Genomic DNA, 72,089 nt, shown 5'->3' with positions numbered 1-72,089 from the left:
GCATTCACTATATCTGGTCTCCCTGGACCCTGCATTCACTATATCTGATCTCCCTGGACCCTGCATTCACTATATCTGGTCTCCCTGGACCCTGCATTCACTATATCTGGTCTCCCTGGACCCTGCATTCACTATATCTGGTCTCCCTGGACCCCGTATTCACTATATCTGGTCTCCCACAGAACATGGAATTGCAATTATATTATTAAATATAAACTGCTAAACACCTTTCGTCATCAGCAGTATATAGCAGTCTTGTGACTTCTTTCAGTGTTCAGCAGAGTACTGGTTAAAGCTTGTAGGAGGAGTTTTTGTTCTCCACTGATTGTCCTATGAGGCTGCATGACCCCTGACCCTCTGTCTGGACAGTGCTGATTGGCCCTTTGCTGATCACATGCACTCTCCAGAGGAAAAAAAACTCTCTAGCAATACACACTAAACTGAGCATGTGCAGCTTGCACCCAAGGCTCTGGTTTATCAGGAGATGGATTGGGGACAGTGGAAGAAGGGTAGGATCAGAGAAGACAGGATCAAACAGCCTTTTTACACAATGTGGAGGATTAACCCCTTAGGTTCCACAGTGAATATAACAAGCATGCTTTACTGCATATACAGACTGATTTTACTGTTGTGGGTTTAGTAACACTTTACATTCTAAAATTAATTTGAATTAAAAAACTGAATTTGAAAATGAATTCTAATTTGATTTTGAAAATTAATTTGAAATAGAAACATATTGCAATAATACAGTAAGTTATAAAATCGAAATAAGATGATGATTCCTACTTAGGTTGTTTGATAGAATAGAATGGAACAGAATAGAATAGAAATGAATAGGATAGAACAGAAATTCGGTTTTCCCTTGAGGTGATTGTAGTCGTAATAGTGCACTTGTGACAGAAACTTTCTGCTAATACTTTGTATATTAGTACTGTACTGCTTGGACCTTGAAGAAGGGGGTACACCCCAAAAGCTTGTCCTGAAAAATGGTATGTTAGTGCAAATAAATAAAAAAGTATCACAGATGATAGTCAATTGTTTCTGAAATTCAAAATTTAAATTGATTTGAAAATGAATATACAAAATGAATCCGAGTATACAAAACAAACTCCAAAAAATAATCATTCTAACAGGGAATTTGACAAAAACCAAAATGATTAATTTAACTATTTGAAGACTGCCCTATGGCAGCTTTACTGCTACAGGGTGACCGCTATGTGCAGAATCACGTATATATACGCATGTAATTCTGCACCTGCTGGTCGGGCGTACGCGCGTGCGCCCCCCGTGCATCGCTTCTGCTGTGATTAGTCACAGCAGAAGCCGATCAGTGGGTACCGGCCAATGGATGACCACCAGCACCCGCTGATCGGCGAGGAGAAGCAGAACACAGCTCTGCCTATGTAACCAAAGCAGAGCTGTATCCTCTCAGCAGCGATGTGCTGGATTTTATTTCCATGCAAAGCAGGGAATAAAATCCAGCGCATCCTTTAGTAAAAACACCATGCAGTACACATATAAATACTGCCTAGGCACACAGTTTACCCTTTGATTTCCCTAGATGTTTTACCCCTTCCCAGCCAATGTTATTAGTACAGGGACAGTGTATATTTGTAGCACTGATCCCTGTATTAGTGTCACTTGTTCCCACAAAGTGTCAGTTAGTGTCAGATTGTCCGCCGCAATATCACAGTCCCGCTATAAGTCACTGATCGCCGCCATTACTAGTATAAAAACAAAATAAATAAAAATTCCAGTATATATTCCATAGGTTGTAAATGCTATAACTTTTGTGCAAACCAATCATTATACGCTTGGGATGTTTATTTTAAATTTATTAAGAAATTAGATTTTTTATTTTTTTTTATTGGATATGTTTTATAGCAGAAAGTAAAAAAATATTGTTTGTTTTTTTTTTCAAAATTGTCAGTCTTTTTTTTTTATAGCGTAAAAAATAAAAAAAACCTAGTGGTCAAATACCACCAAAGAAAGTTCTATTTTAGGTCAAAAATTATATAAATTTCATTTATGTACAGCATTGCATGACCACGCAATTGTTAAAGTCACCCAGTGCCGTATAGCAAAAAATGGCCTGGTCATGAAAGGGGGGGGGGGGGAATCTTCCGAAGTGGTTACCAAACGAATCCGAAATGATATGAATTTGTCTGTTCTGCACAGCTCTAGTCTGATGGGACTTGCTATCTCAATGAACAATAACATTTTTGGTATGGAAAGAAGCATTGGATTTTACGTTTGAGTTGTGGTCTGTTTGCATGACTAGTTTTGGAATTTCCCAAAGAGAGACAATAGACTTTGTTTCTCCATATCTCAACGGCATACTAGGAGTGTGAAAATCATTCTACCTGCTCATTGAAACATTGACCAGCCATAAAAAATGGACAACCCTGGGTCAGAAAACCATCTGTAGCCTCTACTCTACCAATCTAATATGACGTAATTGGAGGAATATTTCCTACATTGGAGGTTGCAGCGGAGGTATACTTTAAAAACTTAGAGCAGAAGACCAAACACACCCATGGAGCACGTACATAAATGAGTGCCATCTTCTTCAAAATTTTTTAGAATTGATACCAATACTTTTTGTAGCTCTTCCCCCTTAGGAGTCACTGAAATTTGGGTCTGCACAGCCAAGCAACATGCATTTTTTTCACACTTTTCACACTGGAGTGAAAAAACAGTCCTTGAGCTTGGCTTTGTGATTTTATTAAGGCGTTTAGATTTTGGATGGAGTCTAGGGGTCTATGGGATGCCTGAGGTACTGTAGAACTTGAAGACAAACTCCTGGCAACTCCTTAGCCCCAAAGACTCTTCCTAGTGTACCTCCTCACTGACCATTTGGAAACTCAGGCACTGCCCGAGGGCCCAGGGTCAGTATGGGGCCCCATGAGATGCCCCTGGTACCTTTTTCATAGGCTTTTTTGAGTTTGGGCAAGGACACAAGGGCCCCATGATCTCCTATTGCCCGAGGGCCCCATGAGTTGTCAGTCCGCCCCTGCTCAGACCCCAGATGAATCCTTCTCTTCACCCAACTGCACTGAGAGTATTCCCTGGGCAAGGGGGCCCAGAAGCTGCCAAGTTAGCAGAAGCAGTCCCAGATGAGAAGTTAGTTGGGTCTTGCACCTGACTGCCCTCTCCCCTTATCCAGCCTAGTGGGTGCAAGAGTACTCACATTGTCCTTTCCTGTCAACTTAGTGGGTTGGTGGCTGCCTTCAAGCCTTTTGCTGGGCTGACTCCTTCCCTGCTGCTCAGGATGTCCTCCCCAGGAGACGGTGTTACAGTGGAGAGCCTCTTTTCTTGCAAGCTGCCTGTAGGTAGACCCCCTCCCTGGGCCCCCTCAAGGGCTCCTCACTCCAGCTTTCCTCACTCCATCTTCCACCTGACACTGAAAACTACCCTCTAGACTCTGTGATATTTGAGGGTTTCCTTGATCACCATGCCCAGTCTCCTGCCAGGGGATTGTCCAACGTCCCTCAAACATGCAGATCTTGTCCTCCTCCCCTCCACTCCCCCGTTCCAGAAAGTTCTCCACTCTCTAGAAAGGTGGGAGGCCTCCAGAAACCCTGATCTGTTAGAGCCTCTCAGCCTGTCCTGAGGTGACTTCACTACCTCACTCCCAGGCTGACTCATCCCAGGCTGCTACCCAGCCTCTGCCTAAAAAAGAAAAACAACCACCAGCCTATCTGTCTAACCTGAAGGGTGTTACACTTTGTTACATGCAACTGCATCCAGAACATTATTTGTTGTTGGACAGAATGGAAAACTGTGATAACCTATGCCAGATTTTTAATCGTGGTATTTCCTGTCAAGATTTCCCCTAACTTCCTGAGCAGTTTCTAAGACCAGAAATGAGCAGAAACTTTCCAGTGGGGACACAACAGGATAGGGAAAGTTATAAATCCCAGGCAGGTTTTTATTACGTGGGAATATAAAAAATAGTGCATCTCACTCTGAGATGACTTTATTTTTTATTATTTATGTCATCCAATAGTATGGCGGTGGTGTAGATATAGAGAATGTGAATAATGTGCTGGCAGTTTCAGTACACCAAAGAGTTTTTACAATTACCTTGGGCTGTGATATGAATAAGAAAATCTAGAATTGAAGTCTCACAATGTGATATTCAGTCCAAATACAAATTTATTCCAATGACAGACTGTTTAATAATCCAATGCATGTTGGAGGAGAAGAAGTCTGATAGAGAACCAGAAACATAATGGAATTATAAGCAGTCTGTTGCCAGTTTAATTTTGGACTTGGATTTGAATATCTCTGGGTGCTGCTTCATTTCTAGAGTCATGTGTAAATTTTTATTAATGTTTCTGTCTGCATTGGGAAGATTTTCCTCACTTCCTGTGTGGTTGTTTGCAAAGGAAACAACGGGAAATCTATCCAACAGGGACATTGACAACTATAAAAAACTGTAATGTGTATGGAGGAGCGCGTGAACAAAACTTCATCTCACTAAAAGAACTTTTTGAAAAATTCAATTGAAGCCCTACCCCCTTAGGATTCGCTGAGTTTTGGGTCCCCCTATAGTCCTGCACAGCCAGGCAACATGCATTTTCTTCAGACCTTGCACCTCAGAATATGTGGATGCCCAGAGAAACTGCAACTTGAGGACAACTCCTTAGCAACTATGTACAAGTACACAGACCCTCCTGGTGTACCACCTCAGACCTCAGATGAATTATCTTCTCCACCCAGCTGCCTGAGGGAAACCCTGAGCAAGGGGACTCAGAAGCTGCCACTCCAGATGAGGAGCTGGTTGGTTTGGCCACCTGACTGCCCTCTCCTTATCTGGCCCAGGGGGTATGGGATTACTCACTCATTCCTCCCCCTTGTGGGTTGGTGGCTGCCTTCAGGCCTTATTCTGGGCTGGCTCCTTCCCTACTTCCCAAGCTGTCCTCTCAGGGGATGGTTGAGCTGAGAGAACCTCCCTTCCAGATCCTGCCTCCAGGTAGGCCCCTGTGACGGGAGTTGACTTCCTGTCTTAAGAGAGTCTGGTGCTGTCTTATTTCCTGCATGATCAGCGGTGGGGGTCCGCGGATGGTGTTCGGACAGGGAAGCTGGAGTATAACGGAAATACCCAAGTGCGGTCTGGGTCCGGTTCCATTACAGCCCCTCTCCCAGGCCCCCTTCAAAGCTCCACACTATCTTCCACCCGACACTACACTTGCTGCTAATCAGACTTTCTTATATTTAAGGCTGCCCTGGCCCCATGCCAAGCCTCCTGCTTGGGGATTGACCAAGATCCCCTAAGTATGCAGATCAGCCCCTCCAATCTGAAAATGACCTGGCTGATTCACACCCAGGCTGACTCATCCAAGGCTGCTATTCAACTTCTCACTAAAAACACAACTAGCACCCACTAGTTAAACCTGAGGGGTGCTACATAATAGTTAACTTTTGAAAAATGTAATGGTTAAGAGCATCAAATACTGCAACACTTTTAGGAGGGAAAAAGTGACTCAGCAGTCTGCCTTTAGAGCTGTCATTAGATGCTAGTTATCATCAAGCCTTAATACAGGTCCCTTGGTGTATTCTAATATTGATTCTATTAACATTGACTGGTAAAGCTCTGAAGAAGGGGAGGCTTTTTTCTCCCAAAACATGTTGCCTGCATTTGATGCTCTTGACCAGTGGTTCTCAACCTTTCTAATGCCGCGACCCCTTAATACAGTTCCTCATGTTGTGGTGACCCCCAACCATAAAATTATTTTCGTTGCTACTTCATAACTGTAATTTTGCAGTGGGAGGACTAGTGCCACATCATTGATGTCAGTGGGATGAATAGTGTCCCATCGTTGGTATCAGTGGGATGAATAGTGTCCCATCGTTGGTATCAGTGGGATGAATAGTGTCCCATCGTTGGTGTCAGTGGGAGGAATAGTGCCCCATCGTTGGTGTCAGTGGGAGGAATAGTGCCCCATCATTGGTATCAGTGGGAGGAATAGTGCCCCATCGTTGGTATCAATGGGAGGAATAGTGCCACATCATTGATGTCAGTGGGATGAATAGTGCCCTATCATTGGTGTCAGTGGGATGAATAGTGTCCCATCGTTGGTATCAGTGGGATGAATAGTGTCCCATCGTTGGTATCAGTGGGAGGAATAGTGTCCCATCGTTGGTATCAGTGGGAGGAATAGTGTCCCATCGTTGGTGTCAGTGGGAGGAATAGTGCCCCATCGTTGGTGTCAGTGGGAGGAATAGTGCCCCATCATTGGTATCAGTGGGAGGAATAGTGCCCCATCGTTGGTATCAATGGGAGGAATAGTGCCCCATCGTTGGTATCAGTGGGAGGAATAGTGTCCCATCGTTGGTATCAGTGGGAGGAATAGTGTCCCATCGTTGGTGTCAGTGGGAGGAATAGTGTCCCATCATTGGTGTCAGTGGGAGGAATAGTGTCCCATCGTGGGTGTCAGTGGGAGGAATAGTGTCCCATCGTTGGTGTCAGTGGGAGGAATAGTGTCCCATCGTGGGTGTCAGTGGAAGGAATAGTGCCCCATCGTGGGTGTCAGTGGGAGGAATAGTGTCCCATCGTTGGTGTCAGTGGGAGGAATAGTGTCCCATCGTTGGTGTCAGTGGGAGGAATAGTGTCCCATCGTTGGTGTCAGTGGGAGGAATAGTGTCCCATCGTTGGTGTCAGTGGGAGGAATAGTGTCCCATCGTGGGTGTCAGTGGGAGGAATAGTGCCCCATCGTGGGTGTCAGTGGGAGGAATAGTGCCCCATCGTGGGTGTCAGTGGGAGGAATAGTGCCCCATCATTGGTGTCAGTGGGAGGAATAGTGCCCCATCGTTGGTGTCATTGGGAGGAATAGTGCCTCATCATTGGTGTCAGTGGGAGGAATAGTGCCCCATCATTGGTGTCAGTGGGAAGAATAGTGCCCCATCATTGGTGTCAGTGGGAGGAATAGTGCCCCATCATTGGTGTCAGTGGGAGGAATAGTGCCCCATTGTTGGTGTCAGTGAGAGGAATAGTGCCCCATCGTTGGTGTCAGTGGGAGGAATGGTGCCCCATTGTGGGTGTCAGTGGGAGGAATAGTGCCCCATAGTGGGTGTCAGTGGGAGGAATAGTGCCCCATTGTGGGTGTCATTGGGAGGAATAGTGCCTCATCATTGGTGTCAGTGGGAGGAATAGTGCCCCATCATTGGTGTCAGTGGGAGGAATAGTGCCCCATCATTGGTGTCAGTGGGAGGAATAGTGCCCCATCATTGGTGTCAGTGGGAGGAATAGTGCCCCATCATTGGTGTCAGTGGGAGGAATAGTGCCCCATTGTGGGTGTCAATGGGAGGAATAGTGCCCCATTGTGGGTGTCATTGGGAGGAATAGTGCCTCATCATTGGTGTCAGTGGGAGGAATAGTGCCCCATCATTGGTGTCAGCTGGAGGAATAGTGCCCCATCATTGGTGTCAGTGGGAGGAATAGTGCCCCATCGTTGGTGTCAGTGGGAGGAATAGTGCCCCATCGTTGGTGTCAGTGGGGGGAGGAATAGTGCCCCATCGTTGGTGTCTGTGGGGGGAGGAATAGTGCCCCATCGTTGGTGTCAGTGGGGGGAGGAATAGTGCCCCATCGTTGGTGTCAGTGGGGGGAGGAATATTGCCCCATCGTTGGTGTCAGTGGGGGGAGGAATAGTGCCCCACCGTTGGTGTCAGTGGGAGGAATAGTGCCCCATCGTTGGTATTAGTGACATAAATGATGGGGCACTATCCCTTCCACTGACACCAATGATACTTACCTTGCTGACTCCTGCTCCAGCCTGGGCTCGCTCTCTCCCTCTCCCATCTACAGCCAGCATACCTGGCTGCAGCAACAAAATTTGCACTTACCTGTCAGCTGTCTTCCTTCTCTGGCCTCTCTCTTCACTCGCTCCTGCAGCTCCCTCGGCTCCTCCTCTCCAAGCTCCACCTCCTCGCCGGTGATTGGCCGCCTGTGTGCCTCTCCTGAGCTACAGTTCCGGTGGCCAATCAGCGGCGAGGAGCTGTTGAGTGATCCCGGAGGTGTGGCCAGGTTACAGGGGCAGCATATCATCCCGCCCACAGATCGCCTGAGACAGAAGCGGTGTCTCGGTTCCTAAGGCCGCCTGTGTGCCTCTCCTGAGCTACAGTTCCGGTGGCCAATCAGCGGCGAGGAGCTGTTGAGTGATCCCGGAGGTGTGGCCACGTAACAGGGGCAGCATATCATCCCGCCCACAGATCGCCTGAGACAGGAGCGGTTCCTAAGACCATCGGAAATATGTGTTTTCCGATGGTCTTAGGCGACCCCTGTGAAATGGTCGTTCGACCCCCAAAGGGGTCGCTACCCCCAGGTTGAGAACCGCTGCTCTTGACCATTAAATGTCTTTTAAGTGTGAAGAACTTTTGTATAAGGTGCACCTTCGTACATATCCAAGAATTTACCACCTGGCAAGCACTCCCTTTGTTGCACCTGGAACCAAAACAAAAATTTTTCATCACCCATCTACTTTGTTGAAGTTAAATGCTCTTTATGGTATATGAATCAAAACCAATTTTCATTTCTATCAGCCTAGCTCTATCATATACACATCAGGCAGCTATAAAAGCCTGGAATTGGTAGATGGGTGGTGCTGATCCAAATTGGAGACGTGATGGTGGAGTATATTGGATGAAGTACCAAGACTCAGGATAGGAAGCTTTTGTCCATGAAAGGACCTCTACGAGGAGCCCGATATAAAACAAATATTTGATAGTAGAAGAGTGTTGCTGCAAAACATGGGTTCAAAATGTGTTTCTTCATATCAATAGAAAAATACAATCCAATGCATTCTGGGTGTTCTAAAACAGTGGTTCCCAAGCCCACTGCTGAGCCACAGTATTCCTCCTCCCAGGCCTCCAGCCACCTTCAGATCTCCTAACCTCCCACAATGCTGATATCTGATATCCCATAGTAGTCCACAGTGGCTCTCAACCTTCCACAGTGCACCCAGGCCTCTTGTTTTGCCCCTACAGTGCCCCCAAATCCCCCCTGCAGTCCCACCAACTCCATGCAGTGCTTGCTAGCCATGCTTCAGGAGCTTCCAACCTTCCCATTGTGTCCCCAACATTGTCCCACAGTGCCTCCCCAGTTCCTGAAGTGCACTTTAGTCTACCACAGTGCCCCTGGTAAGCTCCCAACCTCCTGGACAGATGCAGTACCCCTCCAGAGACCCCTTCCCATACATTTCACCCTAGTTCCTTCCCAAAACTCCTATAGGGCCATTAAGTCTTCAGCAAAATCCTCAAACCCTCTTCAGAACCCCCATCCCCTAACCATGACACCCAGCCGTGTCCAGAGCCTTCCAGCATTTAAAAACATACTGTATTTTGTATTATCATATGTTTATTTTGTTAGTATAATCTTTTTTTAAACTGTTGGGGCATGGAAGGTTTTGAAAGAGTTTGTTGGGCCTAGTCTCAATGAGGTTGAGAACCACTGTTCTAAAGCCCCCCTCTCCCTATTCAGTGCTCATTGTTGCTGGTTGATCTACATAAATGTAGAAATACTGGACTGGAATGGTTGGGAATAATTTTAATATTTTAAAGCAGACTCTGGTAGCTAGTTTTGGAAGAGCAAACCTTGTCCCATTCCATCCGAAACAACAAGAAGGAAAATGTAAGGTTTCGGTTATATCTGAATATGTCTTAATGATGCTAAATATTAGATATGGAAGCTAAACACATTTACTGCTCGATTTCCATCATCTGTTGCAATTGAATAATTGCCCGCCCTCTAGAACACGTCTTGGTCCGTCTCACACTGACCCCCATTCCTGGCACACACAGAAAAGCCCCAGCAAGGTATGATTTCTGCAGCTGTCAGTGCGATCTCCTTGACTCCACAGCCTCCTTGGTGTAATTAGGTTTCTCTTGTTCTGTTCCTTGCTTTGGGGCTGTAATTTATTTATGCATGAATGCATTATACATACAGACATCTGAGATTGTCCTTGTACACGATGACAAACATCCCGCACAAAGGACGAGGAGGGCTTGCAGGAAGAAAAGTCACTTGCGTGGAAATAGCTCTGAAATTAATTAATGATGTGCACATGGGTTGAAGGGAGGGGGCCTTTAAACATAAAGATCTTTCTGAAATATTTTTTGTATCATTTAGTAGGAATATACAAAGAGCACTGACAATGTGCAAGGGGCAATCATTCAATCAACCAATCATATTTCTGCTCTTATCAAGTTGCAGCAGTCAAAAAATAAAAACAAGATTGCAGGGGCGGACTGACAACTCATGGGGCCCCCGGGTAATAGGGGATCATGGGGCCCCTGTGTCCTTGCCCAAACTCAAAAAAGCCTATGAAAAAGGTACCAGGGGCATCTCATGGGGCCCCCTACTGACCCTGGGCCCTCGGGCAGTGCCCAAGTTTCCAAATTGTCAGTCCGTCCCTGCAAGATTGCTAATTGGGTGCAGCATGGTAGTGGGAAGACTGATGTGACTGGCTGAATGTTTTCTGTACAACACTGCTGTATATGTCAGAGCTATATAAATGTATAATAGTGGGTGACTGTGTTGGGACATTAGAGTGTCATTTTTTATTTAAAATCTTGCAAACATACAGCTTGTTATTAAAACCATTATTACATATATACAAAAAATAGAATAGAAATTAATATATACATAAACAAAAACAAACAAGCTTACATCAGCAAAAAACAGAGAAGAAAATGGCTTTTTTTTCCAGAAAATAAAATATATAGAACTATATACAAAGAAACATAATTTTATTATCAGCAAACTACTAAATTATGCAAAACAGAACCCTTCTGCCTCCTAAACACACCCTCAGGCTTAGAAATGATTAAACATTGAAACCATGCATGAAGCCTTTTTCCAAAAATCTTAGAAATAAACTAGGGGACATGAAAGGAAAGCCACACATCCAGAGACTGCAAGACAGCAGCTATAGGGACCTGACATTCCTCCATGCCTTTGTCCAGGCCCCTGGCTGCCACCTGTTCTTCTCAAGACCCCAAATCTTTCCATCCTCACCCAGAATGTTCAGCACCATCACCTCGACAGGAAGAACTTTTTTCTGCGTGTAAACCTGACACCGTGCATTCCAAATGTAATAATGGACTGCTACGTTAACTAGAAAAAGTGTTTTAAAATCAAATCAAAATCCCAGTGAGTTTGAAAGGCTCCGTAAGACCACTCCGTGTAACTCAAGCAGGAAAGGAAAGGGATCCCCAGAGCCCCACCCACCCCCTTATAGACTTCTATATTGAAGGGGCACTGAAGCAAGAAATGGTCCATCGTCTTCTCCTCCCCACCGCACTCCACTCTTGGACAACCACGGTTCTCTGCAGAGCGATGCTTCAGGTTGCCCTTCACATAGAGTCTGCCATGGAACGATCGCAAGGCCAAATACAAAAACTCAAAAGGGATTCTCTCCAGATTCATCAGATGCAGACCCTCCTTCATAACATGGCCTGGGCAACCCTCAAGGCCAGCAACTTGCTAAAGGCAGATTCAACAACCCTCCTCTCCAGCGCCTTCCTAGGAAGGGAATTAAATTCCTCCGCTGTCACTCGCCACTGCCAAAGCATTTTCAGGCACAGGGCAACATAAGCTTGGAGCCTACAATGTCAGACCCTAAGGTTTTTCACTGGCCCACCATTCTCTCAGCTTTGCAGAAAAGGACTAAACCAGGACTGAAAAATACCAACTCACCCAGGTGGTTCCTCTGCCAGCATACTACCAAAATTATGTATCAAAAACATCAGAGAAAATAAAGTCACTGGGTTGACTATACCTAGGCCACCCATCCGCCTGGGAAGGTAGGTTACAGACCTCTTAACGAGGTTCAGTCTGTTCCCCCATAACAGCTGGAAGAAACAGCTGTAGATCTTCACATAGAGAGACACTGGCGAAACACAGACAAAGCTGACATACAGAAATACCGAGATCAGATAAGTTTTAATCAAGTCAATACCCTGTGAAAGAGTTTCTGATCCTTCCAGCAGGCAACCTTGGCATCAGCATCTTGTAGCTTGCTTACCCAATTTGCAAGGCCATAATCGCCGAGACCAAATTTGATGCCTACAACTTTAATTTCCTGTCGGGGCTCTGGGAAGGTGTCCGGGAGCTCAAAGCTTTCGCCTTCCTCTCCCATCTAGAAGATCTCACTCTTATCCTGATTGATCTTTGAGCAAGATGCCTCAACATATTGTTCCATCACTGAGACCACCTCCTCTGCTTCCACCATCCCAGAGACGAAAACAGACATGTCAACAGCTTAGGCCATGACCCTCAGAGGAGGATCACCAGGAATGCCCAAAGGAACTCCACACAATGGTCTGCCCTTTAACCTACTAATGAAGGGATCGTTTGGGAATGCATATAGCAGAGGACTCAAAAGACACCACGATGCAACCTCAAAAGGCTGCCCGATCCAACCATTTACAAGCATGAAGCTATCAGCCCCTCTGTATAAGGTCTTCAGCCGATCGATAAAGCCCCCCTCCAGGCCATACTTGCCAAGAAGCAGCCATAGGTACTCATGATTGACCTGATCAAAGGCTTTAGCGTGATCCAGTGCCAGCAGGAGCTTTCTCCATCCTGCAGCCCTGCACTTTTCCAAAGCCTCCTGGATAGCTAACACCATTGAAAAAGTGCTTTTACCCTGAACTGAACAGTGCTGATGGCGAGAAAGTAAATTGCCTGCAACAGACAATAAACGCCAGAAAATAATTTTTGCCAGTATCTTCCTATCAACATTGAGAATGCTAATGGGTCGCTAAATCTAAATTCTAGAAGAAGCTTTACCCTTTGACAGAAGAATCACTGCAGATTGTTGCATGGAGGGAGAGAGCGAACCTTCTCTCAGACAGCCATTAAAAACCTCCACCAAATATGGGGCCAGAGTCACCTTAAAGTACTTATAAAACTCGGCTGTCAATCCATCTGGCCCAGATGACTTCTTAATGGCAAGCTTATCAATAACCACCTCATCTGCCGTGATGTCCTCTCTCACACTTGCAAGAAAACTGCCATTTCCCAGTCCTGGAGAAGAGTTCAGAAAACCTGACATGTTCGCCCAGGAGGTCAACATAATATGACCTGGCTGTTTCCAGGATCCCCGACTTTGACTTTTAGAGATGAGCGAATCGAACTTGGTGAAGTGGAATTCGTTTCGAATATTAGGAAAAATTCGATTCGCACCGAATCCGAAAATTAGCAAACTTCGGATGCACGAATCAAATTTTTCCCGATCGGCCGATTTTCATCCCTTCTACAGCCGGCAAAAAGTGTCCCTGCAGAGAGCTCCGCTATTTCTGACAGTTCTCTGACAGTTCCTTCACATTTACAGCGGTTGAAACATTGTATCTATTTGTTTCCATTTAGGATACAGATGTTTTTATTCGGAAACAAATAGATACAATGTTTCAACCGCTGTAAATGTGAAGGAACTGTCAGAGAACTGTCAGAAATAGCGGAGCTCTCTGCAGATACACTTTTTGCTGTACTGGAATTCTTCTTATTTTCATCCTACTTCTTCTTCTTCTTCTTCATCCTCATCCTCATCTTCCTCATCTTCTTCTTCTTCTTCTTATCCTTCTTCTTCTTCTTCTTCTTCTTCTTATCCTTCTTCTTCTTCTTCTTCTTATCCTTCTTCTTCTTCTTCTTCTTCTTATCCTTCTTATCCTTCTTCTTCTTCTTCTTCTTCTTCCTCATCTTCTTCTTCTTCTTCTTCATCCTCATCCTCATCTTCTTCTTCTTCTTCATCCTCATCTTCTTCTTCTTCTTATCCTTCTTCTTCTTCTTCTTCTTCTTCATCCTCATCCTCATCTTCTTCTTCTTCTTATCCTTCTTCTTCTTCTTCTTCTTATCCTTCTTCTTCTTCTTCTTATCCTTCTTCTTCTTCTTCTTCATCCTCATCCTCTTCTTCATCCCCATCCTCATCTTCTTCCTCTTCTTCTTCTTCTTCATCCTCATCTTCTTCTTCTTCTTATCCTTCTTCTTCTTCTTCTTCATCTTCTTCTTCTTCTTCTTATCCTTCTTCTTATCCTTCTTCTTCCTCTTCTTCTTCTTCTTCTTCATCCTCATCTTCTTCTTCTTCTTCTTCTTCTTCTTCTTATCCTTCTTCTTCTTCTTCTTATCCTTCTTCTTCTTCTTCTTATCCTTCTTCTTCTTCTTCTTCTTCTCCTTCTTCTTCTTCTTCTTCTTCTTCTTATCCTTCGTCTTCTTCTTCTTCTTCTTCTTATCCTTCTTCTTCTTCTTCTTATCCTTCTTCTTCTTCTTATCCTTCTTCTTCTTCTTCTTCTTCTTCTTCTTCTTCATCCTCATCCTCATCTTCTTCATCCTCATCCTCATCTTCTTCTTCTTCTTCTTCATCCTCATCTTCTTCTTCTTCTTATCCTTCTTCTTCTTCTTCTTCCTCTTCTTCATCTTCTTCATCTTCTTCGTCTTCTTCTTCTTCTTCTTCTTCTTCTTCATCTTCTTCTTCTTCTTCATCTTCTTCTTCATCTTCTTCTTCTTCTTCATCTTCTTCTTCATCTTCTTCTTCATCTTCTTCTTCATCTTCTTCGTTGTGCCCCGTGACTGCCCAAATGAGTGAAGTGTGCGGTGATTCTAAGATCGACGGCACTCATCTGCATGTCATACTGACTGACAGTATTATTTCTCTTCCCCAGCAGACTCCAAGGGCATTTAAATTAAAGGTACAGTGTTCTGCACTAATATAAAGGCTCTCTGAAGCCTAGAAACCCTTTTAATAAGTTAAATTCGCAGCGAATAAATTCGCATCGAATCGAATTTATTCCGCAAATTCGGCGAATCAGCCGAATCGAATTTTTGAATAATTCACTCATCTCTATTGACTTTGTCAAGGAACATGGACTACAACTGACTTAGCTGCCTTTTTTGCAATTCTGGTAAGGATTGGGTGAGTGATATTTCCCATAATCCTTTTCCAGAACCAAAGAGGCATGCCTGTCATATTGACACTTCCTAAGCAGGAGTTTAAACTCGGAGATCATCCCCGAATCTCCATTATACCATCCTCAAAGGATTGACTCACCTTCTCATCATCCAGGAGCTCCAAATTCAGCTGCCTTGTACCCATCCCCCTAGGTGGTGTGTCGGGGCCACTCAGAGTCACAGACAGAATACAGTGCTCCGAAAAATCCACCTCCTGACACATTGATACCAAGAGTTCCCCTTTAAAAAAAAATCTATTCTGCTCTGACTAGCACCTTGCTAGTAACAGCATGACTTTGTCCTGACACAGCCTTAGCATAGTTCCTACCTGGGACAGATGACCCAGAATTCCTGGGGTTAGACACATTTACTGGCAGAATACCAACCACCTGATCCTCCCTCCTTCCCTCCACTACAGCAGTCCCACTCACCATACTCCCAGAAGTATAACAATTACCAACAGTCCCCTTATCAGATAAAGTCCTCCGTTCAGAAAAAAACACCTGTTGTCTTTTACGGCACTCCTGCTCTGCAGTGTTAATGTCCATGCTGCACTCCTGCTCTGCAGTGTTAATGTCCATGCTGCACTCCCACTCCTTGTTCTCACAGCCAACAGGAACCTCTTTATCTGGATTCCCGTCATCTCCTCCTGCTTTCCTTGCCAATTGCAAGGATCTGTCAGCAGATGCTCTCTCTTTCTCTGCAGCAGTAATCACTGGAAAGTCCACCACACACAGATAGAGATTCTTCATTGGCGCTTCCTCACCAGTATTTTCCTGAACTGAAATAGTTCCAGCATGTCCTCCATTAGCAGACACTGGAGCACTGCTGCCATCTTTACCAGACTTAAGCGATAATTTTTCCACAACTTTATCCCTTACAGGTCGAGGGACAACCTCCTCTTGCTCATCTTCATTGGACGGGTCGGTGCTTCCTGCTACTCAAGGGAGATTCCATTTCCTCAATGACTTGCAGCAGTCCGCCATTTTCCTTAACCTCTTCTTGCATCATGGCTGAGGAGAAGCCGGCTGGAGAGCCCCAGGCTGGATGTGACTTCTGTCTGGACCATAGCAGAGTGAGCCAGACTGATGTGACCGGCTCAGTGATCTCTGTACAGCACTGCGGTATATGTCAGAGCAATATAAATGTATAATAATAATAATAGTGTGGGGGGGTATTAGAGTGTAAGCTCCTCTGGTGCAGAGACTGATATGACCTTCTCAGTGTTCTCTGTACAACACTGCGGAATATGTCAGAGCTATATACAGTAGAATAATAATCACAATAATAATTTGTGACTGTAGTGAGACATTAGAGTGTAAGCTCATCTAGTGCAGAAAATAATAATATAATAATAATCTATAATATTGATAATATATAGATGGTAAAAAAAAAAAAGTATACAGAATTTCCAGATCTGCATAGAAGATGTGTGTATGTATATATATATATATATATATATATATATATATATATATAGTTAGCACTTCCGCCTGGCAGTACTCGGGTCGTTGGTTCTAATCCCAGCCACGGCACCACCTGCCTGGAGTTTGCATGTTCTTCCTGTGCCTGCTTGGGTTTTCTCTGGGTACTCCGGTTTCCTCCCACACTCCAAAGCCATGCTGGTAGGTTAATTGGATCCTGTCTAAATTGGCCCTAGTATATGTATGAATGTAAGTTAGGGACCTTAGATTGTACACCCCTTGAGGGTTAGGGACTGATGTGAATGTACAATATATATGTAAAGTGCTGAGTACATTGATGGCGCTATATAAGTACCTGAAATTAAAAAAAAAAAAAAGTATATATATATATATATATATATATATATATATATATTCTTTCTAAAAACATTATATGACCACAGGCACAGGATTATATTTCCTAATAATAAATACAGTTTTATTTATATATATATATATATATATATATATATATATATATATATACACGGTATATACACTCTTTCTAAAACAAGCAACAAATTACAATTTAAAATACACAGAGCTAAACACAACATGAAGCACAAAATCAATTAAAAGCAATACGCATATTGTCACATCATAGGCTGTAATTTCTGCCCTCTATTTGTCTGTCATTGACTTCAATACTCCAGGTCTGCTTGTTCCTTGTTAGTCATTCATGAAGTGCTGAAGCTGGGGATCAGCATATCAGGCAGTCAATTAGAATGCCAGTATCAGCAATGGAAATCCACATATATCTCTGCTGACATTTTTCCTTTAAAATAACTTTTTGTTTAACGCTGAGCACACACATATACGCCCACACAGAAATGCGAGGGCCGCAGCGGAGGTGTCAAAGAGACTTCTCTCCAGTCTCCACCGTGGAACTATGTGGGCACACAACAATAGCAGCAGAAGTGAATGGAAACGCATTAGGGTGACAGCCAGCTGTGCAGTAAGTACACATAATAGAACAAATGACAGAGGCATATTGGTGACTTGTCACATTCAATATTTTTAGATTACTTTTATGCTCCGTACGGCTCTGTCTGACAGTAATTCTCTCTCTTTAAATGGCGCCGTTCTTTCTTGCTTTGCATTGTTATCTGTTTATTGACTGGCATTGTTATGTTGGGACCATGCTGGGTCCTGTAGGCCGTAATGAGCTGCGCAGAGAGGAAAAATAAAAAATCCAAGCATTTATTTTTACGTATTTATTTATTAATTTCATAAATGTCTATGTAAAGAGGTAAATGAGGCTAACTGAAGGAGGGGATTTTAACGGCCAGTAGAAAAATTTCCTTGAGTGTTGCATTGATTGAACTCTTCAGAAGGAGGAGCTACAATCCAGGATGAGAGTGATTTGATACTATAAAGGTATTGAAGCAACTTCAGGGGCGCATCACTATCAAACCTCCAGGGGAAAGTATGGAATTAAGAAACCGGGACCAATGTCTTTGGTTCCCAGTGCCAGAACATTGGAAAACAGAAAGCTTTAGATGCCTCCACAAATCAGAAGGTGCCTACTGACATTTGAACAGCCTTTGGCAACCTATTTAACCCAAAAGGAAATCTTAAAATGATTCTCAGGCCTCAGGGAACCCCTGCTAAGGTTAGTCCATTGGTGATCATTGGGAAAGTGCCACTTACCGTACATTGGGGGTGCTAAGTGGAAAGAATGCTCCCCTTACAGTGGTGGTCAGAATGCAGTTATGCCTATGGCTCTGCCAAGTAGTGTTGGACCTGGAACTATGCAGACACCGTCACATTTGAGGTCAGTTAGCCAAAGCTCAAGGAACCTCTAGCCACCTCTGGAGGAACTCTACGGTTCCATGGAACCCTGGTTGTGAATGGCTGCCTTAGACAATGGCTGACAGTAAAATGTCTGTCCATCTTGATCTTTCCAACAAAAGTTTGGTGCACAAACATGTGCATTTCCCAATGGCCTATACAGGAAGAAGGGACTCATCTGGGTGGAAAATAACAACAACTGACTGGAAAAATCCATCCCAAACAGTTACCGTATTTTCCGGCGTATAAGACGACTTTTCAACCCATAAAAATCTGATGAAAAGTCGGGGGTCGTCTTATACGCCGGTATACGGCAAGCCGGTGTCAGGATGGCACTTTTTCGAGGGGTGGCGCGGCGCCACCCTCCCTCCTCCTCCAACGGACACTAAGTACAGGGGTGGGCAGAGGGGCTGCTGTGCCTTACCTGGCTCCGGTCCCGGTCCCACGACGATCCGATCCAGGAAGCGCGGCTGCTCCTTCTTTCAGTTCGGCCGCTCGATGGTTGCGCGGCCGCTCGGCTCCGCCTCCTCACCGGTGATTGGTCGCCAGCACTGGAAAGGCACACAGGCGACCAATCACTGGCGAGGAGACGGAGACGGAGCCGAGCGGCCCCGCGAAAATCGAGCGGCCAAACGGAAAGAAGGAGCAGCCGCTCCTCTCTCCCACTGACACTAACGATGGGGCACTATTCCTCCTCCACACTGACACCAACGATGAGGCACTGTTCCTCCCCCACTGACACTAACGATGGGGCACTATTCCTCCTCCACACTGACACCATTGATGGGGCACTATTCCTCCCCCACTGACACCAACGATGGGGCACTATTCCTCCCCCACTGACACCAATGATGGGGCACTATTCTCCCCACTGACACCAATGATGGGGCACTATTCTCCCCACTGACATCAATGATGGGGCACTATTCTCCCACTGACACCAACGATGGGGCACTTTTCCTCCCACTGACACCAACGATGGGGCACTTTTCCTCCCACTGACACCAATGATGGGGCACTATTCTCCCCACTGACACCAATGATGGGGCACTATTCTCCCCACTGATACCAATGATGGGGCACTATTCTCCCCACTGATACCAATGATGGGGCACTATTCTCCCCACTGATACCAATGATGTGGCACTATTCCTCCCACTGACACCAATGATGGGGCGCAATTCCTCCCACTGACACTATTGATGGGGCGCTATTCCTCCCACTGACACCAATGATGGGGCGCAATTCCTCCCACTGACACTAATGATGGGGCGCTATTCCTCCCACTGACACCAATGATGGGGCGCAATTCCTGCCACTGATACCAATGATGGGGCGCTATTCCTCCCACTAACACCAATGATGGGGCGCTATTCCTGCCACTGATACCAATGATGGGGCGCTATTCCTCCCACTGACACCAATGATGGGGTGCTATTCCTCCCACTGACACCAATGATGGAGCACTATTCCTCCCACTGACACTAATGATGGGACACTATTCCTCCCACTGACACCAATGATGGGGCACTATTCCTCACACACTGACACTAATGATGGGGCACCATCATTGGTGTCAGTGGGAGGAATAGTGCCCCATCATTGGTGTCAGTTGGAGGAATAGCGCCCCATCATTGGTGTCAGTGGGAGGAATAGTGCCCCATCATTGGTGTCAGTGGGAGGAATAGCACCCCATCATTGGTGTCAGTGGGAGGAATAGCACCCCATCATTGGAATACCATACTGAAATAGCATACCATATTGAAATCAAATCTGATGTTTTTTCATTTTTATTTGGTGTGCGTTGGAAGAGGGGTAGTCTTATACGGCGAGTATAGCTCAAACCCTATATTTTAACAGGAAAAGTAGGGGGTCGTCTTATATGCCCAGTCGTCTTTTACGCCGGAAAATACGGTACTTGATCTCTAAGGGAAATCTGGCCATGGGTGTCGGGAAGGGCCTAAGATCTTTGGCCAGAGCATAGACTGGCTAAAAATGAATGTTCTCTTGTCTGTAGGCACCTTAAATCTTAGGAACTGTGATCTTTGTGGAATAACGTGGCTGTAAATCCAAAAGCCCATGCAGAACAAGCCTGGCTCTACGTAATCTATAATTGCTCAATATGAATGAATTGGACAATTATGAATGAAGTACGATTAGATTGTGTAGTTGATATGTAATAAGTATGAATCAAAACTCTCTAGCCAGCCAATATTCTTTTGATATTCTAAACAAGGGTCAAGAGAACCCTGAACTCAGACAAAGTTAACATTGTTGAAAGGGTAACACTAACTTGGCTAAATGTTTTAATCTCTCTCAGCTAGGCTTTCAAGACAAGACACCAACTCTAGTAGTTTTGCCTCACAATCCTCATTATCACGTACCTGGTGATGGAGGCCAATGGAGAGCGGGCTTCCCTTGTGGCTAAGTTCCAGACTACCCTGAGAGTGGGACAGCGGGAGTCAGGTCCAAAGTGGCACAGGTTGCCTGAAGGAGTGCTGGTTGGTGGTCCACTCAGAAGCACAGCTGGTGTACGGAGATAGGTCTGCAGACAGGAGGCGTCTGTGCGTGGTTTGCAAGCCCTTCTGGGATTTAGATGTTTACTGGGTAGTCGGTTCAAGCCAAGGTCAGGTACCAGGTGGGAGTCAGAGCAGACGTAGTCAGATGGGATAGCAGAGGTCATACACAGAGGAGTGAGACAGAGAGTATCCTAAAGCCAAACCAAGGTCAGATCAGGGGTAAAGCAGAGTAGACAGGTCCAGGAGCAAGCCGAGTCGGTAACAGGAAATCACGGGTCAAAAAACCAAACTGAGGCTGATGTGTACTTCTGTGGCCATGCAGAGTACTGGCAGAAATGCCAGATCTTCAAGAACTTCTGCCGTGGACAGGACTCTGACACTCATCTTGTCGTCTCCCACTTGTTCTAAATTCAGCTAATAGCAAGAAGGACTTGGCCATCAGGTATATTACCTGAAACAGTTCCATCTAGACGTTTTTCAGGTAATTGATGGTTTTATTGGTATGATTAGATCTCTTTTAGCCTGGATCAAAATTCAACTTTCCCCTGAATCAAATGCCCAACCTCCTGTGTGTAGTGAGATATCACCAAAAGGTCAGTGCTTCCTCATATAAGAGATAAGTGAAAAGATGAAAGTGCAGGGCTGAAAAATTGATCCAGATATGAATTGCCACAATAAAAGGATCCACCAAGAATTGATAACCAATGCTTTTCAGTGGATTTTCGCAAATCCCCCTTCATTTAAAAAGCCCTTGGATTAATTGTGTAAGAGGTACCTGGATGGGAGTGACTATTTAAATTTGATGCTTCTTGGCCTAGGTCAGGGGTGGGCAATGTGCGGCTCTCCAGCTGTTGAAGAACTACAAGTTTCATCATGCCTCTGTCAGTTTTGCAATGCCTCATGGGAAATGTAGTTCCACAACAGCTGGAGAGCCGCACATTGCCCACCCCTGGCCTAGGTATTCATCCTAAGCAGAGATTGATTGTACTGCATTCATCTGCTCATGCCTAAACCCAGTAGTATGGCTTGCATTTGCAAAGACACAAACCCCTGAGAACAGGGGAAAATCAGCGCAAAAAGATCCCCAACTCCTATAGACAAGGGGCATAAACTGAATACATAAAGACCATTGTCATGATAAAGTCCATATAGCACTAGGGCTGGCTTCTTATAGCCGTAGCAGACTCTGTGTGAAAGTAAGAAGGAGAGAAGCGCCTATAAGTGCAGCATTTGACAATATTTATTGGGAAACAATGTAAAGCCACTCACATTGTGTAAAATAAAGAAGGCTCAGGTAGATAAAATGTGTAGCCGTGTCCTTGTTGCAAATGGCCACGTCCACAGCAAAGGAAACTGTAGATGTGACAGGTTTGCCGGCCAGCACTTGAAGTCTCTAAAGATGGTGTCTGGAACGTACCTTGGAGCGCAACGTCGGCGTCAGTGTGATGACATATGAGGACCGGTATCAGGGGCGGACTGACAACTCATGGGGCCCCGGGCAATAGGGGATCATGAGGCCCCTGTGCCCTCTCACGCACTCAAACCATACCCAAAAAATCCTATGAAAGGTACTAGGGGCTTCTCATGGGGCCCCCTACTGACCCTGGGCCCACGGGCAGTGCCCAAGTGCCCAAATGGTCAGTCCGCCCCTGACCGGTATGCAAAGTGACTAGTTTTGGAGCATACGGTAAACCACTAATGGTGGAAGCGTGCCCTCCCTTATCAAGCTTTATGACGTTGAGCTCCAAGGTAGGTTACAGACACCATCTTTAGAGACTTCACGAGCCGGCCGGCAAAACTGTCACATCTACAGTCTCCTTTGGTGCGGACGCGGCCTTTGCAACAAGGACATGGCTACACATTTTATCTACCTGAGCCTTCTTTAGTTTACACAATGTGAGTGACTTTATATTGTTTCCCAATAAATACTGTCAAATACTGCACTCCTTCTTACTTTCACAGAGTATGGCTTGCTTTTGCCTGCTGCTGGCAGGAACACAATGATCCAAAAATGTTGAGTTATGAACAAGTATATTCCCCTTAGCCAGCCACTAGAATTTTTATTGCCATTGTGTGTTGCTATGGCTATTTTAGTGATTTGTATAGCAAAAATATAAGTAGAAGCTATGCTTCCCCTATTCATGTCCAAAAAACATGGTTCATGAGCTCAGGACAAGAAGTGGTGCTACAGGAAGTAGAGGGAGAAAAAAAAGGACTTGAACACAGTTGTCAGGGCTCCAGGGTATGACCAGAGGTATGTGAACTGACGCAGGGAAACGCAGGCTTCAGATAAGTTATAAACAATATAATTTATTAAAGACTAACAATACAAACATAAACGCAGTGCAATACTAAAACATAACACAGTGCAAATGAACCAAACCAACCACCCACAGATAACAGTACATACAATGCAAGCGTCGTCAGGCAGACCGGGTCAATAACAATCGGGCAGGTAGGTACAGGGGGTCAGGCAGAGAATGGTCGGGGTCACAAGCCAGGGATAAAACAGGAGAAGTCAGCAGAGGTCCGGATCAGGCAGGGTCAGCAACGAATCAGACAGAGACAGGGACAGAGACAGGAACAGGAACAGGGATGCAGGAACAAGATACAGGGCCCAGGAAAAACACACACCAAGGCAGACACTGCAGGTCTGGCCATCCCTTAAACACACCTGCATAATCAACTTCAGGTGTTTGGCTGGCTGCAGGGTTGAGTCTCTGATTGCTGGGAGCACCCGCTGGCCAGCCCTGGTACTGCAGCCCACAAGGCAGGTGAGTCCCACCATTACTGGCAAGTCCATTCCTGACAACAGTCATGTGCTGAGAACACAAAGAAAGACATTATTTGCAGGACTCCAAAAAGCAAAAAGCAGCCTGGAAGGAGACCCGGGGATAACACAAAGAAGACTGGAAGAGCGGAACTTTGCCTAGGGATGACACTAATGCTACACTATAACCCAGGTTAAGGATCTCTTCTGAGAGCTCTTTTCTGCGAGGCATGGTTCACATCAGACAGTGCTTCTTGAAACCAGTAAACCCAAAACAGGTGTGTGTTTTTTAAGGGCAGGACAGCTGTCAGCAACACATCCAATATCATCACACTGATTGGAGTCAAGGTTGGCTCACTCCTGGCTCCAATTAGCTCTGGGAGAAGTCATTAAGCTAGGGCCTCACGTACTTTTTCCTCCCTGCACTGTGAATGTTTACATGTTATGTGCAATTAAACCATGGCAACATCTAATGTTTGTGTAGTATTATGTTCAGCAGACTGTGTTCTTCTATTGTTGTGACTTGGATGACGTTCAGAGCACATTTTATGCCCAATTCATGCAAAACTCCACGTAATCCCAAGGGGTTCACATACTTTTTCTTGCAACTGTATCCCTCTTGCATACATTGTGTTAATTTGTTGGGAATGATAGATAGTTTGGGAAGTGTATATTGTATGCATATTTTGTGATGCTTTATATGCTGTGAATTGTTTTCCTACAGTTGTATGCGCAGCCTTTCAGTTTAGTAAATCACGTTAATACACTACAGAGTATTTTATGCTTCCTTGCTTTTACCATAAAGAACCTTAATAGACACACAGCAAAACACATTAGTGCTGGATGGGAGAGAACACAAATATTTTTATTTTACCTTATGAAGGTGTATGCTGAATGTCTCATCCCCTAGGTCTACTGCCTAGAGAGGGCAACCACCTGGTCAGAAGACTAGGCCAGAATCTGGTGCCTAGGCTCACACTACCCTTCTGAAATTGGTTTTCCCAGTGGGAATGTAAAAGTGCCTGAACTCTATGGAGGAACTTTGGCTGGGATAGCTGGGACCAGGGGCGGACTGACCATTTGGAAACTCAGGCACTGCTTGAGGGCCTGGGGTCAGTAGGGGGCTCCATGAGATGCCCCTGGTACCTTTTTCATAGGCTTTTTGGAGTTTGGGCAAGGACACAGGGGCCCCATGAGTTGTCAGTCCGCCCCTGGCTGGGACCTTGCCTTAAATATGGTGTTCTACCCAAAGAGCCTATTTTTACCTCACCTACTCTACAGAAGCTCAAACTCTTTATCTGATGTGGGGTTAGCTCAGGTGGGGGATCACCTTCCCTGGGAAAAAAGGTAGACCGCACAGCAGGCTTTCTTCCATATCTGACTGGTTGTCAGTTTTATTCAAGGTTTTCAAAAATATCAAAACAAACAAAACAGAAAAATAAACCCTCGCCATCCAGGCACTAACTAAACATAGAACGTTTCCTCTCTCACTGGTGAAGGGCTTCTCCTTGTCACCCAAAAACAAAATAATAAGTAGACCTTTTTCTTGTAGGTATAACACACCTTCATGCACAGCTCTCTCAGGAATGGCTCTCTGAGTCCCAGGCCACGAGCAGCTCCTCGCTCCAGCCCTGCCCTACTTATACCACCTGTTGGTGGTCATCAGTGGAGCACAAAATCCGGTCCGGAACCTCCTCTGCCATTGTGGCCCCAAAAAACCCGGAGTGGACTCCACCTTAAACTTCAAAGTATGATCGCATGCGAGGTGACACATAGCGTCCATCTATCACCTCACCGTTCATACTGTTGCACTGTGAATGCTGAAAATTGATTTTGTCTTTTTTTGTCTACTCTCCAGAATCTGTCGATGTTCCGTGCCCTGACCTTCTCTCTCTCAGAGTTGCTAAATAAATAATCTGCAAGCAAAAGGTCAGTGGTGGGGAAATCAATCAATTGGTCACCACTGGTGGGTTTGTAGAGTTATATGAGCTATGGTTACAAGCAGGGGCAGCCTGACCATTTGGAAACTCAGGCACTGTCCGAGGGCCCAGGGGTCAGTAGGGGGCCCCATGAGATGCACCTGGTACCTTTTTCATAGGCTTTTTTGAGTTTGGGCAAGGACACAGGGGCCCCATGATCCCCTATTGAGGGCCCAGGGTCAGTAAGGAGCCCCTTGAGATGCCCCCTGGTACCTTTTTCATAGGCTTTTTTGAGTTTGGGCAAGGACACAGGGGCCCCATGATCCCCTATTGCCCGGGGGCCCCATGAGTTGTCAGTCTGCCCCTGGTTACAAGCTCAGTTAAAGAAGAATTCCAGGTAAGGAACCAATATATCCAGCTTGAACCAATTTAAGAATGCATGTGTCATACCTGTGGGACCCGCAAGGGAGAATGTCGCCAGCACACCGATAATCACCAATATGGGTCCAAACGTTTTAATGAACTATCACATAGTTACAGCAAAAACCTTCTGTGTGCAGCAGTGCCCCCAGCCCCCTCAATACTTCCCTGAGCCTCATCGAGATCCAGCGATGTGAATGACAGCCTCGGCTGTCTCTGCCTCCTCATTGGCTGAGATAGCAAGTGGGATCCATTGGCTCCCACTGCTGTCAATCACAGCTAGTCAACCAATGAGGAGGAGGGGAGGCCAAGCCGCGGCTCCATGTGTGGTCACATGCCTGATGAAGGGGTCCTGTGAGACTCCGAAATGTTGCCCTGCTGTAACCATGTGATTGTTCATTACAATGTTTGGACCCGTACTGGTGATTCTCCTTTGCTATTTCTCTTCAGTTCTAGCCAACGGTTGCAGCAGCACCCACTTATACACACAGCCATAGTTAACGCAGGAACGTGTGCGTTTGGATTGTACACTTCCATACCTGTGGGACCCCTCTAGAAGCTGCAGATAACTGTAGTAGGAACTGTTACTACCAGGGGCGGACTGACAACTCATGGGACCCCTGAACAATAGGAGATCATGGGGCCCCTGTGTCTTTGCCCAAACTCAAAAAAGCCTATGAAAAAGATACCAGGGGCATCTCATGGGGCCCCCTACTGACCCCGGGCCCTCAGGCAGTGCCCGAGTTTCCAAATGGTCAGTCTGCCCCTGGTTACTACCGTGATCTCCACTACCTTCCAGGTCTCTGCATGTGTGCCATTCAGATCTTGATTTGGATTTCCTCAATGAATGCCAAGCATTCTCTGCTTGGATGAGGTGGAGAGGTAAAGGTGGTTACATCACAACCTTGCTAAAGATTTCCTTAACAGATGTCCCAACTTTGGCAAATTCATTTTTCTTCAAAAGACTCCACTTGCACAATTTTGTTCATGACTATTGCACCAGAGATAGGCCAAGTCCACTCCTACTACCACCATTACCGATCCATACCACTCCCCACCCCTTAACCAATTATACTTTACAAAAAACATGACACCATTTTGGAGTAAAATGGCCAACATGGCCTTTTATTAACAACTCACATTTTAAATACATCAGCCATTCCTTATAATGGAAACCAAAGAATTGTTGTTGGTCTTCGAAGGCACCCCCAAACGATCTGAAATGCACCTGCGGACAACCATATACACTAGGCCTCCAGCCGCAACCAACCAGCTCGGAGACAACCATACCGTCCGCAGTGCAGCACCACCACCTTCCAGTTAAACCTTGGTTAACTGGGAATGTCCCCCGGGCACCCCATACCACCGATGGGTCCCACACCATTGTTTTACCTTCCAAGATGAGAACCGCCTCCAAAGACCAACAACCCCCCACGAACCAACATAACCCCCTTTTTTTTTTCCCGGGAGGAACCCGATACCCAACAAAACAGGGAGGGCGTGAGGGAAGCTCTGATCCTTCCTAACGTCCAGCTCCACTGACGCCCCCTACCCTAAGGTGCCGCAGACCCCACCTACACTCCACCTCTGCCAACCAGATAACCCCACAATCAAATCCCAACCCCCTGGAGCTAACTTTAACCCTTTCCGTTCCCCTTCACCACTCTGGGGCCTAGTCATAGCTCATCCGCTACGGGCAATTCTTTGTTTTTTGCCCCTTTGGAACACATTCCTGCCGAAATCCATACAAGGCATCCATGGTCAAACTCCAACAAGAAAAAAGGTATAAAGTTGCACGGAGTAAAGCGCATTCCAGGGGGCACCTGAGGATACAAAGCCCGCTGCGCTTTCTGTTTAATGTCTGTTGTCCTAGTGACTCATCTGCGGAATGAGAGGGAATAAATTAAGATTTTAGACAAATCTCCGATCAATCCTTCGCCTGCACTGACAGGGTAGCCTGGATGTGATTCTCTGAACGGGATGCTGGAGGAATCCATGTCCAGAGTGATGTATGGAGAGGCCCGCGGATTCATAAAGTGTTACATTAACAAGCAGCATCTGGCCACAGCTCCAGAATTTGTCATCCGAGCTGATCAGCAAATTATTTGCATCAGTCAATGTCTCTGGCGCTGTGCTACAACGCTTCATCCTGTAAATGAGTACAGTAATAGGACAGGCCTCGCAGAAAAAGCACGCATTAAGAGACGCTTTCAAGCTGGAGTCGCAGAGCGGCGGTCACGCCAGGGCCTCTATGATGTCACCGGAGCTTATTTATGGCATTTAACATTTTACAGCTCCAAAGTAGTACCTTCCTATTACAGAGGGAGGCATATATAATAAACAACTGATGTGGGTTTTTTTTTATTATTATATCTTTTATTACATTTTATTACAATACATAAATCAACCATATATTATTTATCAAAACATATACATTCCCCCAAAAAACAGCTTTAACTTCACCCCCCCCAATCCCTCCCCTCCCAATACAATTACCCCTGTCCATGTAATTCTTACCATCTCTTTCCTTCCCTGTTTACCAACCTATGTCTACATCCCGATTTTCTATTATCTAGTTAACCAGTTTGATTCTCCCACTCTGCCCCCGGGGCACCCCTCATTTTGAGGTATTTTATATACCGTATTTTTTGCTCCATAAGACGCACTTTTTTCCCCCAAAAAAAGGGGGGGAAATGTCAGTGCGTCTTATGGAGCGAATAAGGAGCGGCCGGTCCGGTATTTCCACTGCCGCCGTGTCAGAATACCGGGCCGGCCGCTCAGCTAGGCAGCAGAACCTTACCTGTTCCTCGGTCCAGCGCTGCACAGTCTTCCCTCGCCGGCTTCTTGAGTGTGGGCACCCGGCTGTGACAACCGGGTGCCCAGTGCGCATGCGCGAGAAGCTCTGCGCTTTGTGAATGGTACGGCGTCTTCTGGGACACATGACAGGTCCCAGACGGCGGAACAATCACAAAGCGCATCACTTCTCGCGCATGCGCACTGGGCAGCTGGCTGTCAGCCGGGTGCCCACACTAAAGGGAGGAGAACTCCGCGGAAGTGGGAGCGGGTACCTGTCAAATTCCCCCTCCCTCCCCAAAGGTCAGCAGTCATCTCCTGTACTGTCTGCAGTCTCTGGTCATCCCCTGTACTGTCCGCAGTCTCTGGTCATCTCCTGTACTGTCCGCAGTCTCCGGTCATCTCCTGTACTGTGTCTGCAGTCTCTGGTCATCTCCTGTACTGTGTCTGCAGTCTCTGGTCATCTCCTGTACTGTCCGCAGTCTCTGGTCATCTCCTGTACTGTGTCCGCAGTCTCTGGTCATCTCCTGTACTCTCTGCAGTCTCTGGTCATCTCCTGTACTGTCTGCAGTCTCTGGTCATCTCCTGTACTGTCCACAGTCTCTGGTCATCTCCTGTACTGTGTCTGCTGTCTCTGGTCATCCCCTGTACTATGTCCGCAGTCTCTGGTCATCTCCTGTACTGTGTCCGCAGTCTCTGGTCATCCCCTGTACTATGTCCGCAGTCTCTGGTCATCTCCTGTACTGTGTCCGCAGTCTCTGGTCATCCCCTGTACTGTGTCTGCAGTCTCTGGTCATCCCCTGTACTGTGTCCGCAGTCTCTGGTCATCTCCTGTACTGTGTCCGCAGTCTCTGGTCATCCACTGTACTGTGTCCGCAGTCTCTGGTCATCTCCTGTACTATGTCCGCAGTCTCTGGTCATCTCCTGTACTATGTCCGCAGTCTCTGGTCATCTCCTGTACTATGTCCGCAGTCTCTGGTCATCTCCTGTACTATGTCCGCAGTCTCTGGTCATCTCCTGTACTATGTCCGCAGTCTCTGGTCATCTCCTGCACTATGTCCGCAGTCTCTGGTCATCCCCTGTACTGTGTCTGCAGTCTCTGGTCATCCTCTGTACTGTGTCTGCAGTCTCTGGTCATCTCCTGTACTATGTTTGCAGTCTCTGGTCATCTCCTGTACTATGTCTGCAGTCTCTGGTCATCTCCTGTACTGTGTCCGCAGTCTCTGGTCATCTCCTGTACTGTCTGCAGTCTCTGGTCATCTCCTGTACTGTCTGCAGTCTCTGGTCATCTCCTGTACTGTCTGCAGTCTCTGGTCATCTCCTGTACTGTCCGCAGTCTCTGGTCATCTCCTGTACTGTGTCCGCAGTCTCTGGTCATCTCCTGTACTATGTCTGCAGTCTCTGGTCATCCCCTGTACTGTGTCCGCAGTCTCTGGTCATCCCCTGTACTGTGTCCGCAGTCTCTGGTCATCTCCTGTACTATGTCTGCAGTCTCTGGTCATCTCCTGTACTATGTCCGTAGTCTCTGGTCATCTCCTGTACTATGTCTGCAGTCTCTGGTCATCTCCTGTACTATGTCTGCAGTCTCTGGTCATCTCCTGTACTATGTCTGCAGTCTCTGGTCATCTCCTGTACTATGTCTGCAGTCTCTGGTCATCTCCTGTACTATGTCCACAGTCTCTGGTCATCTCCTGTACTGTCTGCAGTCTCTGGTCATCTCCTGTACTGTCTGCAGTCTCTGGTCATCTCCTGTACTGTCCGCAGTCTCTGGTCATCTCCTGTACTATGTCCGCAGTCTCTGGTCATCCCCTGCACTATGTCTGCAGTCTCTGGTCATCCCCTGTACTGTGTCCGCAGTCTCTGGTCATCCCCTGTACTGTGTCCGCAGTCTCTGGTCATCTCCTGTACTATGTCCGCAGTCTCTGGTCATCTCCTGTACTATGTCCGTAGTCTCTGGTCATCTCCTGTACTATGTCTGCAGTCTCTGGTCATCTCCTGTACTATGTCTGCAGTCTCTGGTCATCTCCTGTACTATGTCTGCAGTCTCTGGTCATCTCCTGTACTATGTCTGCAGTCTCTGGTCATCTCCTGTACTGTCTGCAGTCTCTGGTCATCTCCTGTACTGTCTGCAGTCTCTGGTCATCTCCTGTACTGTCCGCAGTCTCTGGTCATCTCCTGTACTGTGTCCGCAGTCTCTGGTCATCTCCTGTACTGTGTCCGCAGTCTCTGGTCATCTCCTGTACTATGTCAGCAGTCTCTGGTCATCCCCTGTACTGTCTGCAGTCTCTGGTCATCTCCTGTACTGTGTCCGCAGTTTCTGGTCATCTCTTGTACTATGTCCGCAGTCTCTGGTCATCTCCTGTACTGTCTGCAGTCTCTGGTCATCCCCTGTACTGTGTCCACAGTCTCTGGTCATCTCCTGTACTCTGTCTGCAGTCTCTGGTCATCTCCTGTACTATGTCCACAGTCTCTGGTCATCTCCTGTATTATGTCCGCAGTCTCTGGTCATCTCCTGTACTGTGTCCGCAGTCTCTGGTCATCTCCTGTACTATGTCCGCAGTCTCTGGTCATCTCCTGTACTATGTCCGCAGTCTCGTCATCTCCTGTACTGTGTCCGCAGTCTCTGGTCATCTCCTTTACTGTGTCCGCAGTCTCTGGTCATCTCCTGTACTGTGTCCACAGTCTCTGGTCATCTCCTGTACTGTGTCCGCAGTCTCTGGTCATCTCCTGTACTGTGTCCGCAATCTCTGGTCATCTCCTGTACTGTGTCCGCAGTCTCTGGTCATCTTCTGTACTGTGTCTGCAGTCTCTGGTCATCTCCTGTACTGTGTCCGCAGTCTCTGGTCATCTCTGCTCTCTCCTGGCTCTCATCCTACCTGTCACAACGCTCCTTCAGCGTTACCTATAATGCTACCACCTCCCCCTCACTCCCCCTCTCTGTTGGGGTCCCTCAAGGCTCTGTCCTCGGGCCCCTTCTCTTCTCCATCTATACCTCCTCCCTTGGCCAACTCATACACTCTCACGGCTTCAACTACCACCTCTATGCCGACGACACACAAATCTATCTCTCAACCCCCTACCTCACCCCCTTGGTCTCAGCCCGAATCACACACCTACTGAGCGACATATCAGACTGGATGTCGCTCCACTTCCTTAAATTGAACCTCTCCAAAACCGAGTTTCTTGTCTTCCCCCCAGCCCGGACACCACCCCCCATTGATTTCTCCATCATGTCCAACAACGCCACCATCAAACCCGCCCTGCAGGCCAGAGTACTTGGTGTCATTCTGGACTCCAACCTATCCTTCCAGCCCCAAGTCCAATCTTTAACAAACTCCTGCAGACTCCACCTCCGCAACATCGCCAAAATCCGCACGTTCCTAACCCCAGAAACCACTAAACAGCTCATCCACTCCCTCATCATATCACGACTCGACTACTGCAACTCCCTCCTCACTGGCCTGCCTCGCCGCTGGCTATCCCCGCTTCAGTCCATCCTGAATACGGCTGCCAGACTCATCCACCTTACCAACAACTCCATCTCCGCCACCCCCCTCTGCCAATCCCTCCACTGGCTTCCGATTGCGCAACGGATCAAATTCAAAATCCTAACACTGACGTAGAAAGCCGTCCACCATACTGCCCCGAACTACATCACTGACCTAATATCCAAGTACCGCCCAACACGCACACTCCGCTCCTCACAAGACCTCCTTCTCTTTAGTTCCCTGGTCTCCTCCTCCCATGCCCGCCTCCAGGACTTCTCCAGGGTGTCACCCATCCTCTGGAACTCCCTGCCCCAACCCATCAGATTATCACCTACTCTCCTCTCCTTTAGGCGCACCCTGAAAACCCATCTCTTCAGGGAAGCCTACCCCACCCCCTGCTAACTTGCCGACCTCCTCCACTCTTCCTACCACTCCATCCCCCACAGCTATCTCCTCCTGTGCCACCACCCCCTCCCTCCTAGATTGTAAGCTCCAAGGAGCAGGGCCCTCGATCCCCTCAGGTTTTGCATTGTATTGGTATTGTTCTGTCACATGTTCTGTCCCCCTTTGTAATGTACAGCGCTGAGCGAACTATTGGCGCTTTATAAATACTGTATAATAATAATAATAATCTCTTGTACTGTGTCTGCAGTCTCTGGTCATCCCCTGTACTGTGTCTGCAGTCTCTGGTCATCTCCTGTACTATGTCTGCAGTCTCTGGTCATCTCCTGTACTATGTCTGCAGTCTCTGGTCATCTCCTGTACTATGTCCGCAGTCTCTGGTCATCTCCATTACTGTGTCCGCAGTCTCTGGTCATCTCCTGTACTATGTCTGCAGTCTCTGGTCATCTCCTGTACTGTGTCTGCAGTCTCTGGTCATCTCCTGTACTGTCCGCAGTCTCTGGTCATCTCCTGTACTGTCCGCAGTCTCTGGTCATCTTCTGTACTATGTCCGCAGTCTCTGGTCATCTCCTGTACTGTGTCTGCAGTCTCTGGTCATCTCCTGTACTATGTCTGCAGTCCATTGGTTCAGAATATTTTTTTTCTTGTTTTCTGCCTCTAAAACCTAGAGGCGTCTTATGGAGCGAAAAATACGGTATGTATTAAATTCATACCATCTACTCCAATCTTTTCAAAATGTTTCCATTTTGTCCTCCTCCATATGGCGTAACTCCTCCATCCTATTAATATATTCAATTCTATCTATCCAGTCCCTCGTTGTTGGAGGGTCCTGAACCTGCCAAAATTTGAGGATTAAACTTTTTTCCACACTGATCAGATGGTATAATATACACTTTTTATATTGTTTCACTGACATCTCTGAACTGATATGTTAAAGCTGAACTCCAGGTCAGGGTCGGACTGACAACTCATGGGGCCCCTGGGCAATAGGGGATCATGGGGCCCCTGTGTCCTTGCCCAAACTCAAAAAAGTGTATGAAAAAGGTACCAGGGGCATCTCATGGGGCCCCTTACTGACCCCGGGCCCTCGGGCAGTGCCTGAGTTTCCAAATGGTCAGTCTGCCCCTCCTCCAGGTAGATACAAAAGGCACAAATTATCGCAGATTAAAGTGATACTAAAGGCCTACATTTGAAAAAAAAAACATGTTATACCTACCTGCTCTGTGCAAAGTTTTTGAAGAGAGCAGCCCTGATCTTCCTCTTCTCGGGACCCCCGCTGGCTCTCTGGGCTCCCCTCCACTGTCAAGTGGCCCCAAAGCAAGCCACTTGCTCTGGGGGCATTCCTGCATGCTCGCTCCATAAGACCCTCAGAGCGCGGCTCTTCCCCACCCCCCACCTCCCCCCCCTGATCCCTCCTCACTGGCTGCGATTGAGCCAATGAGAGAGCTGTGACAGCAGCTGCCCTCATGCACATCGCTGGATCAGGATCGGCTCAGATAAGTATTGGGGGGCTGCGGGGGAAGCTGCATACTCAAGGTTGTTCACCTTCATGCAAAGAATTTAACTTTCAATTAGATGCAATTAGTGTGCCTAAATCTGTCTTGGTATTAGCCTTGCAGCCCCTGTACAGCAGAGCTCAGACTTAGAGATGGAGAAGCAGCACAAGGAGCCATTCACTTATGCTACAGTGCTCATGTGCTAACAAGGAAGAAAAGAGTTCCAGAGGGAAGAGCTCATCAGTTTGCTGCTTCTCCATTCACTGTCCAATCACAGACTAGGGGAGGAACAAGATCTATACGTGTTATTTAACGGGGAAGTTAACTCAATCAGTGGAAATCTTAGGTCTGGATGGACAAAAATACTTAGGCTGGCAAAGCAGCTTAAATATAGATATTTCATCTGGTATTTAGCTGTCAGATTGAGTTGAGCTTTTCAGTCTAAACTTCGAACCAACTAAATATGATGCTTTTTCTCAAATGATCTGGATAGATAGCCAGGTGAAGTAAAGTACCTGTGCCTGGACCACCGCTGCATGTTCAATTTCACAAAGTGTAAAAGAAGAGGGTACACAACAATGCTCAAAAAAGTAAAAAAAACCCCATAAAATATTTATTATAATCCATCAAGACATAGAGGGGGAATCCAATACAAAGCTAAGTCGATGTGTTTCAGCCTTCCTGGACCTTGGTCATTATTTGGTTAGAACTAAGGCCCAGGATTATAATAAAGATTTAATGTTTTCTTTTTTACTTTTTTGAGCACTGTTGTGGACCCTCTTCTTTCACATGTTGTGAAACCAATACAAAGCTAGATTGATGTGTTTCAGCCCCTTCCTGGACCTTAGTTGTAACCAAATTACGACTAAGGCCCAGGAAGGGGCTGAAACGCGTCAACCTAGCTTTGTATTGGATTTCCCCTCTTTGTCTTGATGGATTATAATAAAGATGTAATGTTTCTTTTTTGATTTTTTGAGCAGTGTTGTGGACCCTCTCTTTTTACATGTTGTGAAACCAATACAAAACTAGGTTGATATGTTTGGGCCCCTTCCTGGGCCTTAGTTGTAACCAAATTATGACTAAGGCCCAGGAAGGGGCTGAAACGCGTCATCCTAGTTTTATATTGGATTCCCCCTATATGTCTTGATGGATTATAATAAAGATGTATTTTTTTTACTTTTTTGAGCAGTGTTGTGGACCCTCTTCTTTCACATGTTGTGAAACCAATACAAAGCTAGGTTGATGTGTTTCAGCCCCTTCCTGGACCTTAGTTGTAACCAAATTATGACTAAAGCCCAGGAAGGGGCTGAAACACGTCAACCTAGCTTTGTATTGGATTCCCCCTCTATGTCTTGATGGATTATAATAAAGATGTAATGTTTTTTTTTAATTTTTTGAGCAGTGTTGTGAACCCTCTTCTTTTGCATGTTGTGAAACCAATACAAAGCTAGATTGATGTGTTTCAGCCCCTTCCTGGACCTTAGTTGTAACCAAATTACGACTAAGGCCCAGGAAGGGGCTGAAACGCGTCAACCTAGCTTTGTATTGGATTTCCCCTCTTTGTCTTGATGGATTATAATAAAGATGTAATGTTTCTTTTTTGATTTTTTGAGCAGTGTTGTGGACCCTCTCTTTTTACATGTTGTGAAACCAATACAAAACTAGGTTGATATGTTTGGGCCCCTTCCTGGGCCTTAGTTGTAACCAAATTATGACTAAGGCCCAGGAAGGGGCTGAAACGCGTCATCCTAGTTTTATATTGGATTCCCCCTATATGTCTTGATGGATTATAATAAAGATGTATTTTTTTTACTTTTTTGAGCAGTGTTGTGGACCCTCTTCTTTCACATGTTGTGAAACCAATACAAAGCTAGGTTGATGTGTTTCAGCCCCTTCCTGGACCTTAGTTGTAACCAAATTATGACTAAAGCCCAGGAAGGGGCTGAAACACGTCAACCTAGCTTTGTATTGGATTCCCCCTCTATGTCTTGATGGATTATAATAAAGATGTAATGTTTTTTTTTAATTTTTTGAGCAGTGTTGTGAACCCTCTTCTTTTGCATGTTGTGAAACCAATACAAAGCTAGGTTGATATGTTTCGGCCCCTTCCTGGGCCTTAGTTGTAACCAAATTACGACTAAGGCCCAGGAAGGGGCTGAAACGCGTCATACTAGTTTTGTATTGGATTCCCCCTATATGTCTTGATGGATTATAATAAAGATGTAATGTTTTTTTTTTACTTTTTGAGCAGTGTTGTGAACCCTCTTCTTTTACATGTTGTGAAACCAATACAAAGCTAGGTTGATATATTTGGGCCCCTTCCTAGGCTTTAGTTGGAACCAAAATACGACTAAGGCACAGGAAGGGGCTGAAATGCGTCATCCTAGTTTTGTATTGGATTCCCCCTATATGTCTTGATGGATTATAATAAAGATGTATTTGCTTTACTTTTTTGAGCAGTGTTGTGGACTCTCTTCTTTCACATACAAAGCTAGGTTGACGTGTTTCAGCCCCTTCCTGGGCCTTAATTGTGCGATTTGGAGTTTTCAGATCATTTGACTGCTGTGACAGTCAATCACAGCGGTCACGTGATCAGAAACCCTGCACCGCCTCCCGGCATCTAAAACCCTTTAAAAGGCCTGGAGGCGCTGGCGCCAAGGGGTTAAATACTTTGCCTTTTCATCCATTTGATTTGGGAGTAAAAATTGTGCTTTCGATTTACAACCACTTTAGGATTTTTTTTTTTTTGTGATCAACAGTGTCACTTGTTTGTTTTTTTAATTTTGGGAAGAAACTACAGCACCCTAGCCAGGGGCGGACTGAACCTGCCAAAATTTGAGGATTAAACTTTTTTCCACACTGATCAGATGGTATAATATACACTTTTTATATTGTTTCACTGACATCTCTGAACTGATATGTTAAAGCTGAACTCCAGGTCAGGGTCGGACTGACAACTCATGGGGCCCCTGTGTCCTTGCCCAAACTCAAAAAAGCCTATGAAAAAGGTACCAGGGGCATCTCATGGGGCCCCCTACTGTCCCCGGGCCCTCGGGCAGTGCCCGAGTTTCCAAATGGTCAGTCCGCCCCTAAGCCTAGCAAAACCCTGACAAGCATGCATATCCTAGCTGAACCCAAAATCAGGGCTCCAAAGCCGGAGGGCTAATAACCACCAGACAAGTCTCCACCAGATTTGGAAGGATTTTCCCTCCTGAAACAAAAAAGAGAGGTGATGACTAACTAGATGATGTCTAGTTAACATTACTAACAATGTGTTTCAGACAGACGTCTGCACGGCGCAGAGAGCTCTGCAATCCACAGCATTCCTTAATGCTTCTATCACCAGATCCATATACAACTATCTTCCGCTGTCTCTGCTCTAAACAAGGCTTCTTTTTCTCTTTGAAATCCCCCAGAGGCACAAAAACATGACTGGAAGAAGCCTTTATGTGTTCTCTGCAGTTACACTACAAGAGTACTGCGATCTTTGGACTACATATATTCTTCAGGTCTTCTATAATGCTTAATATCAGTTAATACCACTCTTGGAAGCCCGGCCACTCTTAACGGGATGAAGTCATGTCTTTCAGCACCACTAATCCAACCAAACTCGAAGAAGGTATCAAGTTATGTGGCAGGTTAGTGATGTAGGTGAGGACACGGTGTCTTGTGTCAGACAATGTGCAGAGATGGGACATAGAACATCAACTGCACAGCTGTGAGCAGCGTATCCTTAAATATTTTATTAACCAGACACATATATTATGAAATCCAAAAAACTACGAGGGAAGTTTGCCAAGCCATCCCATATGTTGATGTTATTTATTTTCCATACATATATAGGATATACTAGAGCAGCCAGTTCTGTGGAAATCTAGCGTTCCTCTAGACGGGTTGCAAGGGCTTCCTTGAGCAGTGGTGGATTTTCTCTGTCTGTAACACCTACTAAAGCAGACATTCTTAACCAGGATTCTGTGGAACCCTAGGGTTCCTCTAGAGGGGTTGCAAGGGGTTCTTTGAGCAGTGGTGGATTATCTCTGTCTGCAACACCTGCTGTAGTAGATGTCCTCAACAATGGGTCTGTGGAACCATAGGGCTCCTCCAGAGGGGGTGCAAGGGATTCCTTGAGTAATGGTGGATTATCTCTGTCCATGGCACCTACTGTAGCAGATATTCTCAACCAGCATTCTGTGAAACCATAGGGTTCCTCCAGAGAGGTTGCAAGGGGTTCTTTGAGCAATGGTGGTTTATCTATGTCCATAGCAACTACTGTAGCAGTTATTCTCAACCAGGGTTCTGTGGAATCCTAAGATTCCTCCAGCAGAGGGGTTGCAAGAGGTTCCTTGAGCAATGGTGGATAATCTGTGTCCACTGACTGTAGCAGATGTCTTCAACCAAGATTCTGTGGAACCATAGGGCTTCTCCAGAGGGGTGCAAGGGGTTTCTTAGGCAATTGTTGATTATCTGTGTCCATGACACCTACTGTAGCAGTTATTTTCAACCAGGGTTCTGTGGATCCATAGGGTTCCTCCAGAGGGGTTGCAAAGGGTTCCTTGAACAATGGTGAATTTTCTCTATCCATGGCACCTACAGTAGCAGCTATTCTCATGGGTTGCAAGGTGTTCCTTGAGCAGTGATGGATTATGTCTGTCCATGGCTTCTACGCATCTTGCTACATTCTTTCGTTGGCCACCACTACCCAAGAACCTAACTTCAACCACTATTCAGTGGGTCACTCTCCTTCATGTCTGTGGCTCACTCAAACATAAAGAGAACCCTATAACCTATGCATACACACATGTCAGTGACAGTTTGGTTGGAATCTATCTACCGTAGTTATAAAATCTATCACTAAACCTCCCATAACCTTTAACAGGTTAATGTATTTTTAAAAATAATTTTCAATCTTTTCAAATCTTCACCTTTTAATAAAATAATCCCTGATTATCCTGCCATAAAGGTCATAGCTCAAGCAATTCCTTTTATAGGGTGACAAAGCTATGTCCCTGTCTCCCAATTATACTCCTGCTTTGTCAGCAGGTGGAGACTCTAAATTGGCACACCTGTTTTTATGCCCCAGCATGGTCCATGTATGGATGGATGGATGAAAGGATGGATAGAGGGGTAGATGTATGAATGGATAAATGAGAGGAAGGAAGGGTGGATGGGGGGACAGATGTATGGAGGGATGCTTGGATGGATGGAGGACGTAGGGGCAGATGTATAGATGGATGAAAGAGATGGGAAGGGTGGATGGGTGGACAGATGTACGGCTGGATGTATGAACTGAGTAGCTGTCTGGTTTTCTCCATCCATTTCCTCCCACTGCAGACGCTGGCTCTCCTGAACACCCCAAGGACATGCCCTTCACACAGGGACTGGCTGTCCTTGCTGGGGCTGCTGTGTCTCTTGGAAGTACACACCCAGCCACTGTTGGACTCCCTGGCCTGTCTCTTCTGTCAGATGAAAGAGTGTCCCACAATCCCCCACTGTCAGGGGCCATGCCACTGCTTCACTGGTCCAGGAATTTGAAATCCCCACAGTATCCATACCTCTTAGCATGTAGCAAGCTTTCTAATTGGTCAGCACCATCACATGGATGGTGCTGGCCAATCAGAATCCATCTAGTGGCTAGCCCATCCTGTCAGCACTGCAGGCGGCCCTCCCAGCACTGGTGACACACACATGCCAGTGGTTAGGACATGCATCCCCATATGGCCAATCCGGGCCTGGTGTCAACCCTCTGGCGGGCCCCCCTGCCCCCATAGTGAAGCTGATGCTCATAGTATCCCGACCCCTCTGCCTGGGGCTGGGGGAGGTGCTGCCCCCCTGAAAAATGCCGCCCAAGGCAAACTCCATATTTGCCTCACAGTGGATACTCCCGTGCTCTGAGCACTGAAATTTACAGAGGTTTTCATGTGCAACTGGGTTTGGTCCAAACTTGGCCCAAACTCAGTATGGCAGAACCCATTGGGAAGTTGTCACATGATCAAATTCATGCTGTCTCGATTGGCTGCAGCTGGGAAATTCCCTGTCTCTCATCAGCATGTCAGCTGGGGATGCTTATGACATCATTGACCTAAGATGGGTACATGGTCATCACAGGTCAATTAACATTAATGAACTATGGCCATGTAACCATATTCAACGATATTACAATCATCCTGGACCATTTGTGCATATGCAGCTTCGGGACTGGAAATACTCATGACATCATGACCTAAGATGGACACTTGGCCATCATAGGTCAATGACATTTACCAACTTTGGCCATATTTAGATCAGAGATGTCATGACCACCCCCTTGCCCTGCAGCTGCAATTACACACAAGGGCAGAGATTCTTGTGACATTATTGAAATAATATGGCCACGTTGGGCAAGCAGGGATGCTTCCTGCAGGCTTTGTCAAACTGGGTTTGGACAAGATTCAGACCCAACCAAGTTCATCCTATTCAGAAGTGCTTTGAAAGTTTATGGCTGCCCAGATTGGGTTTTTGTTAAAACATCAAGATCAAGAAAAAACAAGGGATCCTCAAACACATGAGAGAAGCAGAAGACATGGAGTAACATATTGATCCTGTATGTAGCTGGAGTGTCAGAAAAAACAGAAGGATCTTTTCAACTATCACATCCCTGTGTCATTCCAGACTGACAAGATACCTAGATGGAAGCTTGTATATCCGAAAGATCCAACTCACAAACACAAGTTAAGAAACTTGGTATATGCAGTGTAGTTTAGTGAAGAATGCAAAGACCTGTTCCCTGGGGAAACAAGACCACCTCTAAGCAATACCATGACTCAACATAGGAAGGAACATTCTACAAGTCAAAACTCAGCAGTTTTCCTAAAATCCAAGTTAAAGTGACTTTCTTTTGAGGACAGTAAAGTGTACATTTTGATCAGAATGGTTAACTGGTTCACAAGGGGAATAAAAGAGATCATCAATCTCACTCATACTGGAACAACCATCCCTGAACAGAAGCGGGGACCTTCAACACCAACTGTCTTCCACATATAATGCAGTTTTAATAAATTGTAACACATTCCTGGCACCAAAAATGGACTATGTAACTAGAAAAAAACTTTGACACCTCACATCTTGCTCTTGGACAATCAGCATTTGCCTTGATACACTTCATGGTGATTGAATTAAGGTGTCTGAGCTATATGTGTGGATCTAAGTGCTGGGGTATGTTCCTGACACTCACCAGAACTGAAGAAATGGTTTAAATAAATCACAAATGTCATCAACATAGAAGAAGTCCAGCTGAAGGTGACTACTAGTAGCTGTTGCAAAAGAGTGACAGCTAGGTGCTATCCAAGGGTGGACTGACCATTTGGAAACTCGGGCACTGCCCGAGGGCCCGGGGTCAGTAGGGGGCCCCATGAGATGCCCCTGGTACCTTTTTCATAGGCTTTTTGGAGTTTGGGCAAGGACACAGGGGCCCCATGATCCCCTATTGCCCGGGGGCCCCATGAGTTGTCAGTCCGCCCCTGGTGCTATCTATTAACATCTACTTTCTTTTAGCAGGATGTTTCTTGGTTGTAGGAGGAAACTGTAGTACCTGGAGAAAACCCATAAAAACACCATAAGGAGCATACAAACTCCAAGAAGAATAAATTCAACCCATTATCATATGGACCTTTCAGCTTATAAAGTCAAGGAGAGATACACTCACCTTTATGTTTTGTGGGAAAAGACGAAGACCTAGCACACCAAAAAGCTATAGTACATTGTATTATGCTGTTGGACATATTATTGTAGATTATTGTGCTAGACATATATGGGGAGTCTGGGGTAGTCCAGATTAAGTAAATAACTATTTTAATACAAAAAAACAAAGTGTATTGAAACCTGATGATGGCCACTTATTTGTGCTTAAGAACATTGTAAAAATCTTGAGATACTAAGCTGTATTTCTACATCCCAGAATGTCAGCACACTATGAGGAAGAGGTAGTCATGGCATATAAAGAACTTCAGACAACTAAATAACCCTCTAAAACCCTAATATTTTGGTAGGAAGAACCTTTCATGGATATGTAATTCTCCACAGCTCCCCTCGTGCAACGTAATCAGCAATTCATACAGGTAGAAGGAGAAATGTCCATGTGCCGCACATTATAACAAACCAATGGTAAGAGAGTGAATGGCAGCTTTGGCCTGGGCTCTAACCAGGCCATGCCCCCAACGTGCTTTGCTCTGCCCCTGATTAAGCTCCTCGAGGTGGGTCAGAGACCAGGCCGAAGCTGGAGTTCACTCTCTTACCACAGGCTTCTTACGTTGTGCGGCACATACTCCTGCTACATTGAAGTTTGGAGGCAAGCCAAGCTCCATTCCTGGCCAGCACTCATAGTGGTCAGCTAAGGACTTGTAACTCTAGCCTGAGCGGCACCCACACTTTTTCTTTTGGGTCACAGCAATTTACATGTGTCAGTCTTCTGGTTCTCATGCACTACTTTGGCAAAATAAAGGGAAGCTCTGGCAATGCCTACAGTGAACAAAATAATACTTCTTTGTAGTGTAGCTTGTCATGGTCCACAGAAGCTTTTGAATACATTTATCAATGTTTTTGCTGTCAGTCTGTTTGTGATCCAAAATTAATTTATGCATACCTTTTGTTACATCTTTTAGGTGATTGTAAACTTCTGAAATGAAAAATGAACAGAGCAGATCCTTCTATAGTGTGTGCTTGCATCGATCCGAAGCAGCTAGTGTAATCTCTCTGCTAGAGTCTCCTCTCTCTTCCCTTTGCTAATTTCAGTAGTCACTTCTGACAGGGTATACTGACACCCAGGGGCGGACTGACAACTCATGGGGCCCCCGGGCAATAGGGGATCATGGGGCCCCTGTGTCCTTGCCCACACTCAAACCACACCAAAAAAAGCCTAAGAAAGGTACCAGGGGCATCTCATGGGGCCCCCTTCTGACCCTGGGCCCTCGGGCAGTGCCCAAGTTCCCAAATGCTCAGTCCGCCCCTGCTGACACCATAAGAATCCTGGGGGATGCCCCCCTAACACACATAAGGAGATTGACAGCCTTAGCCATACATGCTTTCCTGAGGGACTGTGTGGAGGGGGGTCTGTTCTTTCCCTGCACTCAGGTCTTATATTACACTCAGTTCAGACATCAGATCCCTGCCCCCTGGCTTCCAGAACTGAGAAATAGCCTTTGATCTGTGTGGTTTAGAAGGCCATAGAAAAGAGTGGTACAGGTACAACATATGTAGGAGGATTTGTTTAATCTCTTTGTAGTAGAGGAGATATGTAGGGTGCTCTGTGTGAGAAGGATCTCCTGTATAATTTTCAGTTTCAAGGCCACTAGCCTAAGGGGATAGAAAGCTGGAAAAGGCCTGGGGGGCACTCGGTCTGTACTACACAGAAGTAGAAGCAACTCTGGTGAAAAGCATAAAGGAAATAAAAAGGTGCCTCTGAGTGCAGTAAAACAATATTTATTGGATAAGCAAGGGTTAAAAACAATTGCAGTCTCTACTCCAATCCTCACACACAGACCAACAGCTAGTGGAAGGATGAAATCACTGGCAAAATGGCCACCGCCCCATTGACATCACTTTTAGTTGCGTGCGCTCCACCCTGGTCCCCGAAGTGTGGCGGCCATCTGGCTTATTCTATCCTTCCACTAGCTGCTAGTCAGTGTATGAGGATCTCTTTTCTCTCCTGAAGGATGTGGCTCCATGCTTCTGGAGAGAAAAGCAAGGCATTGTCCAGGGTCCTCATATTGAATATTCTTTGTTGCTTATCTAACTTCTTCGGTTCCAGTAAGTTTCAGAGACACCCCCCAACATTTATAGTCACACTTGCAATGTTACCTGTTAATAAAACCTTTTTGTGATATACCCTAAAATAATAATAATATATCAAATATAAAATAAATTAAATTAAACCATAAAGTGTCCAATTCCTATAAAGTCTCCAATGTGTCCAACAAGTCCAAAATTACAAACTTTCATCCAATAAGAAGGATTGGCTCCTATTTAATCCGGCGAAAACCTCAAAAATAAAAAACATATATACTCTAGTGAATTACCTTTTATACAAATAAATTTGCGCAAATCACAAACCACTGCAAAATGTGCCAAAAAAAAAAATCCTTTATATATGCACATAAAACACAAACTGTGAGCACTCTGTGATCACTGCAACACTGTGTACACTCCGTGGGCCAACACCCAATGGTGCTAAATACTATTACCCTCTGTGAGTATTCATACGCTTATCAATACTATGGAACCAAAGTCTTCCATTCTCTCTTCAAGGATAATTCTTCCAAGGTCCTCACAAAGACAAGAAGTCCGAAAGTGACGAAACGCGTTAGAGAAGTAACGTCAAGACGCACGTACGCGAACCGGAAGTGTCGCTGCTGTTATTTTGTTGGTTATCTACACATGGTTTTTTAGACCATGTTTGTGTTTTATGTGCATATATAAAGGATTTTTTTTTTTTGGCACATTTTGGAGTGGTTTGTGATTTGCACAAATTTATTTGTATAAAAGGTAATGCACTAGAGTATATTTATTTTTATTTTTGAGGTTTTCGCCAGATTAAATAGGAGCCAATCCTTCTTATTGGATGAAAGTTTGGAATTTTGGACTTGTTGGACACATTGGAGACTTTATAGGAATTGGACACTTTATGGTTTAATTTAATTTATTTGATATTTGATATATTATTATTATTTTAGGGTATATCACAAAAAGGTTTTATTATTAGTAAACCTTCTAGGGAGAAAGTGTGACTTTTTGGTGGGATCCTAGTGAAGGAGGTTAGTTATTTAAATGTTACCTGTTAGTTTGCTGGCTCTGGTTAATTATTTTTTGTTTTTATATAGCAGGTTTTGAGGGAGTCATTCCGATTATCTTGCAGCTCAGTGTCCCAGCAATGATTGCTTTTTCAACCTTTTTAATCAGTCGGTTTCTTTCTCTCGTTACACCATGATTGAGTACATTCTTAGGTGAAATAAATAAGAGGCTTTGTGGTTTCCATTACATGTCGTGTACAATTATTTACGAGTAAAATGCTTGGGATTACCGTTTACTGAAGTCATTGTTCTTAAAGAGACCCTCTTGCCTTGTCCATTAAGGGCAAAATGAATGGCTGCCAACTCCTATACTACTTTATGATAATTTCTCCAGTGCTCCCCCCGCCATTCCTTCCTCTGTCACAGACACCACCGAAATATCAGCTGGTGTCGGAGATTAGATGGAGTGGTGGCGCCATCCCCTCTATCATTTGACAGTGTTTTAAGCAATGTTGCCAACCTACTAGATTGAAACTCTCTGACACGACACCCAAATTTTACTGGCATAGCTAAGTTTTTACTAACATATACAAATATGTGCAGCGCTAATCAATGAATTATAGTAGATATGTAATATTAAATGTCCCCAATGACATGAGCATAAAATAATGACAGTCTCTAGATGAATATATCATGATCTACAGCTTTCATTCCAGTGGTGGTGCTCCAAATGGTAAGGTAAAAATTGCGCACTCACTAGAAGCGTAATTTAATTACGCAGTGTGTAAATCAACACGGATCCACTTCAATGATAAAGTAGATGTTAATAGATAGCACTAGGGGTAGACTGACAACTCATGGGGCCCCCAGGCAATAGGGGATCATGGGGCCCCTGTGTCCTTGCCCAAACTCAAAAAAGCGTATGAAAAAGATACCAGGGGCATCTCATGGGGCCCCCTACTGACCCCGGGCCCTCGGGCAGTGCCCGAGTTTCCAAATGGTCAGTCCGCCCCTGGGTATGAGCCCTCAATGGATGTAAGTAGATCCAGCTGGCCAGAGGTCCCTTTAAGGGATAGGTGGGTAAAGATTCCTGTTTACAGGTGCTTCCCTCTCTGGGTCTGGTGGACAGGAAACTGGATCACAGCAGGGCTCTATGAATAATAAAACTCCTCAAGGGAGACCAAGGAGAGTACCCATAGTGTAGTAATTATTGTCAAAAATGTATTCAGTTAAAAAGATTCCATAAAACAACAGTGACAGTAAAGCAGCGTCAGATATGTGAAAACGACTGACCATCCAGGATCTAAGATGGCCGCTGGGCCTCCACTTGGCACCGTTGGCGTGATGTCAGAAGGTATAAACCTTCTGTGAGCAGCAGTGCCCCCAGGTCCTTCAATACTTTCCTGAACCTCATCGCGATCCAGCTATATGAATGACAGCCTCAGCTGTCTCTGCCTCTTCATTAGCTGAGACAGCAAGTGGGATCCATTGGCTCCCACTGTTGTCAATCACAGCTAGTCAACCAATGAGGAGGGGGGGGCCAAGCCGTGGCTCCATGTGTGGTCACATGCCTGATGAAGGGGTCCTGCGAGACTCCGAAACGTTGCCTTGCTGTAACTATGTAATTGTTTATTAAAACCTTTGGACCCGTATTGGTGATCCTCGGTGAGCTGGTGACATTCTCCTTTGCTGATTCTGTTCGGTTCCAGCCGATGGTCACTGCAGCACCCATTTATACACACTGCCATTTTTTAACGCAGGAACGCGTGCGTTTGGATTGTACACTTCCATGTGTGAATGGACACACAAAGCAGCAGGTGCCCCCATAGCAAGCAGGCACCCAACAGGAGGGAGGGGCCAGGAGAGCCTGCGGGAGACCTGAAAAGAGGAGGATCTGGCTACACTGCACAAACTGCTTGATGTCCAACAGGATCTACTATGCAGTTGGTGACCTGTAATCCTTCCAGAGCTAAAAGCTACACATAGTCACTTTTCGTTAGCACAGGGGTCATCTATGCACAAAATCATCGATTGTCTCCTGCCGATATGCACCAGGCTCTTCCTAATGAGGGAGATGTAAACCATAGGACAGCTGGTATCTTCTCTACCAACTTCCTTCTGGCTCTCTCCAGTGGGAGCTTCTTGGACATGGATCAGCAAATAGGTTCCTCCAGTTAAGCCTAGCTGGAACCTTTGTGTCTTCCTCAAGGCTTCCTCTAGGACCCTGCACCATGGAGCAGAGTCCCCCCTCACAGGGGTCTCCTCTTGCAGGACTAGACCCAGGAACACTACACTTGCTGTTTAGGCCTCAGACTATTTATGAGATCACTCTCCACCTTCTGGGCACACCTCCCCAGGGATTGGCTGGAATTCCATAAATATTTAGGCTTCTTGTTCTGTCCTTCTTCCCACTATACTTTTGTATTCCATTGATTAGAGGGGAGCCAAACTATATTTACCTAGCAGTCTGTCCTACGCTAGCAGGGTGCTGCAATGAGAACAAAACCAAAAATCAATCCATGCAAAACTTTCAATTTCCCTATTAGTGCCCCCGTCTCACACTTCCTTTGCAGGTGAACCACACAGAAAGTGAAAGGAATACCCTAATGGGGACACCAACAAAAAAGATTTAGCCTTCTCACATCCAAATCTGGAAAAAAACATCTAAATTTCCAGGGGGTTCCCCTTTAAGTATTAATATGATCCACCTCAAATATAGTTTCCAGGTTCAGCACAATCTGTAATTTATGTGAAGGTTTTTAGGACAATGAATGTCACAATATCCTGCAAATCATGACCACATGATAAGCTTCCATTGTTTAAATTCCACGTCGTTATTGTAGCACTGTCCGCTCCATTCCTCCAGGGTAATGAAAGAGGGTAAGATAAATTAGCGTCCTTGCTTCATCTGCATCATCCTTCACATGGCGTCCCTGGATGGTCTGAATATTCACAGCAGCGAAACTTTCTATTCTTTGCCTGGCTGCATCTGGGTACTGGAAAGGCTGCTTAGTAAGTCTTAAAGATGGGTTTTGGGCAGGTGTAAAAAACGTCACCCATGCCATTAGTACCGGGACAAGGTCATCTTGCGTCCAGAGTGAGGATGCCAAACTGTATATTTATAAGCCAAAATTCTCTCCAAACTAAATGTCCCCCTGCTCCTTGGATTACAAATTCACCCCCTGGTGATGTCCCCCTCCCAGCAACAATTTTTGCCCCTCCCCCATCCCCAGGGGCATATTTATCACAAGGCAAACAAGGCATTTGCCTAGGCGGCATTTTTCACGGGGGCAGCAGTGTTTTTCATGGGGGCAGTGCCGTTTCCCAAAAGAAGGGACACACACAGCATGGGGACCAGGTGGGATCTGAGACAGGCTGCGGTCTGCTTTATGGTGTATGCAGAGCCTAACTCTTGTTTCCAGGGATGTCTGGAGCTGTGAAGGTGAATGTCTTCTCTTTCACCGGGGTGGGGGGGTTGTCCGTGTATAGGGGGTGGTTGTAGTGGAAGGCTCTCTCGGATGGGGGTGGGGAGAGGGCTGGGGTGTTGTTGGTCAATATCGGGCTCTCTTTGGGGGGTGGTGGGTTGGTCAGTGTCAGGGTCTCTCCATGGGGGAGAGGGAGCCGATTTTTGTACAAAACCTAAACACACCACTGTCCATTCTCACTCCCAGCTAAAATTGTCTACCCAAATTTCCCCTCCTAGAATAACCCCCCCCCCCCAAAAAAAAAAAAAAAAAAAATCACCCCTCTTAGCACAAATATCCCCCAATCATCTCTACTAGCAGATACCCTCCCCCCAAATCTCCTTCCTAACACAAATCCCCCACCCAATCACCCCTTCTATCACAAATCCTCTCCCCCCCACAGCTCATGATACCAGCTCCCAGGTCAACCATCCCTTCTGCCCACCCCTTATCCTAGTCCTGCATACCATTCTCCTGAACTAATCTACAAATTCTATTTACAAAAATAAATCTCCCTTCTTGTGCAGGCGGGAGGATGACCTTAATGTGGACCTTCACTCCCTAGAACGACTAAGGCTCTGTGCACTGCCACTACCCTCTGCCCACCTTCTGCCATTCTCACCTAGGTGAGAACGACGTGTTTCTGCTGCCTCAGTCTCATAGGACTCCACATTACAAATCCCAGGAGGCTGCAGGAATGAGTTCTAACAGCAGTTGGTGGGCAGAGATGTGGTCATCAGTGGAGACCAGCTGCCTGAACACAGAAGAGGCAGCTGGCTTCCGATGACTGAAGACCAAGTAAAAAAAAAAAGTTGTTTTTACAAAATGTGGACCGGGATTTTTTTAGGCACCAATTGAAACATGAATTAAAAATTCCTTAAAAAAACATATCAGCTGATAAATCTATAAGGCCATAATTGGCCAGGTACTTTTCTCATGTCACAACCACCCTACATTCAAATATTACAGCGTAAACTGATACAATGGTCCAATCTTGATAAAGGTTGCTCATGGGTCCTGACACATTTCGATTTAAAGATATCGTCTTCAGGGGAAGAGGTGGTTGATATCAAGCTTTGACAGAACAGTGGATATTATCAGCAGGCCACTAAAAAAAGTGTGTCCATAAATCACCAACTACTGCCACAGATTAGAAGACTAGGGAGCACAAAGGGCCCTAGGGAATCCTCACAAAAGGAGAGCATAGAGAATAGAAGAGACTGCCTAGGCATCAAAAACCAAAGATATCAAATTATATTCTCAACTGAATACAGAAGTCCCTTGGATTATCTAAATGGAAAGAAAATGACTGGGAGTCACCAAATCAGGGATATAACTGTTAGAAAGATCAGCACAACATCTTTAAAAGTGCCCTCCAAGTGATAAAATATCTCAAAAAGATTCCAAGAAATCAGATCTGGGCTCCCATTTCATATACCTAATCCTCTTGTGTGGATGATCTTCCATCACACTATGGCTAGCATGGTATTCCAAAAAGAGCAGCCAGAGGACCAAGATGATGGTGAGGGACCCAGGCTGCCGCACATGATCAGCAGATCGTAGCAGGACAATGCTGGATCCATTGAGCAGGTGATTATGTGAAACTAGGGCAATGATGCACAACAGATAAGTGGGCTTAAGTTCTTCATTAAACAACAATTCACTCAAGAGCAGTGAGATTATGTATTGTATTTCACACATTAATCTACCTCTAGTTGACTACAGGAGTCTGGATACAAATTACTGACCAGATAGATCAGGAACAGAACATGGAATCTTAGATGTTCCTAAAGGCCATTCCACACTGATGGAGATGTGAGGAATCAGAAGGTTCAACACTCCACATATTTTTGTCTTGCCCACTGATAAACATTTTTGGCAAGAGGTATGCAAACTGATACAGGAATCTGCCGGGATATTCGTAGGAGAGAATCCCACTGCCTATCATCTACATTTTAGCCCTCTCTCCAGAAAACTACTGTATATAAACTCTATTGATCTATCCAAAAAAAAATGCCAGAACATGCATACCAACCCTCTGTTAGCCATTGGGTCATAGTGGTCATCATGAGAATAGAGGACCTCAGCCTGGTGTTTAGACACCAAGGGGAAAATTCCAAAAGAAATGGTTCTGTTGGATATAGTTTCCATTCTCGTATGAATACTTCCTTACTGGTCATACCCAGGAGTGAAGGCCTGAGTTGTTCACTTTATAAATCTCTTTTTTCTTCTACTCTTCCCATAACCTTTCCCATATTGTTTTTTAACTTCTTATAAGTCTTCACTCCTTCTTCCCCATTTAGCACTCTCCTGCTCACTCTACACTCCCCCCATCTGTTTCCACTCTCTACCTTCCTCTAACCTACATCCATAAAAAACCATATGGGACCTGAAGAAGCCCTGGTCCATTCTGAGCTTGGTATCACTAACCCCAACCTTCACACTGACACCAAAAATGGGACAATAATTCCTCCACTGACATTACCAGTGGGGTACTATTACTCCCACTGACACCAACAATAGAACAATAAATCCTCCATTGACATCAACAGTGGGGTAGTATTCCTCCCACTGACACTAACAATGGGACAATAAATCCTCTGCTGACATCAACAGTGGGTACTATTCCTTCCACTTACACCATTAGTGGAGCAATAATTTGTTCACTGATATCAACAGTGGGTACTATTTCTCCCACTGACACCAACAATGGAGCAATATTCCTCCCACTGACACCAGTGATGGGGTACTATTCCTTCCACAGACATCAACGATGGGGCACTATTCCTTTCCACTGATACCAATGATGACACACTATTCCTTCCACTTATACCAACAATGGGGCACTATTTCTCCTACTGATACCAATGATGGGGCACTATTCCCCCCCCCACTGACACCAATGATGGGGCACTATTCCTCCCACTGATATCAGTGATGGGGCACTATTCCTTCCACTTATACCAATAATGGGGCACTATTTCTCCTACTGATACCAATGATGGGGCACTATTCCCTTCCACTGACACCAATGATGGGGCACTATTCCTCCCACTGATATCAATGATGGGGCACTATTCCTCCCACTGATATCAATGATGAGGCACTATTCTTCCCTCTGATACCACTGATGGGGCACTATTCCTCCCACTGATATCAATGATGAGGCACTATTCCGCCCACTGACACCAATGATGGGACACTATTCCTTCCACTGATACTAATAATGGGGCATTATTTCTCCCAATGATACCAATAATGGGGCACTATTTCTCCCACTGACACCAATGATGGAGCACTATTTCTCCCACTGATACCAATACTGAGACACTATTTCTCCCACGGATACTAATAATGGTGCACTATTCCTCCCACTAATACCAATGATGAGGTACTGTTCCTCCCATTGATACCAATAATGGGGCACTATTTCTCCCACTGACACCAATGATGGAGCACTATTTCTCCCACTGACACCAATGATGGGGTACTATTCCTCTCACTGATACCAATGATGGGGCACTATTTCTCCCACTGACACCAATGATGGGGCACTATTCCTCCCACTGATACCAATGATGAGGCACTATTTCTCCCACTGACACCAATGATGGGGCACTATTCCTCCCACTGACACCAATGATGGGACACTATTCCTCCCACTGATACCAATGATGGAGCACTATTCCTCCCACTGATACCAATGATGAGGCACTATTCCTCCCACTGACACCAATGATGGAGCACTATTTCTCCCACTGATACCAATACTGAGGCACTATTTCTCCCACTGACACCAATGATGGGGCACTATTCCACCCACTGATACCAATGATGGAGCACTATTCCTCCCACTGATACCAATGATGAGGCACTATTCCTCCCACTGATACCAATAATGGGGCACTATTTCTCCCACTGACACCAATGATGGGACACTATTCCTCCCACTGACACCAATGATGGGGCACTATTCCTCCCACTGACACCAATGATGGGGCACTTTTCCTCCCACTGACACCAATGATGGAGCACTATTTCTCCCACTGACAGCAATGATGGGGCACTATTCCTCCCACTGATACCAATGATGGGGCACTATTCCTCCCACTGATACCAATGATGGGGCACTATTCCTCCCACTGATACCAATGATGGGGCATTATTTCTCCCACTGATACCAATGATGGGGCACTATTCCTCCCACTGATATCAATGATGGAGCACTATTCCTCCCACTGACACCAATGATGAGGCACTATTCCTCCCACTGACACCAATGATGAGGCACTATTCCTCTCACTGATACCAATGATGAGGCACTATTCCTCCCACTGACACCAATGATGGAGCACTTTTCCTCCCACTGACACCAATGATGGAGCACTATTTCTCCCACTGACAGCAATGATGGAGCACTATTCCTCCCACTGATACCAATGATGGGGCACTATTCCTCCCATTGACACCAATGATGGGGCACTATTTCCCTCACTGACACCAATGATGGAGCACTATTCCTCCCACTGACACCAATGATGGAGCACTATTTCCCCCACTGACACTAACAATGGGGCACTAATATTTCCTCTAATACCAAAGTCAGGACATTGTTTACTCCCACTGATGCCAGCACATTTTCTGCTCCCACTGGCCATGGCTTGGCCCCCTAAAAGTCTGAAGCACAGTAATCTGGCCCTTTGTTTAGAAAGTTTGGAGACCTGCTGTATACCATAAGGCAAGGTCCTAGCGCATCAGTACAGTTTAAATAGTCCACTTGGCGCCTGTCTTTGTGGAGGACGTGCACACATGTACACGTGCACGCATGAGCATGGCTAACAGGAATTGTCAGCTTGCGCTTAACTATGCGCCTGAGCACATTCCGCCTGTCCTGACACCTTGGAAGCCAAAAATAACTGAAATAGACACTAATACTACACCACTACTACAGTGATCTTCCCTTGCTTCCAAGTCCTGTGTCACCAGAGTGACTGGCCTTTTCTGAAGGCAATCTGTAGTGGTAGGAACCTGCTGGTCACCACCCACAGCTCTGCGCTCAGGCTATGTACAGTACAGTGTCCCTGATACTCTTACAAGGCCCTATCTGGGGTTCTAAGTGCATTTGGTGGACATAAACTAAGTTTATATCCTATGTGGCTATCAAGGAATATAATTCAATAAAAGTTTGTCCAACGTTCCAATGTTCCATTTCTGCTCCTTGGTTTAATTATCCGTTAGTTAGATTTTTCTTTCTATATTTTCAGCTGATCGCAGGTTTTTCCTAGTTCCGTAGCGTTCCGTTCTCACTAACAGAATATTCCGGCTATTTACATCCATAACATTAGAGATTCTGGTGACAAGACCCTGACTCGGCAGAACTGTCAGGCAGCGGAGAGCAAAATGGTAACACTGAGTGGCAGGTAATTGACATACCATTGATGGAGAAATGATGTTACCGTTTTGGCCACTGCGGCACGGTGAGATTATTATACATAATGGATATCGCCAGCTTCCAAAGTCACACAATGCACCTTCCAATTTATATTTAAAGGGACAATTGTACCGTATGTTCAAGTGGTCTATAGTGAAAACATTTGTCAGCCACCAATATCATTTGTGTATCAATACCAGGGGCGGACTGACCATTTGGAAACTCGGGCACTGCCCGGGGGCCCGGGGTCAGTAGGGGGCCCCATGAGATGCCCCTCGTATCTTTTTCATAGGCTTTTTTTACTTTGGGCAAGGACACAGGAGCCCCATGACCCCCTATTGCTCTGGGGCCCCATGAGTTGTCAGTCTGCCCCTGATCAATACTATCTCAGCAATAAACTCCCAACTTCCAACATTACAGGTGAGCCTACTCTGCCTGGTTTAAAATGCTAACATCAATTGCAACAATGTAGTAAAGTAAAATGGTGTAATTTCTTCCCCTAAATAAATCATCATTAAACAAAGCAGTCCCATTAAAAAAAATTCAGCAAATACTTTACTCCTGCGCTGGGGATGGACTCAGCAGAGGTTAGGATGACAATGTAAATGTCCTGGAATATTCACTCCTTGCTGCCCTCAACGGACTGGGGTAGTCCAAAGTCACTGAATGCAAAAGAAAAACAAAAAGAGGGCGCACCGGCCTAGTGCATTATCATAAAAAATATTTATTGAAAGAATATAAAAATAGGTATCATACTCACAATGGACATATACTAAAACACAGGCACATCACAATGAACAGTGGTGTTCAATCCATATAGCATCTGAGTCCACAATGATAGAACCCTGCATGACCAATTGGCTGACACGTTTTGAGGGAGAGGGGCTCCAAAGAAGAAGCTGAGTCCTCAAAACGCGTCAGAGGGTTGGTCATCCAGGGCTCCATCATTGTGTACTCAGATGTTATATTGATTGATCACCACTATTCATTGTGATGTGCCTGTGTTTTATATGTCCATTGTGAGTATGATACCTATTTTTTTATTCTTTCAATAAATATTTTTTACGATAATGCACTAGGCCGGTGCGCCCTCTTTTTGCTTTTCCTTTTTTTTTTTTTTTTTTTCTTTTGCTTTCATAAAAAAAAATGACCCTAATCTAATTCCACCCAATTTCTAAAGTTTGTCCTCATGTATTGCTTACTGCTGTCCTAACAATGTTTGCCACTTTTTTTTTCTCCCAAAGTTTTCACACCTTTAGGCTGCCTGAAGTCCTTCTCTTCTGATGTAACTCACCCGTAGGTTCCTGGGATATATGTGTCATCAATCTTAAAAGTCAATGGGCAACCTCCACTCTGCAACGAGTACGCCGTGCTTTCTTCACACTGTGCAGGAACGAGATCAGGAGGTGCATGCTGGGTAGTCAGCTGCACCGTATCCTGGAAAAAAGTGTGGCTGGGCTTCAGATGCCCACAGTGAAGATGGTTGAAGATAGTCTAAGAGGGTCATGGAGAGTTGATAAAAGACCATCCTTATATCACCTTACGTGTCTGATTGGTGTTTGTGGCACTTTGGATACAAGAATTGAAGAAGAATTGTGGTTTCATTATCCTGTACACTCTGGATGGGACTTTCTTTAGACTTTCTATTAAGGGATTTATTAGTTATTTTCACCAATTTTGAGTGCAACACAGTTTTTTATTATTTGTTAAGAAGACTACAAACAGCAAGTAACAGCATGGAGTGCCAGCAATGTAATAAATCAACGCATTTGTGACTAGCACAAACATTACTATCAACAGAAAGTACAAACAAGGACTGTCAACAATGGATTATCAATCCATTTTCAATTTGTTGCAAGCATGCACTAAATGCTAACATCAATTGCAACAATGTAGTAAAGTAGAATAGGGTCATTTCTACCCGTAAATAAATCATCATTAAAAAAAGCAGTCACATAAAAAAAAAATGACCCTAATCTAATACCTTTCCATAACTCCTGATAATATCCCTTGAATTGGAGTTCCACCCGATTTCTAAAGTTTGTCCCCATGTATTGCTTCCTGCTGTCCTACCAATGTTTGCCATTTTTTTTTTCTCCCAAAGTTTTAACACCTTTAGGCTGCCTGAAGTCCCGCTCTTCTGATGTAACTCACCCGTTGGTTCCTGGGATATATGTGTCATCAATCTTAAAAGTCAATGGGCAACCTCTGCTCTTCAACGAGTGCGCCGTGCTTTCCTCACATTGTGCAGGAACAAGATCAGGAGGTGCATGCTGGGTAGCCAGCTGCACCGTATCCTGGAAGAAAGTGTGGCTGGGCTTCAGATGCCCACAGTAAAGATGGATGAATACAGGACCATGAAAGGACAGTGAGTATCTTTAAAAAACAAGGAAGACAAACAATTGCATATGGGCAGCACAGTGGCTAAATGGTTAGCACTTCCGCCTGGCAATACTCGGGTCGTTAGTTCAAAACACAACCACGGCACCACCTACCTGGAGTTTGCATGTTCTCCCTGTGCCTGTGTGGGTTTCCTTCGGGTACTCTGATTTCCGACAAAGACATGCTGGTAGGGTAATTGGCTCCTGTCTAAATTGTCCCTAGTATGTGTATGTATGAATGTAAGTTAGGGACAGTGGCGGACTGACCATTTGGAAACTCTGGCACTGCCCGAGGGCCTGGGGTCAGTAGGGGGCCCCATGAGATGCCCCTGGTACCTTTTTCATAGGCTTTTTTGAGTTTGGGCAAGGATACAGGGGCCCCATGATTCCCTATTGCCCAGGGGCCCCAAGAGTTGTCAGTCCACCCCTGGTTAGGGACCTTACATTGTACGCTGCTTGGGGGTTAGGGACTGATGTGAATGTACAATATATATGTAAAGCTCTGCTTAAATTGATGGCGCTATATAAGTATCTGAAATAAATACGCAGCTTATGCCAATTTACATGGCATAAGCTGCGACTATAACAGAGGTGCATTAAAAAAAAAAAGAAAAATGACTGGAACTCCGCTTTAAAACCCTTTTGGCCAACCTGTGACCCAGGGGCCGTATAAAACCCTAAACTGAATTAGTTTTCCTAATTTCTCTTATTATCCAAATTACTAATAATCTTATGTCCAGTAGATGACACCAAAAGAATTTCTTCTGGTCTGTAGGTCAAATTTAGGACATCTCAAGGGGGGAATACAGTATTTTAATATGTGTATTTATATTATTAATAAATTATTATTTTATTTTTAGTTGTCAAATAAAATGTGACCTGGTATCTGTTTTCATCTCGGGCCTTGTTGTATATATATGGATGGTTTTAATATATTACTGTTGTAAGTTTATCCACTATCAGTGGCATTTTCCGCTTAAATGTGTATGAGACATGCCTTGTATTGAAATCAAGGCTTGGGATCGAATCCATCAGTATCTATAATGAGGCTTGAGCAGGGGCGGACTGACCATTTGGAAACTCGGGCACTGCCCGAGGGCCCGGGGTCAGTAGGGGGCCCCATGAGATGCCCCTGGTACCTTTTTCATAGATTTTTTGAGTTTGGGCAAGGACACAGGGGCCCCCATGATCCCCTATTGCCCGGGGGCCCAATGAGTTGTCAGTCCGCCCCTGGGCTTGAGTTTGGAATCAGAACGAGGCTTGGTTTCTCTTATCCAGTGTAAATACACGTTGATGTCGGCATGGTGTTCGTTGCCCTGGAAGACGTCTTTTGATGGTGAAGCGTGTTGGGCAGAGCCTCTTGCTGAAGTCATCGTGCTTCGCCATGTTCTAGGAAGTGTTTGTGGATGCGGTCCAGTATATCTATTCACATACTCATGTACATTTATGCCAAGTGAATGCAATTTTTGGATTATAATAAAGCTTTTAAGAGGTTTTACACTATGGAGAGGCTTTCTCTTTTTCACTTTGCATAATAGATATGGTGACAATCGGTTTACATATGTATGAGTGAAGGTGTTCTTGGATTCCGTAGAGATTTGGATGCCCTGAGAGATTGAAAAAGCACTTTATGACCACTCTTTAGTCTTAGAGGGTCATGGAGAGTCGATAAAAGACCATCTTTATATCACCTTCAGTGTCTGATTGGTGTTTGTGGCACTTTGGATACAAGAATAGAAGAATTGTGGTTTCCTTATCCTGTACACTCTGGATGGGACTTTCTTTGGACTTTGTATTATGGGATTTATTAGTTGTTTTCACAAATTTTGAGCACAACACAGTTTTTTATTATTTGTTAAGAAGACTACAAACAGCAAGAAACAGCATGGACTGCCAACAATGTAATAAATCAACGCATTTTTGACTAGCACAAACATTACTATCAACAGAAAGTACAAACAAGGACTATCAACAATGGATTATTAATCCATTTTCAATTTGTTGAAAGCATGCACTACCAACAGGAAGTACATGCAAAGACCATCAATAATGGACTATCAATCCATTTTCAGTTAGTACAAGCATGGACTATCATGCAGACTATCACCAGCAAGTACAAGCTTGGCTTATCATAGTCTGGCTGAAAAAAGACAAAAGTCCATTCAGTTCAACCATTAAAAAAAAAAGTTATAATCCTACACCCACAGTTGATCCAGAGGAAGGCAATAATAACCAAGCAAAGCATGACTCAATTTGCTCCTGCAGGGAAAAAAAATCCTTCCTGATCCCCCTCAGATATTCCCTGGATCAACTTTACCTATAAATGTTAGTATCCAGTTATATTCTGTGTATCCAAGAAAGAATCTAGGACTTTTTTAAAGCAATCCACTGAGCTGGTCAGAACCAACTCTTGAGGGAGTCTATTCCACATTTTCACAGCTCTTACTGTGAAGAAACCTTTCCGTGTTTGGAGATTAAATTTAATTTCCTCCAGACGTAAAGAGTGCCCCCTTGTCTTCTGTGATGACCTCAGGATGAATAACTCTACACCGAGTTCATTATATGAACCACTGATGTATTTATACATGGAGATCATAGCCCCCTTATGTATTATACATGGAGATCATATCCCCCCTTATGTATTATACATGGAGATCATATCCCCCCTTATGTATTATACATGGAGATCATATCCCCCCTTATGTATTATACATGGTGATCATATCCCCCCTTATGTATTATACATGGTGATCATATCCCCCTTTATGTATTATACATGGAGATCATATCCCCCTTATGTATTATACATGGTGATCATATCCCCCCCTTATGTATTATACATGGAGATCATATCCCCCTTATGTATTATACATGGAGATCATATCCCCCCTTATGTATTATACATGGAGATCATATCCCCCCTTATGTATTATACATGGAGATCATATCCCCCCTTATGTATTATACATGGAGATCATATCCCCCCTGATGTATTATACATGGAGATCATATCCCCCCCTTATGTATTATACATGGAGATCATATCCCCCCTTATGTATTATACATGGAGATCATATCCCCCCTTATGTATTATACATGGAGATCATATCCCCCCTTATGTATTATACATGGTGATCATATCCCCCCCCTTATGTATTATACATGGTGATCATATCCCCCCTTATGTATTATACATGGAGATCATATCCCCCCTTATGTATTATACATGGTGATCATATCCCCCCCTTATGTATTATACATGGAGATCATATCCCCCTTATGTATTATACATGGAGATCATATCCCCCCCTTATGTATTATACATGGAGATCATATCCCCCCTTATGTATTATACATGGAGATCATATCCCCCCTTATGTATTATACATGTAGATCATACAATGGAGTATCGACAATGGATTGCCAACCCATTTCTGATTAGTATAGGCATGAACTATCAACAATGGATTGCCAACCCATTCCTTATTAGTATAGGCATGGACTATCAACAATGAACTATCAACAATGAATTGCCAACCCATTTCTGATTAGTATAGGCATGGACTATCAACAATGGACTATCAACAATGAATTGCCAACCCATTCCTGATTAGTATAGGCATGGACTATCAACAATGGACTATCGACAATGGATTGCCAACCCATTCCTGATTAGTATAGGCATGGACTATCAACAATGGACTATCGACAATAGATTGCCAACCCATTCCTGATTAGTATAGGCATGGACTATCAACAATGGACTATCGACAATAGATTGCCAACCCATACCTGATTAGTATAGGCATGGACTATCAACAATGGACTATCGACAATGGATTGCCAACCCATTCCTGATTAGTATAGGCATGGACTATCAACAATGAACTATCAACAATGAATTGCCAACCCATTTCTGATTAGTATAGGCATGGACTATCAACAATGGACTATCAACAATGAATTGCCAACCCATTCCTGATTAGTATAGGCATGGACTATCAACAATGGACTATCGACAATGGATTGCCAACCCATTCCTGATTAGTATAGGCATGGACTATCAACAATGGACTATCGACAATAGATTGCCAACCCATTCCTGATTAGTATAGGCATGGACTATCAACAATGGACTATCGACAATAGATTGCCAACCCATACCTGATTAGTATAGGCATGGACTATCAACAATGGACTATCGACAATGGATTGCCAACCCATTCCTGATTAGTATAGGCATGTACTATCAACAATGGAGTATCGACAATGGATTGCCAACCCATTCCTGATTAGTATAGGCATGGACTATCAACAATGGACTATAGACAATGGATTGCCAACCCATTCCTGATTAGCATAGGCATGGACTATCAACAATGGACTATCAACAATGGATTGCCAACCCATTCCTGATTAGTATAGGCATGAACTCTCAAGCAGACTACATACAGGAAGTACAAGTTGGACTATCAACCTATTCCCCATTATGCTGAGCTGGTCCCTAACAATAATTTTCACAAAATTCCTAAGAATTGCTTTCTATTTTCACTGCCAAATACAATCCTGGTACTGCATAAGCATACTGTATATAACGAATATAGTGAAATTAGAAAAGTTCTTCCAGAGTTGGGTTGCTGTGAGCAAAATGCAAAAGGTTATTAACCAACTGCACAGCAAATCCCCCCATCCTCTGCAAACCAGATCCCAGATTCAGAACAGACATGAGGGCAGAGGTGAAGGATGCTACAGATCCTCTGATGTAGTCATTTCCGAGACCCCTTAACCAAATGAAAGGAATATGTACACAATACCAGACAGGAACACACTCATTCTGAAATAAATTTCAACCTTAATTTAAAACAGAAGCAATAGGAAATACAGAAATAAATACACAAGCTTGCAAATAAAGCGAACAACCATTTAACACTGTTTATTAAAGGCATAAATATTATTTTTAAATGCTCTTAAAAAATTCAATTTCAGTAAATAAGCTTTTTTTTCAGTTTAAGCAGTTAAAGGAAAAAAACTGTTAACAAAACAGAAATCTGAATTAAAGAGCTGCTTACGATCCAATTTAAAGTGGTTTGTAAACCCTCCCATATACCCAGTAAAGTCACTGGCCTCAGGTGATACACAGAGATGAAACATATCCTCCTACACAAGTTGTATCTGTTTATCTGCAGTCTTTTCTTCTCTACATCTGTTCAAAGTGCTGAATTTGTGCAGGATCTCTCAGCTCAGTGAGGAAAGCTCTGAGATCTGATTGGAGAGAAGGGAACCCCCCTCCAAGCAGCACACAGAAACAGATCTGAGGCTGTCAATCACAGGATGTGCCCTTCTCTGTCACCAATTTTCTCTTGGTGTCAGGAAAACTCATCAGAAGTGATTCATGCTGATAAATAAATAATTTGCGCTAGTAAATGTGTATAAAAAGAAATCATCAAATCATAAGTCCAGAAAAAAATATATATATGCCAATACCACAAAAAAAAATTAAAAAAACTTTCAAGTGCAAAAAACTTTTGTGCAAAAAAAGTGTCTAAATATGAAAGATTTTCACCAAAAAACCTTGATAATATAACGGCAGATCATCCATAAATATATCTTCAGAAACGGAAACTCTGCAACACATCGATCCTCATCGATCGAAATAACAGGATGAAAAACTTTGTAGTTAATCGAAAATCCACTTCTCCAATAGATAAAGGACCACCTTCAAACGTATCCATGGGGGGAAATGCCAAACACTCGAGAGAAACAGAAAGACTTCATGGTGCAATATTATAAAAACCAATTCCTTTATTAGGTACTCATTGCACTTACTCAAGAGGTGTCCCAGCCGACACCAGCATCAACAGCATAACAGCAATCACATAAACGAGCCTGGCTACTCAGCACATGCGCAGTAGCTGGCAGCCAAAAACGTAATTACGTCACATCAATCAAACTCCGCCCTACGCGTTTCGTCATCGACGTCCTTTATTAGAGTTCCTCTTTATTTGTGTTGAAAGTGTTACTGGCCCTTTAAGTTCCCTTTTTGAAACACAGTCTTAGAGGGTGCTGGCCCGTTAATGTATTTACTTATTTAATTTATTTATCATTAGTGTTTTATTCAAATTTCTTTTTATTCTATTTTTGTTCTCTTGTTTTAAAGTTTTTTTGCTTGTGATGGCAAATATATTGGATACATTGTATATCCTTTGTGGACTCCTGTCATCTGTGGGGCGGCTTGCTTTGCTTGATTCCCCATTGATGTCAGCTGTTCGTTTCCTGTGAGTGAATATTTAAGGAGGTTGAGACGTCTCACATCTATCCGCTCCGTGAGGACGTCGATGACGAAACGCGTAGGGCGGAGTTTGATTGATGTGACGTAATTACGTTTTTGGCTGCCAGCTACTGCGCATGTGCTGAGTAGCCAGGCTCGTTTATGTGATTGCTGTTATGCTGTTGATGCTGGTGTCGGCTGGGACACCTCTTGAGTAAGTGCAATGAGTACCTAATAAAGGAATTGGTTTTTATAATATTGCACCATGAAGTCTTTCTGTTTCTCTCGAGTGCTTGGCATTTCCCCCCATGGATACGTTTGAAGGTGGTCCTTTATCTATTGGAGAAGTGGATTTTCGATTAACTACAAAGTTTTTCATCCTGTTATTTTGATCGATGAGGATCGATGTGTTGCAGAGTTTCCGTTTCTGAAGATATATTTATGGATGATCTGCCATTATATTATCAAGGTTTTTTAGTGAAAATTTTTCATATTTAGACACTTTTTTTGCACAAAAGTTTTTTGCACTTAAAAGTTTTTTTAATTTTTTTTGTGGTATTGGCATATATATATTTTTTTCTGGACTCATGATTTGATGATTTCTTTTTATACACATTTACTAGCGCAAATTATGTATTTATTGGTACACTTTATATATGGTGATTTTTTGCAGCTGGTACACTATTAGTAAGTTATATAATTTTGACCATAGGCGCTATTATTAATTTTTCTGATTCATGCTGATAGCAGAGGAAAGAGACAGTGGACAGGAATGACTCTTAGTGCTCAGGATAGAGGGATAGGATTTGTTCATATTTCATGTCTGAGGGTTGTAACCACTTTAGGTAAAAGAAAAATTTGATTCTCACTGATGGTATAAAGTAGGAAAGGCTTATGGATTCCAGTCAACTCAAAAATAGCAAGTTGGGATCTATGGAGCTCCCCACATGGAAGAAAGATATATTTGAAATACTACAATTTTGGCCGTATTCAACATATTTCAAAATATATTTCAATATATACATATTCCCTTGGTCACTTGATAAACTCCCATGGCTTTAAGTACCATCTCTATGCTGATGACACACAAATCTATCTTTCTACCCCTCACCTCAACCCTTCAGTCTCCTCCTCACCTCACCCCTTCAGTCTCCTCCTCACCTCACCCCTTCAGTCTCCTCCTCACCTCACCCCTTCAGTCTCCTCTCGCATTACTAACCTACTAAGCGACATATCGGCATGGATGTCACTCCACTTCCTCAAACTCAATCTTTCCAAAACTGAGCTCTTAGTATTCCCTCCAGCCCGTGCCACCCCCCGACTTCTCCATCAAGATTAGTAACACAATCATCAGTCCCTCCCCTCATGCCAGGGTACTAGGTGTAATCCTAGACTCCCATCTGTCCTTTCAGCCCCAAATCCAATCACTGTCCAAATCTTGTAGACTTCACCTCCGCAACATCTCCAAGATACGGCCGTTCCTAACCCCGGAAACCACTAAGCAACTTATTCACTCCCTTGTTATATCTCGCCTTGACTTTTGTAACTCCCTCCTCATTGGCCAACCTCATTGCAGGCTATCCCCTCTTCAGTCTATCATGAATGCTGCTTCCAGACTCATCCACCTTACTAACCGTTCTGTATCTGCCACCCCTCTCTGACAATCCCTCCACTGGCCTCCACTCAGTGTCCTCCACCCCTCTCTGCCAATCCCTCCACTGGTCTCCATTCAGTGTCCTTCATCCCTCTCTGCCAATCCCTCCACTGGTCTCCATTCAGTGTCCTCCACCCCTCTCTGCCAATCCCTCCACTGGCCTCCACTCAGTGTCCTCCACCCCTCTCTGCCAATCCCTCCACTGGCCTCCACTCAGTTTCCTCCACCCCTCTCTGCCAATCCCTCCACTGGCCTCCATCCCTCTCTGTCAATCCCTCCACTGGCTGCCCATTGCCCAACGGATAAAATTCAAAACATTAACAATAACGTATAAAGCCATTTATAACTCCGCCCCAAATTACATCAACGATCTTGTCTCCAAATATCACCCAAACCGTACTCTCTGCTCCTCACAAGACCTCCTGCTCTCTAGCTCCCTTTTCTCCTCCTCCCATGCTCGTCTCCAGGACTTTTCCAGAGCTTCCCCCATCCTCTGGAACTCTCTACCCCAATTTATCAGACTATCGCCTACTCTGTCCACTTTTAGGCGATCTCTGAAAACCGATCTATTCAGGGAAGCCTATCCTGCCCTCAGATAATAATGGAACCTTCTACTCTTCCAACCAGTCCATTCCCCACAGTTACTACCTTTTGTACCACTAGCCCCTCCCTCCTAGATTGTAAGCTCCCAGGATCAGGGCCCTCCTATCCCTCTTGTATTGAATTGTATTGTTGCTGTATTGTCTCCCGTTATATTGCGCTGAGCAAACTGTTGGCGCGATATAAATCCTGTATAATGATAATAATAATTCTATATATATATACTGCATGTTGAAATGCATTTTTTATATATTACAAAATATATGAAAAATATTCTATAATCTAATTCCATATAATCTAATAATAATCTATTCTTCATATTTTTTTAACATATAAAAAGTCATTTTAACATATATTTTCACATATATTTGTAAATACATTCCAAAAAATGTAGGTTTATATTTTTAAAGACATATAGTATATTTGATAATGTATTTTTAAAAATATTGTTCATATATTGTGTAATAAAAACGCATTTCAACATGCAGTATATATATATTGTGACAGTGTGGCGATCTGTCACCCAGGATTCTCAACAAGGCAGGTTGAGGGGCTCCAGGCTAAGTGTTTGATACGGAGGAAAGTGGCTTTTCACTTTCCTCCTTTGTTTGTAAGGTCTGTTTTGGGATCTGGAGCCTGGAGATTTCAAAGAGATCTGGGAGGGATGAAATCTCCAATCCTGGGACCAGGTTTTGGGAATGGCCAGGACACTGATTGCACAGGTGTGTGCAGACCTTTAGAGAGAGTCAGGACCAGGGTTCTGGGCTCCACCCCGGCAGATAGGAGTCAGGAGGGCTCCACCCCGGCAGATAGGAGTCAGGAGGGCTCCACCCCGGCAGATAGGAGTCAGGAGGGCTCCACCCCGGCAGATAGGAGTCAGGAGGGCTCCACCCCGGCAGATAGGAGTCAGGAGGGCTCCACTTGAAAGACAGGAGGTCACTGCCTTGAAGTCAGGTGGGCTTCACCTAGGAGAGGTGGAAGCCAAAAGCAGCAAGGGGCTGCTAGAGACTAGCTGTGTGCTAGAGGCCAGCGGTGTGCAAGAGCCATATTTTGGGAAGAAGTCTGCAGGAGACAGACAGCAAGCTGAGTATAAGCCAGGAGGCTGAACCGTTGTTTTGTGGATGATCGATACCCCTGTGTGGGAAACTTCTGTTTGAACTTTCATTTAAATAAAAGTGGGCTAAAAAGGCCCTGAAAAAGAAAGCAAGTAGCTGTGTGCGTTTAAAAGCTCTACCACTTTGAAGCGAGTTCCCACAATATGTATTGAAATATAAAATGTAAAAACAGAAAACATACTCTGAGGAATGGGACACGTCCCCGAAATGCATCAGCGGCCGACCTCACCACCAGGAGGACACTCTGCCATCACGTTGGGCCATCCCAGTGGCTTTATAGGCTTTTTTATGCAGCTCATTTTGTGAGTATGTTTTGTTTTTAAAATTTTAAATGCACCTTGGATAATGCGCTGGGTGTTTGCGCCACCTGTGTGCTTCTCGACTCTTCATAATAGGCAAAGCAGGTGTGAAGACCCTGGAACTCAGAAATCTCACCAATAGCCATTAAACATTTTTGGGTAGTTTCAGATACCCATGTCCCCCCCCCCCTCCTTCCCGCCATGCACATCTGTTCCATCCTCCAACCCTTAAGTCACAACATAACACAGTGTCTTTCCAAAGGATTTTGTACTTCAGCCTGTGACTGGACATTGATTGGAGGAGCAGCTGTCTGATGAGCTCATCTCTCTGACACTCTGTACTCTCCTCCATTCAGTATATTCCTTGTTAGCAGAGGAGTACTGAAACACAACTCATTGGCTCCTTCTTCTGTCAGCCTGTACAAGGACCGAAAGAGGCTAATGCCAATTTTCATTGAGGTGCTTATACTTCTTATACTTAAAGTAGAGTTCCACTCACGCTGTCAAAAAATAAAAGTCAGCAGCTACAAAAACTGTAGCTGCTGACTTTTAAAAAACAGCCACTTACCTGTCCCTCGGTCCCGTGGTGTGTCCCCCGCATCCCGTTTCACCGGTTGTCCTGTAATCCAGGAGGCCGGCATCTTCAGTGTGGGCACCCGGCTGTGATAGCTTGCGGATTTACAGCCGGGTGCCCACTGCGCATGCGCGAGTAGCGCTGCTCTTCATGAATGGTCCTGTAGTCTTCTGGGACCTGTCATGTGTCCCAAAAGACTATAGGGAGGGAGGGCACCTTCCGTTTCTGATCGCCTAGGCGATCGGACCGGAAGTGGGAGCGGGTACCTGTCAAATTCAGGTACCCGCTCTGCCCCCCAAAGGTGCCAATCCTTAATGGAGAGCAGTCCTTAAAGCGGAACTTCCCCTTTTGGGTGGAGCTTCGCTTTAAATCTGAATTCCATGAACAAAAATTTTCATGTAAAAAATGACCCACAACAGCCACAAAATATATAAACCACTTTGTCTGTACCAAATGCCTTTGCAAATTCAGATATTTCCTTGTAAAAGTAGCTGTGCTGTACACTGGGGCAGACTGACAACTCATGGGGCCCCCAGGCAGTAGGGGATCATGGGGCCCCTGTGTCCTTACTCAAAAAAGCCTATGAAAAAGGTACCAGGGGCATCTCATGGGGCCCCCTACTGACCCGGGCCCTCGGGCAGAGCCCGAGTTTCCAAATGGTCAGTCCGCCCCTGGCTGTACATGGACTGCGCAGAGAGCAGAGCTGTGGGAGGGGCCCAATAGGGTCCACCCACTACAGAAAACTTCAGGAGGGGGCGGAGACAAGACCAGTCACCCTGCACAAGGACAGAGAGCAGTAGTTATCGGTCTTTATCACAGGAAGTCTCACTCTGGATTACTGCACAGATCTGGAAGGAATACACAAAGCTCACCAAGATTGAAGACCATTGTACTTAGACAATATTTGATTAGCTTTCAATAAAATACATTTTTAAAACTTAATGAACAGTAAATATTAAAAATAATACATTTAATGATGCAATAATGATTACAGAGTTGCCCTAATATGTGGCTTTTATTTCTGAATGGAATACAGTCGTATGAATCTGCATATCAATTGTTATTCAAGAAACTCTTCAAAACAGTCCATTGCTGCAACATGGCAAGAAGGATGTGCTGTACAAAGTGGCAGAACACAGAAGGGGAAAAAAATACAAAAATCATAAAAATCATAAAAATGAAGCATGTTCCTCCCATAAAATAAATTACAAAGTTTAATTCAGTTTCATCTTAAACATCGTGGTTAAAAGGAAAAAAAAAAAGCAAAAAAGAAATGTACTTTTATGAAAAGGCAGAATTGGCTGTAATGAAAGTCTCTGATTTACTAGCAAATTAAAAAATAAAAAACAGATGGTGTTTTTTTTTATAGGAAATAAAATTCAACAGCTCAACTTCAAAGTCAACAAAGCGCAGTGGAGTGGAAAGCGACATGGAGGTGCTGCGAAATGTTCATGAAATGTGCAAAAAAAAAAGAAAAATTAAAAAGAAAAAAAATGTAGATCACCCCCATATCAGCTTTGCAGTATTGCAAGGATTTTGAAAAAAGGGGCAGCTGGATTTGTGGTGTCTCTTTTTATGGGACTATGGTAGCCAAAATTGTTTGTTTGTTGCTCCCTCCCCCTCGCTTTTATGTTTTTTTGTCCAACTCAGGGGCGGACTGACAACTTATGGGGCCCCGGGCAATAGGGGATCATGGGGCCCCTGTGTCCTTGCCCAAACTCAAAAAAGCCTATGAAAAAGGTACCAGGGGCATCTCATGGGGCCCCCTACTGACCCCGGGCCCTCAGGCAGTGCCCAAGTTTCCAAATGGTCAGTCCGCCGCTGGTCCAACTGTAAAAGTTTCATGGAGCTACCAGTGTGCCTTGTGCTGAGTACCTGCCCTGCGGCATTCTGAACACAGGAGGTTGGCCACTGGGCATGGGCACCATTCGGAGAATGCTCTGTATTTTCTAAATGAATGCAAAGTAGTCTGTGATTGGATGAGGTGCAGAGCGCATTCATTGAAAAAATGCAAAGCAAACTCTGAATGTATCCAGTACCAAGCGGCCAACCTCCTGTTTTCAGAATGCAGCAGGGCAACCACTTTGCATGGGACCTAGAATCTAGTGGAGGTGGGGGGATGGGGAGGAGGGAGTGATCCTGACATATGGAGGAGCTTCCCCACTCCTGACACCCTCCCCCCCTCCACCTGTCCCGCAGCTCCCGTCAAGTTGCCTCCTACCCATTATGCTGTCCCCCCATCATGCTGCTCCCCCGTCACGCTGCCCCCCACCTGTCATGCTGCCACCATCCTTTCCTGCTGCTCCCCACCTGTTACATTGCCCCCCTCCTTTCCTGCTGCCAGCCACCTGTCCAATTGCCCCCCTCCTGTCCCGCTACCCCGCACCTGTCCCACTGCCCCCCCTGTCCTTCTGCCCCCCACCTGTCCTGCTGCCTCCCACCTGTCCCCCTGTCCCCTACCTGTCTTGTGGTGCCCCCCTTCTGTTGCACTGCCCTCCACCAGCCCCCAGCCAAGTTGCACCCCATCCACCGTGCTGCCCCCCATCATGCTGCTCCCCATCACACTGCCCCCCACCTGTTATGCTGCCCCCATCCTTTCCTGCTACCCCCCACCTGTCCCGTTGCCCCCCTCCTGTCCCACTGCCCCCCGTCACACTGCTCCCCGGTCATGCTGCCACCGTCATGATCCCCCCTCCTTTCCCGCTGCCCCTCACTTGTCCTACTGCCCCCCCTGTCCTTCTAACCCCCACCTGTCCCGCTGCTCCCCACCTGTCCCCCACCTATCCTGTGGCCCCCTCCTGTTGCACTGCCCTCCACCTGTCTTGCTGCCCCCTCCTGTCCTGTGCCCCCCTATTGCGCTGCCCCCTCCTGTTCCGCTGCCCCCCTTCCTGTCCCCCAATCACGCTGCCCCCCTTCCTGTCCTGCTGCCCCCTCCTGTCCTGTCCTGAGGGGGTGGATCTAAAAATATGAAGGGGTAGGACAAATTTTGATGGGGGGGGGGCGCCCGATTTTAGTCTCACTAAGGGCAGCACAAAAACAAAATACACCACTGATGGTATGTACTGTACATAGTTCCATTGGTCCTAGTTGGATCAATGTAACTATGTAAAATTATCCAAACCTGGAATTTTTTTTACATCTCACATTGGTCCACCTGTTTAGGGACTACAAAGGAAAAACATTGAGGATCGAAAATTCTACTACATAACTAAAGAGATAAAAAGAAAAATAATACAGCCATGTCTGCCTAAAGACATTTTAATGAACACCATGGTTAAATAAACCTGTTAAAATCTCCAAGCCCCTTTATGTTTTGCCAGCACAGAGGGCTGTATAAATTCTTCAAATACCAGCAGCATTTCAGGCATATCAGCATGCAAAATCTTTTAACTAAATATAAAATTCACTCCATCGTCCGCAGAGGTGACCCTTTGACTAGATATAGGGGTGAAGAGGTTGGTTTGTAGCCATTTAGTCTGTAGTAAAGAACAAAAGAAAAGAGCGCACCAACCTTGCGCATTACCTCAGTAAACAGTTCATGTATTTATTAATAAATTACCGTATTTTTCGCTCCATAAGACGCGCCTAGGTTTTAGAGGCAGAAAACAGGGGGAAAAAAATTCTGAACTAATGGACTGCAGACATAGTACAGGAGATGACCAGAGACTGCGGACAGCACAGGGATGACCAGAGACTGCAGACATAGTACAGGAGATGACCAGAGACTGCGGACAGTACAGGGATGACCAGAGACTGCGGACATAGTACAGGAGATGACCAGAGACTGCGGACAGCACAGGGATGACCAGAGACTGCAGACATAGTACAGGAGATGATCAGAGACTGCGGACACAGTACAGGAGATGACCAGAGACTGCGGACAGCACAGGGATGACCAGAGACTGCAGACATAGTACAGGAGATGACCAGAGACTGCAGACACAGTACAGGAGATGACCAGAGACTGCAGACATAGTACAGGAGATGACCAGAGACTGCGGACAGTACAGGAGATGACCAGAGACTGCAGACACAGTACAGGAGATGACCAGAGACTGCGGACACAGTACAGGAGATGACCAGAGACTGCAGACATAGTACAGGAGATGACCAGAGACTGCAGACACAGTACAGGAGATGACCAGAGACTGCGGACAGTACAGGAGATGACCAGAGAATGCGGACATTGTATAGGAGATGACCAGAGACTGCGGACAGTACAGAAGATGACCAGAGACTGCGGACAGCACAGGGATGACCAGAGACTGCGGACAGTACAGGAGATGACCAGAGACTGCAGACACAGTACAGGAGATGACCAGAGACTGCAGACATAGTACAGGAGATGACCAGAGACTGCGGACACAGTACAGGAGATGACCAGAGACTGCGGACAGTACAGGAGATGACCAGAGAATGCGGACATTGTATAGGAGATGACCAGAGACTGCAGACATAGTACAGGAGATGACCAGAGACTGCGGACAGTACAGGAGATGACCAGAGACTACGGACACAGTACAGGAGATGACCAGAGACTGCGGACATAGTACAGGAGATGACCAGAGACTGCGGACACAGTACAGGAGATGACCAGAGACTGCAGACATAGTACAGGAGATGACCAGAGACTGCGGACATAGTACAGGAGATGACCAGAGACTGTAGACATAGTACAGGAGATGACCAGAGACTGCGGACACAGTACAGGAGATGACCAGAGACTGCAGACACAGTACAGGGGATGACCAGAGACTGCAGACAGTACAGGAGATGACCAGAGACTGCGGACATAGTACAGGAGATGACCAGAGACTGCGGACAGTACAGGAGATGACCAGAGACTGTGGACACAGTACAGGAGATGACCAGAGACTGCAGACACAGTACAGGAGATGACCAGAGACTGTGGACATAGTACAGGAGATGACCAGAGACTGCAGACACAGTACAGGGGATGACCAGAGACTGCGGACAGCACAGGAGATGACCAGAGACTGCAGACAGTACAGGGGATGACCAGAGACTGCGGACACAGTACAGGGGATGACCAGAGACTGCGGACATAGTACAGGAGATGACCAGAGACTGCGGACATAGTACAGGAGATGACCAGAGACTGCAGACGGGTGCCCAGTGCACATGAGCGAGAAGCACTTGCGCTTTGTGATTGGTCCGGCGGCTTCTGGGATCTGTCATGTGTCCCAGGTAGCGCCTTACCATTCACAAAAAGCACCGCTTCTTGCGCATGCTCACTGGGCACCCGGCTGTCATGCCGAGCGCCCACACTACAGAAGCCGGGAAGACAGCGCGCCGCTGGATAGAGGAACAGGTAAGGTCAAAGAACAACTCCGCGGAAGTAAGAGCGGGTACCTGTCAAATTCAGGTACCCGCTCCCCCCTCCCCAAAGTTCAGCAGTCATCTCCATAAGGTATTCTGACACGGCGGCGGTGGAAATACCGGACCGGCCGCTCCATATTCGCTCAATAAGACTCACTAACATTTTCCCCCCTTTTTTGGGAGGAAAAAAGTGCG

This window comes from Staurois parvus, unplaced genomic scaffold (genome assembly GCF_062004578.1).
Source record: "Staurois parvus isolate SC_StPar_1 unplaced genomic scaffold, SC_StPar_1.0 ptg001246l, whole genome shotgun sequence".
NCBI classification, from domain to species: Eukaryota; Metazoa; Chordata; class Amphibia; order Anura; family Ranidae; genus Staurois; species Staurois parvus.
Note: the sequence above shows the minus strand (reverse complement) of the source record.